Source organism: Antrostomus carolinensis, unplaced genomic scaffold (genome assembly GCF_000700745.2).
Source record: "Antrostomus carolinensis isolate BGI_N321 unplaced genomic scaffold, ASM70074v2 scaffold36881, whole genome shotgun sequence".
Lineage (NCBI taxonomy): Eukaryota > Metazoa > Chordata > Aves > Caprimulgiformes > Caprimulgidae > Antrostomus > Antrostomus carolinensis.
Window position 1 is genome coordinate 24,372 of NW_010295519.1, and position 53,854 is coordinate 78,225.

At 36.7% G+C, this 53,854-nt stretch overlaps 1 protein-coding gene across 4 annotated transcripts; it reads right to left on the reverse strand.

Annotated features, from left to right (window-relative positions):
* Nucleotides 1–1,699: 1,699 nt before the first annotated feature.
* On the reverse strand, nucleotides 1,700–30,239 carry PKN2 (protein kinase N2). Of its 4 annotated transcripts, none has more exons than XM_029087479.1 (21): nucleotides 29,945–30,239; nucleotides 24,127–24,278; nucleotides 19,424–19,541; nucleotides 17,655–17,800; nucleotides 17,344–17,557; nucleotides 14,386–14,523; nucleotides 13,944–14,053; nucleotides 11,990–12,133; nucleotides 11,780–11,855; nucleotides 11,277–11,451; nucleotides 10,895–11,024; nucleotides 10,304–10,440; nucleotides 10,116–10,191; nucleotides 9,937–10,028; nucleotides 8,708–8,884; nucleotides 8,072–8,134; nucleotides 7,893–7,969; nucleotides 6,346–6,488; nucleotides 4,903–5,010; nucleotides 3,181–3,261; nucleotides 1,700–3,100 (listed from the first exon to the last, which is right to left on the reverse strand). In XM_029087479.1, the coding sequence occupies exons 1-21, from the start codon at nucleotides 30,174–30,176 to the stop codon at nucleotides 2,897–2,899; spliced, it is 2,793 nt and encodes a 930-aa protein (XP_028943312.1). In that variant the 5' UTR covers nucleotides 30,177–30,239; the 3' UTR covers nucleotides 1,700–2,896. The 4 variants fall into 4 exon arrangements, with proteins under 4 accessions (XP_028943312.1, XP_010176312.1, XP_028943311.1 ...); XM_010178010.2 differs by having other exon boundaries at nucleotides 14,338–14,523; XM_029087478.1 differs by having other exon boundaries at nucleotides 10,304–10,458; nucleotides 14,338–14,523.
* Nucleotides 30,240–53,854: the final 23,615 nt, after the last annotated feature.

Below are 53,854 nucleotides of genomic sequence, written 5' to 3' on the forward strand. Positions count from 1 at the left end.
TTCCCCACACCCACCAAAGGCAAAGCCATAGCGTCTGCAGGCACTTCCCATGTTAATTCAACTGCAGCGTAGACTAGATACTGAAAACTGCCGGTCTCTTCGTTCGGAGCCAGCCCTTCCTGGAACGATGGCTGACTCAGGTACTGAAGTGTCTCTAGGCAATGGTCTCCTGAAATTTTAGTTTGTTCTTAAAAGATTTATAAATGCACTCAGAAAAGAAAGCTTCATTCTCTGCTTAAAGAACAAGCTCCTTGTGGGTTGGGTAGAGGTTTTTGTTTACAGAGCTCCCCCATATAATGGGGGGACTAGAAGGAAGACATGCACCGGAGAGGAGGGGGAGTTGTCTCCTCCTGCCCTCAGAGGAAGCCTGTGAAGGGAGAATGCTGACTCAATAGGCCTGGTCTGCTCCTGCTCCCTTCGCAAGGACGGACTGCTCACCCAAGCAAGAGGCGGCTACTTTCCTTCAGCTTGAAAGAAGGTATGCTCAGAGATAATTATTTATTTGGATTTTTAAAAATGAGTGGGAGTACACTGAGCTACTGCTCTGAGGTAGCTTTCTGTAAGTCCCTTCCTGATGGCAAGTTCTTTTCTGAAGTTACCTGTGGAAAAAACATGATAAATCACTTCAAGAAACAGCAAAATCATCTTTGGGACACAATTTACAAATTACTCTATTTAAAACTTTAATTTGTGATATTAATGACTGCAAAACACTTAGAATGACATTTTGTTAAAGGCACATTTCATTTTAATGCATAGTGTACCATTCTAAAATATCCTAATTTCCTTACAAAGTGCTTGAGCAGCCACATACAGATAAAGTATAGCAAAATATATTTACAATCTAGGGTTTAAAATCTTAATCTGCCTAAAAATATTTAAAAAACTACAGAGATAAAATTAGTGCTTTCTTTCAGCTTAACGGGGTGAACATACCCTGCCATCTAATTTTTTTATTTTTTTAATTATTTTTTTTTAGTGATTTACTTAGATTAAAAAAAGATTTCTGTACAAGATGTAGTTACAAAAAGGTATTTTTGAGGATACTTTCATAAGTGTTAAGCACCCTGTTAGATGCTCATACATATGTTTGGGAACCAAAAAGGGCGAGCTGACTGTACCTCAAAAGTATCGGTTTCAGCTAGAGACAGGAACGTAATTTGTTTCTTACGAACTAGAATCTGGAAACAAGTAATGCTGAAAAGTTGACTCACTCTGCCAAACATGATTTGTAGAGCCGGTGAAGACGCCTGCCTTGTTCCTGGGGGGTGCCCGATTTAGACCTAATAACCTCCCCCCCCTACCCCCATAGCCTCTCCCCTGCCTGACCCTGCAGGTCTGTCCAGCATCATGATTTTAAACAACCACCTTCAGTGTTGCACACAGAAATGGTTCACATTTCTTATTGGAATTAATAAAATTGCAAGTTTTTAATTCATTTGTCTTAGCCCACGAACAGCAAATGCCTGGCTAGGATGAACCTGGGAGATTCCGTATGCAACCAGCTCTCAGTGGTGCTAGAGCGAAGGACCGCGTGGGAAAACTTATCTTCCAAGAACTAATGTTTGCCCACAGAACATCAGATGCCAAAAAATAGGTCTTGGTTTACAAGTATGCACAGTGTCTGGTCTGAATTATTTTTCAGCTTTTGAGGTACAGCTTTTAGTGTTAAGGGGTTTATAAAATATACACTGTTTTTATCAAAAATATTTATACATTCTGTTACAACATATTGCTTTTTCTGTCAGTAACTGCCAATCTACGGTCTGAAGTTCAGTGGCCTGGATGTATACAAATATTTTTTTCGCTCCAAGTTCCATGTTGTTCACTTGGCCACTGTACACAATTAATGAAGTGGTATAATTAAATTACTTGTCTGGACATAAGAATACATTACAACTTCCAAATATACATGTTCACAGCATGTATACATTGAAAATCCTTATGTTTTCTAAAAGTGATATGATATTGTACAGCAGATACAGGAGGATCTAGGTGGTTAGATACAGACTGGTTAACTTCTCTGTCCACTCCATGAGTGGGAAAGGCATGAGTTGGTGTATGGAAGTGGATGGGCTTGGGAAATGCACATGCTTTGCTCTTTGGGGTGAGACTGAGCAACATAACATCCTTGTTACATTCTTCATATCAACCAGGGTTTTAAGCCATACTTAAAAAGCCTGAAGGCAAAACTGTTTGGCAAGTGGCTTTGGTAAACTTTCTGGATTATTCTGGATTTTTCTTTGTAATGGAAGCACTTATGCTGCTGTTATCTCAAAGGCAAGGTGTTCAACATTTTTCCTAATAAATACCATAGAAAATTTACAAAACAAGGCATATCTGTTCTCAATACCGTTATTTTAAGAACACAAGATGAAGGTGTACATAAAACTGTGTAGTTTTATAGACTGCACAAGATAATGTTTAAGTGAAATCATTTGCCTTCTCCAGCTAGAACCATGTTCTGTGTGAGTGTCACCAGTATCCCAAAGTTCTCTTTCAATGCAGCTGAGTAGAGGTAAGTGATTACCTAGCTCAAAGTCTGCTTTTCCCACTTAAGGCAGATAGATACTTGAAGAAGTGATGTTATCTGCAGTAGAAGAGTGAGAGAAACAGTACAGATCCACATGTGCCTGTGAGTGGGAAGCTTAATACAGCCCGGGTTCACCAACTCATCTTAAGAACTCCATAGCCCTGCTTTCCAGTGCTCAGATAAAAAACAATATACAAAGAGGCCACTCTTCACAAGAGTGTTAAAACAGTACTTAAAAGGATCTTCATGTGATTTAAAAAACCAGAAGCTACAGGTGGCACAGAGAGCAACTGAAGGGTTGATACTCTTCTGAGAGAGGCATTCGTGTGAGCCAGTCAGCTGGGGTTTCACAGTGTCTAGAAGTTAACACCAATCAGCAATATAATCAAAATCTCTGAACATTTCCTGCTCTTCTTCTGAAAGTATCCTTGGTTCCCGAGGTGGAGTGAGGATAGGTGCTTCAGAGGTAAATTCGTCATCAAAATTACTAACATCTTCTCGTCCTCTAATGGTGGGTACAAAAGGAGGCTTCACTTTCTTGGCCAGTAAAGCGTTCCAATCTATTAGCTGTAAGATAAACCGACAGATGTTTAGTTTCTTGTCTCTACTCCTTAGTGTCCTTAGAAATAATACTGGTTTGTACTCACCCTGAAGAAGTGATGTTTTTTCACGTCCTCAGCATCTTTCTCTCCAGCTCCAAGACGCCGCTCTGGATTTCTTCGTAGCAGCTGACAAAACATGGGTGATTTCAGTGCAAAAATTCAGGGGTAGGGGGAGGAACCAGGGAGGATGAGTGCTACTGTATAAAAGCCAACACCAAGATTGGATAGACAGTAAAATTCATACTGCCTGACCTATAGGAAATGCTTGGTCCTCGCAGAAAGGGAAAGACAAAACTGTAGATGCATGTAGCTAGAGATCGCAGTGCTCTTTTAGAGGTGCCTGAACCTGTCAGTGCAATTCCACCAGCAGCCTAGCTGTGAACATAGAGCAGACTAATCTGTGGTACCAAGTCTTGGTACCTGAGGTGATTTGTGGGGCTGGTGTTCAGCACAGAGGTACTGAGAAGTGTGCTTTTTGGTGGAGAGGAGACAGAATTTACATAAGCTAGTATTTCTTGCTTGGCTCAGAAGAAGGACTACTCTGCTGTCTCCTGTGCCCAGCTATTTCACAGCAGCTGATTTCCCAAGAGAAGGTTGAATGCTGCTTTATACACCCAGCCGAATAAAAGGGGTTTCTAGTTAACACCAGACTTGTGAATCATGCTGCTGCAAGCAGACCCCTGTTCCAGACAGAGTGCCCAATATCAGGGGGGGTTGATACATTAATGATGCAGCCATCAAAAAATAACATCTACTATATTATGTAAGCATTTCTCAGATGGGAACAGTTCACACAAAGCTACAACTAGTAAATTACAAACACAGAGTTGACAGTACATGTGTTCTGGGTGCAGGGTAGCAGTCCGGTCTCCTGTGGATATTGGTGTGATAATTTTCACATTAAAAATACCCTTCCCAGGTACTGCCTTAAAACTGTATTCTTGCTTCTTTGTCTAGACAAAGACTCCCTGGAGGAAGCAATCCTTTTAAGCTCCAGAATATTTATGCTTTTACTTAAATACTTATGTCACAGTGGTTACTATGCTTTAACTCGCACGCTGCCGCACGTTGCTGAATTGGGTGCTAGATTGATATTCTGTGTCAGACATTTAAGTGGAGAGGCTGCTTCCAAAGGCTTTGAATCACCTCCAGCAGATGCCTTTCTGTCAGCTGTGATGAGCTTCTAACTTACACAGGTTCAAGCATCTTTAGGTAAGTAGAGGCACCACACTTAGGGAACAGCACTACTAACCATCATAAACAAAATCAGCTGTTCTTTGCCAAGAATGGAACGGCAGGTGCCATGGGTACAGTGTTCCCTACCCCAGTTGGAATGAAACCAAAAAGATTTAGAAGTCTTTGAATTAAAATGTTCATGTGACAATGTTAATCTAGCAAATCGGTCAATGCAGCAGTGTTCTGCTACAAAATGAGAGCTGAACTTCTCTAGTTAGATATGACTAAGAAACTTAGTTCAGGGAGAAAATAGAGCCTCTAGTGTTTTACATTTTAAAAAGAAAACCTTGCTCCTGAATAAAATGGAATGGCACTGACAGTTTTGATTTAAGGTGATAAACAGCATGGCCCAGCGTAAATGAAGCAAGTCTGAAATTTAATTGTAAGAAAAACCCCAAAACAACAACAAAAAACCCCCCAACAAACCAAGTGTCTCAAAGTATTTTGTTCCTCACAAAAGTAATTGATTTCCTTAATGCTGGAGAGGAAACAGGATAAGAGGCGAATACTGTAATACTGTTATGTTCTTACCCGTCTCATTATAGAGATGGCTTCTGTAGACAGGAAGCGTGGATATCTTACTTCATCGTTTACAATACTGTCAAACACCTCTTCTTCATCATCTCCAGGAAAGGGAGACTATAATGAAAGTAACAAAAAACAGGCTTAAAAATCCCTTACAATGAAAAACAACATATATTCAGTTGACAGTTTGGAATTGGACACACTGAAATGAAGTCTTCCTTTTCCCAGAAACAGGTATGGTAGTTTTCCATAAGGAAGAGAGAAAATTAAGGTAAGTTGGTATTATCTCTTAAATTTTACTGAAGGACTATGTTTTAAAAATGTGCTTTTATAAGTAGAAACACCTAAAACTGGGATCTTCTTTCAACTCTGACAAAAGATATCCAGGGAGTGTGGAAAGTATGTATCGGCTCTTCTTTGGCACACCTGCCACTCACAAAGAACATGGCCAAGGCCAATTTGGTTTTGTATTATCTTTAGCATGTTACAGCTCAAGGGTTTCCAAACTGTTTTGAAACAGCCTGACAGATGTAGGTGACACCCCACAAGCTTTTTGTCCTTTTTTACATGAAAGGAAGTAAAAGGAAGTTGAATGATCATCCTTTTTTGAAAAAGAACAAAATGATGAGCAAGTTATCCTTTTTCCTCCAGCTTTTAGCATGTAAGCCATCAGTGTGCTGCCTGGGAGATACTATAACAAAATGGAGCAGAGGTAAAGCACTATACACAATGGTAAATAACTATTCAATAGTAATTTATTTATACCAGCTCATTGACATGGAACTGGGGCATTCTATTTTAGTGCATCTGTAATTCAAATGGTGAGCAGTATTGCGTTTGGCATAATCTGTCACTACTATGCAGTGTTAGGAATTAAAGTTCACTTCCATTCGAGCTGCAGGAGTTAAGGAGTTTATTTTTTCCCCAAAAGCACCTGAAAGCAGAAGGCTGCTATAGCTGTACGCATCACAATTTGATAATAACAGATGTGTGCTGGAAACTGAGCTCCCCCAAACCAGATGTGCTCTGCTCTTGCTTAGAGACACCGATATTAATGTGCTGTTACTGTGATTTGACCTAAGGCATAATGATGTAATTAAAAACAAAATAAAAAATCTAGAGGATAAGTCTTGGACCAGCTACCACTCATTCACTTCCATGATTGCTGATAATTCAAACTCATGACATGACTCGTCAACTTCTGTAGCATTACAGCAGCGAGCATCAGGTAAGTAGCTGCTCAGTATTTAATACTTCTTGTTCGTGATGAAACACGTTAGATGTTCACTGTAAAGCCAGGTATGGCCATACATACCGTGTATATACAGGTATTGATGCAACCGTGCCAGGTGAAGGCATATTAAATGTTGACAGGCTGGTATCTTAAGTTTCATAACCTTTTTAACATATATTAGTTTTATGACTCTGTTGTATCTTACTAGAACTTACCTCACCCACTAGCATCTCATAGATAAGTACACCAAGACCCCACCAGTCTACAGCTCTTGTGTAGGAAGTTTCTGTCAGCACCTCTGGAGCAAGAAATTCTGGTGTGCCACAGAATGTGCTTGTTCTGTCTCCAAATCCCATTCCTGAAAAGTCAGAGTTAATGAAAAGCAAGCAGTATTTTCTGCCATTCTACAACCTATTCCTCCAGCAAGTAAAACCTCTCTCTAGAGCAACTTCAGCCGATAATCTGGTTCCAGGGCCTGTCCTGAAGGCTCAGGCCGATGAGCTAAAACATTCCCCCATTCTTCCCTCCCATGCCCTTGTTCCACGTGCACTTCCATGTAAGTCTTTGTATCCCTAACGACATGCAATGAGCCAAATTAAGCTTCCAGTTACACCCTTGTCACCCAGTTCTTTCTCTGGAAAGATACAAACAATCTTATGCTATGTTTACACTCACTAGCAGAAGAAAATGTGTTATGCTGGTTCAGTCAAATGTGCCTACTGTGGTTGCTTCTGTAGTGGTAAAACTACATGTAGTAAAGTAAAACACGGAGTGTAGTGAAACAACTTGGAGCAAAATAAGCCCTGTGTATTTGCCAGAGGGGCCCAGTTTGGGACATCAGCACCACAAGGACTGCTGTGACACTCCAAGTGGAGGTGCTGCAGAAAGCTTAAGATAACTATTTATTGTAGTAGGCAGGAAACCAAAGAGCTTTCTTTGTCCTTGTTTCCTTTTGTCATTTATGGAACTTGTTTGTAGCTGAAGTCACAGGACTTGCCCACGGATATTAAAAGACAGTAGTAATGTTTGAACACCTACCAAACTTACTAAATTCCCTCTTAGGCTATGACAGAGGACAGGCTAAACAAACTGGAGAAGGAAATGGACCTTTCCAGATCTTCCCTCACAATGGGGTTTGAGAAAGACACTGCAATTTCAGTTGCTACCTCTATTTTATGTCTTATTTGAAAGGTAGTTACCAGTAGCAGGATGCTTGAAAGTAACTTTCTAGCATCTAGGCTTCCCTTTTGGGATAAATTTCTTTACTTTAGCTATATAGTATATGTTGCATGTCATTTCCACGTACCTAGGGTTGTGATGACTATTTCAAAGTTAAAAAAACCCAAATAGATAATGAATTTCAAAAAAAAAGTAAGAGTGAGGTATGGATTATAATGGTACTTGATTTCATTGTACAGTGTCAACACGATTCGAATGAGGAAAAATACCTAATGCTTTTTCTACTAGCTTGTAAAATGCATCAGTATGCCTTATTAATATGCAGAGATATGATGAAGGAAGAATCAGAACAGGTGATGCTCACAACTAAAGTTAAAAAACAGAGCTATGCTCAGATGCTCATGATATTTCCCTACTAAGAAACTTCCTCCTATCTCCACATTTGTACAGAGATGTACTTTTTCCTTCAAATGATGCAAGGTAAGTATACACTATACACATTTGGCAGTCCAAAAGTCTCAAGAAAGTCAAGAGTAAAACAGACTATGGAATTCCCCTAGAAAGAAAATTTAAGGCCCATTACCTTCTTTGCAAAGACCAAAGTCAGCAATTTTCACAAAGCCTTCTGTGTCCAGCAATAAGTTATCCAACTTCAAATCTCTAAATGAACATTCAAGAACAAAATAGCATCACTGATGTTTCTTCAGTGCTATTCAGAACAGCTGAAACTCATCTGTTGGAAATGGGTCAATGACTACTTACCTATATACTATTTTGTGTTCATGTAAATACTGAAGTCCAAGAACCACACATGCAGCATAGAATCTGTTGAAAAAGTTAAAATTTCAATGGATTTTAGTCTTGCTTTTCAGAATGTGAAGTCCATTATTATTGATCTGTTTTATTAACCATCCTCTGAAGATTATCAATTGTTTTTTCAGGTACAGATTAGTTTTATACAAGGTCAGATTTTTAAAGCCAGACAGCAAAAAAGCTTAAACTTGCAGCTTTCAAGCTGTAGTATGTTTCCTTGGCCTCGAGGATACATTTTCTGTAGTGTTCACTGCCATGGTATTGAAGGATTTTTAATTTGGCTTATTCTTTCCTTTTTTAGTCTTGTCTGCTATGTTAAGTTTTCATTTAGCTTTTTTATTTAATCTTTTTTTTTAAAAAAGCATTATAAGCATTAACTATTTGTATATAATTTTTGAGTTCAACGTGGATTCAGGCACATTAAACCTGAACGTGTCTTTTTAACAAAATCAGGTAGAATCTCTGATCCTTTTAAAAGCTTACTGAAATGACGTAACAGAGGCATGTGGTGAATAAAGATCTTTGTTCTTGCCCACTGAACAAAATGCCCTTCGCTTCATGCTACAAAAAGGGATGGATACTCACACTGCTCTTGGTTCAGAGAAGACATCAGTGTGAATGTGCATCATCAGATCCCCACCAGCAGCATATTCCATTACAAAGCAAACGTGATCTTTGGTTTGGAAACAAGCGAAGAGGTTGACCAAGAAGGGATGTCTTACGCTATTCACAGTTTCAAATATTCGCTTTTCACACATCAAGCTGCAAACAGAAAATCAGTAAAAATTTAAAGCTTAATCCTGAATCGCAATTTTTCAACTCTTGGAAACTACTGACATACCTTATGTTTTCTTCTTTTATTTCTCAGGATAAGATAATATTATTTGTTTCAAGAGAGAGCTTTTAATATTTGCACACACATTAAGTTGATGCCCAGATTTCAATGAAGTTCATTTCACAAATGAAAAAGGAAACCTAGCAGTCCATGAAAATTGTACCCTGCTAATTTTCCTTCCAAATACTCAGACTTGTTTTAAGTATGCATCGGTATCACATGACATTAGCTTCAAACCATTCTTATTTTAATTGTATACAATATATAAAGTGGAAAACCAGTAACAATATTATAGACATCTATCTGTAGTAATTACAGATTATTTTTCCTTAAGCCAATGGGTTAATTTGTAACTTATTCTTAATAGTTATCTTTCTTCCTGCAAGTCAAATGAATACAGTCAGTATTAAACAGTTATAAAAGCACCTCCTTGCACCAAAATTAGACCGTTTTGTAACTGCCACTTTACTTCCAAGCAAAGAAAAATATCTGATTTTGGGGGTAAAAAGATTAAAAAACCACAACACTGGAGCATACACAGGACTTAAGGGAAAATAGGATGGACGGAGTATGACAGTACATTACAGGTTGAGAAATACCATCATAGGTGTTTCTACCAGCAAAGAAAACATAGTCACTGCCCTCCTGAAATGTGACGGAAGTCTACAAACCAAGTAATTTTAATAAATAATTGCAAGAGAACCGAAACAAAAACCAAGATCAGCTTTAAGTCAGAGCTGTAGTACAGGCATGGTAAGGGGGGCACTGAAGGAACCAGTATTCCTGGGCTACACTGCTCCCTCCTTGCCCCGGAAGAAAGACTCCAGGTCTGCAGCAGCCAACTAAGCAGGGAGATGACAACTTGTTTTGCTCTTTCACTGAATTTAACTACTGTTTGCTAGAGCTTACAGTTGTGTTGCATGCAGAAAGAAAACACAATTAATTTATGGAATCAATGTATTGTATTTTACAAACTGACCTGTCTACTTCATCACGAGCGACAATATCTCCTTTCTTTAAGGCTTTAATAGCAAACATCTCGTTTGTGTTTTTGTACTCTGCCAACAGCACCTAAAACAGAAGATAAGTCATTCATTTAAGAGCTATATCTAGTTTTTGATATAGCCTTGACATTTGATGTAGCCTTTTGACATTTACCTTTCCAAAATGCCCTCTGCCCAGTACAGCACAACATCTGAAATCCTTCAGACTGAACTGAAATCTTTGTTGTGATCTAGGTAAACAAAAAAAAAACCAAAAAACAAACCAAACCAATCAAAAATCTTCTAGTTTATTAACTCTAAGACGTATTATTCAGATCAACAGCAAAACCACTGCACTTTTACCTTCTATCTTCAGGCTCTCGGGTGTTGGTGTATTTTATGTCTGAATGGGGAGCATCAGACTCGCAGATTATTTCAGGCTGGAGTTTTGGGACAATACTATTTCTGCCATTTTCAAAATCAAAATTTGTTACTTCATCCTGTGAAGAAAAAGAAGTCTGGAAATTTAAAACTGATTGCGAAGGTGAACTGATGCAGGAATTTTACTATAAGCATGTGAAATTCTTAACACAAGAATTATCTAAGCTAAAATAGTATACTTCAAGATGATACAGATAAGCAAGCTTTTAAGAGACTAATGAAACATTGTGCCAGACATTCTGCTCTTTGTTAGTAAACCCATTTTTTCCTGAATACTCTAATGATTTTGGACTTTTGTTTTTTATGTGTTGGAACCAGTGATATGGAGAGTCAAACATGCCAACCATGGAAACGGTTTGGCACCAAGAGTAATAGGAGCATTTTATTGAGACAGTTCTGTAAGTGTAAGTTAAGGGAGCGTATGCTCAATAATAAGGGAAGAAATCCATCATAAAGATGACAATATTACAACCTTGTTGAACTGTATAGCCTGAAACTCTTAAAGTTACTTACCTGAGACAGCACATCAGGAGCCTTTATCTCAGAGGAAGATTCACATATTTCCCCAAGGGAAGATGCACGGGGTGGAGCAGGTGGAGGCTCAGGCTCAAGTTCAAAGTCCAATTTGGCTACAGGAGAGTCACTGCCAAGAAAACAACTCCTCAGTGTATAGCAGAGACTGTTTTAATAGTTTGAAAAATCAACTTAAAACTATGTAGATTTCTCCTAAACCAAATCTTGTGTGTGTAGATCCATCTATAAAATGGACGTCCAAAACTGAAACACTGAAAGGTCTGTGGTCTTTGCAGAATAAACAGATTTGACATTAGGACAATAAGTATCTCACTGTTACTCTTGCTCTTAAAAGTACTTAAAAATTGCAGCTACCACCTACCTGGCTGGCAGTGTTAGTTCAGGAATGTGTGCATCAACCACTGGCCCAGAAGCAGGCACTGCTGCTTGAGGGCTGAAGGTGCCAGAGTGATTTACTGTAGGAATAGCTCTTCTTACCAGCCTTCCCCAAGTGGCAATATTAATATTCATTTGAGGAGCTCTGAGAAATGTTTTGCCTGTGGATATTGTGAAAAAAGAAAATAGAATGCAAGTAATTTCCTTATTTATTACCAAAAGGCATAATTAAAAAAAATTCATATTAATCAGTTTATAGTTTATGAAGAACAAACTGAATTTGTCATATTCCTTAGCAATTCTTAATTATTCACTGTTAAATGCTAATACATAATAAGAAATTATAAACCAAAACATTTCTAAGTGCTATGCCAAGTCCTTCATTATTAACAGCATTATTCACAGACAAATATTAAGACTCTGTATAAAAAAAAAAAATCACAGATCTTTACAACTTTTAAGTTTTGCAAGTTTATATTAAACAATCACCTTGCTGTTTCGAAAAAATTTTCTTCTGCCTCTGGAGTTTTGGTCTTCTTTCAATAACTGGATTAAAAAATGTAACCTGCAGTTCAAATAATGTGTGTTATAATTCAAGTTTCAGAACAGAATGCATTCTTTAAAGTTTAAGAAAAACTTCTTAAGCTATTCTGCAATATAATACTTGCAAGTATGCTCAAGTGTTTCAAACATTCTTACCTCTGCAAACAGGGTGCCCTGGGGTTCAAGATAGAGACACATGCCATGCCGTTGGTTATCCAGGAAATCTTCCAACCTCAGAAACTTTACTGCACACAGAGATCTCCAGTCACGCCAATAAACTGAGATTTCTAACTCACGTGACTACAACAGGAAACATATACACAGGAAACTACTCATTAGTAATTGTTCTGCAAGAGTTACCTCTGTACAATCATGGATCTAGCAACTCAAGGATCAAGCTGCAGAGCTGCTACTTTAAAAGAGAGTCAGGGCTAACTAGCCTTACTGAGCAAGCTCTCTCACTAGGATGGTTGTAGCATTTCACTTCAGTTCAAATGTGATCTCCAGTGTACAAATAAAAGCTCTCCCAAGAGTAGAAGGAAAGAGTCATAAACAGTCACTAGACTTTTTGAGTCAGTTTTAACAACACTGGTAGTTCAAGGTATTTTTGCTCATGCTCTGACAACAAACCTTTACCTGTGTTTAGAAACCTCAACTTTACTAGTTTTCCATGTTATTTAAAGTATCACTTGCATTTCATGGCTGCACAGTACCTGCATACACATCATGATGCAAGACTTCATACAGTATCTCTAGAAATACACAGGTTTTGTAACATGGTTTTGAGGGGGGGGGCAAAAAGCTTTAAACTAGCAAGAACTACTGTTATATCTTGCCAGTGGGATTTATATATTCTTAGGGTGTCTTATGTGCTTGTTATTACAAAAGCAAAGAAACCTGCAATAGAATATAAACAGCAGCATTGCATGCTGCTATGTTCAGTTAGCATAGTTTAATTCCATCATGATGCATCTATTTACTGTCTTTATATGATAGCTGTAGGTTTTAAAAGAAATGAAAGTTAAGAAGAAGCAGCAGATAAAAACATGATGGGGTTTGGAATGTGCATTTCAAATACAGAAGGATGCATGGCCATGCCCAGCAGAAGCAAGGTCCTTTTCTGGCACCAAAAAGTCATGAAATAGTTCTTAAATAGTGACCAGGACATATACTAGGGTGGTAAGAGCAGCTACTAAACTTTGACCAGTCCTAGTCTTAATCTGAGAATAATCAAAGTTTCAGGACTGCCCAGCTGCTAGTTTTGGTCTGAACTACTCCTAACCGGAACCTGAATTTCTCAACCGACAGGTCTAAAACTGCTTCCTCCCTAGACGGAAAGAATCTGGTCTGGGGCTCAGAGGGGTGGGGTAAGGTGAGGAGACAGCAAAAACAGGAAGGTGGCTTCACCTCCTGATCCCTTTGGTTTTAAATATATACTGGAGGTGACATTTAGGCTCCTAAAATACAGTTTAATTTTCAGTCTATTTTAAACACTGATGGAAAAAAAAATATCCTTATGCTAATATCCTTAAAATACTATGACTATCAGGTATCTAAAAATAAATGCTTTATTAAACCTATATAACAGAAATTCTCTCCAAAATGCGTGAGGAAAGAGACATCAGGTATACTTGTGTCCTCCAAGGAACATTTAAAGTTCTAAGAAAGAACTATTAGTGAATTCATTTATTATTCCTGAAGAATTGATCAACATCACATGAGAACACTTTAACAGAAGCACTGTAAAAATTCTGTGACATAGCTTTACCAAAATATACAAACTGTATCTAATATTAGAATTTACTGATAAATAATGAGAAGTTGATGATCCTAGTAAAAAATTAAACATCAATTATCACAGGCTAAATAGATGCTAAGTGTTAGATCTTGGATAAAAATATTATGTCAGTTTATAGGCCAGAAAAGGTAAAATTTCTAGAATGCCAGCCCAGCATAAAACCCCAGCGAGCTCTTTCTGTTAAGGATGGGAATACCTGCACTTATGAAATTTGAACATAAACACAATAGGAGAAAAAAACACAATAAAGCAACATGAAATTAGTCTAAAGAATCAACTATAGCTATCAATGAAGGAAGGCCACATTTTTACCCTGTCTAGTTCCAGTGTAAATTTCTGATCCCATGACTGATTGGAAATAGGTTTCCAGCTAGTTTGACCAACCACAGTGTTATCCAGCTTCAGCACAGCACAGACTTCATCTGTAAGTAAAGTACACAAACTCAGCTTAAATCTTTAAGAGGATTTTCCACAAACAAAATCTTTAGTAAGTTTCCCTTAAAATGTAATCTCATATTTAATTGGTTCTTATGGGGCATAATAGTGTGGTTGTGGGTTTTTTGAGTTTTTTAAAACAATTTGACAGATGAAGAAACAGATAAATTTACAGCTTAAAATCAATTCAGTATTTTAAATTACACAACATGGCATGCACGTTAAAATGTAAATAAGAGATATGCATAAAAATAAGAGAAGTATACTGAACTGGACAAGTCATCGGTTTTCAGAAGGTTTCTAGTACTCCCACTTTTACTTTTACTGGTTCTGCTCATGAAAGATGGTCTGGCTTCATTTGGACTCCAGCCAGGTAGCGTAATTGATGTGGCTTTTGATCGACCAGGGACATTTTCCAAAATATCTTGGCAGCCCATTAGCCTAACTTCCAGGGTACCTAGAACAAGACAGACAATGATTTATCAAAGATTTCTCTTCTTAAGTAAACAAAGTAAATAATGATTGATTTATGGCAATAGCTCACATTCTGACCACAGCAGGGTATAACAGAAATATCAGATGAAATCAAGAGACAGATCTAAGACAGACAAATATACTGAAAATAAGCATTAAAAGTCAAATATGTGGGACTCAACCTTCTAGAAGGAGCAACAGTTCACCAAAATAACACAAAATAAGTTTTTGCTCTGTGTCTCAGAAGTATCTTTGTTTTCTTAGCTAAGAACCTAACTGACTTGGGTTCAAGCTGTAAGCAAGATAACTTTTTAAGCCAGAAAAATCTTGAGTTACTTATTAAAATGATGGATCTTGCAGATGGGACAACAGCAATTTTTCATTAATTTTATATAACCAATTAATATTGGATAGATCACTTTGGTAATTAAAATGAACACACTGACTATTGAGACTACAAATTTGTTTAAGACACAATCAGAAATCACATTTGCCTGCTGCATGCTAAAGTCAGATTCGAGTTAGTACATAATTTAAAATGGAATTGTTCCAACTTGACTGAAGTTGGATTTATAAAAGCTGAGATAAGAAGCTACTCTTCAAAACCTTCTACATCTTTAACCAAATCATGTAGAGAGGCTGCTGTTCTAATTTAAGAGAGTTTCCTTCAGCAGCACAAAAACATCTGAATACCACAGATGGTTACAAGAACAGTAGGCTTACCTCATCCTGTACAAGATAGCATCTGTAAAACCGTGACACCACTGACACTAACAAAATTAACTATTAGAAGTGGTGAAATTACCCAGTTCATAATCATACTGTCAGCTAGAAATGCAGCTCTTAAATGCAATGTTCTTTTGACAGCAAATGTACTTAACTGTGAAACCTAAAAGTACTCTTTCATAACAGGAACTTAACTGACATTTGACCCAAAAATGGTCTGGCAACATTACAGCCCACAGAACAGACACTGAGAAACCAGTCTAAGAAGAAATCCCCTCCTCTAGGGAACTAACAGCTGTAAGTGACAGCTCAGCATTAGTCTATGAAGGCAAAGGATGCTATTTGCTCCCAAAACAGGTTAAAAGGTAAAAATACTTTATTCCCAAATTCTGTTTGGGGGGGGGAGGAATAATTAAGCAGAAAGGCTATAATGATGTATAAGGACTGGATGCATATCAGAAGCTCTGTTGATGCACTCTAAAAAGTGTGATAGTAGCACTGATCCATTTTTCACAAAGTGTTAGAGGCAAAACACAAAGACACCCTTCATTTAAAACCAGTTCAATACAAAAGCTCCTTGTGTAGCCAACATGAAAGTGAAACTATTAAAAAGTTCACAAGCAGGTAGCTCTGTTTTGATAATTCCTGTAAGTAACTGTTCATATGTTCAGTGAATCACATTTAAAGGTTAATTATTTGTCACTATAACGTATCTGACCCATGATTATGTGTTACAGGAATTTTTTTTTTTTTTTTTAAAAAAAGCTGTTTTAAAAGCAAGGTATGATACTTCCTGCCCATGGTCACTGATCATTTGAGGTTCTGTATGATGAAAAAAGTTCCCCTCACCATTCTGCAACTTCACAAGGGCTTTTTGGCTGAGATCCTGATGCTTTTTACCCTTTCCTACTTGTCTTACTGAACTAAAATGGAAGACAAGTAGACTCACTCCATTTTATGAATATTGCAGCTCAGCAGAAGAGTTCCTCTTTTTGTTTTAAAATAAAACCCCACAGTTCTTCAAAACTAAATTCCGTTTTCAGTTATACATGTATGACTAGAGTAACATTTAAATTACACATTGTTTTTGTAATGAACTTACTCTGTTAATAATTGGTTTAATAGTTAAATGTAAAATGTTTTAGGAAACAAACAAAACAAAAAACCAAAACTATCTGTACTAGTAATTCTTATACAACCATTTAGGAAATCAATTTAGTAAAGCAACATACCCCCTGAGTAGTCAAAAGTGTTTGCTTTTCTTTAAGAATGCTGGGAGGCAAATGTTTTAAGAGTTTTGTTAAAGTATGGCTCATCTCTTGAAACAGTTTGCTTCTGATGAAGGACAATTGCAGGTAAACCTAAACTACGAGAAGTTCCTATGTCTTAATATTTATATATAAAGGTACTGTTCCCTCACAATAGGCTAAGTCTCTAAAAAAACCCCCAAAACCAAAAAAAAACCCAACCCAACCCAAAATCTCCATGTTTCATTCCAAGGAAAACAATTCATACCAATAAATAAAGGCTTCAATAGTTCCATGCACGTTTGTTAGGCTCTCCCTCTTTGGTTTAGAAATACAACGCATGTTTTTGTAGCATAAATCTCACCTTCTAGGAAGCCAGTGTGGTCCAGTGGGTAAAATAGGGACTGGGAGAAAAGCTGGGTGCCTATCTCCAGCTCTGCCACTGAATTGTTGTATGACCAGGGCAAGTCACTTAACCCTTCTGCACCTCAGTTTCCCCATCTGTAAAATGGGGACAATGATACTTACCCACCTTTTAAAGTGCTTGATAATCTAAAGATGAAAGGCGTTAGGTAAACGCTAGTAATGTCATTCCATAGCGACCTAACTTAAGGCCAGAATATCACTTTTTCAACAGGATTACAAAAAGGTCAAACAAATCAAATAAACTTATCTGCAGTTTTTTGGTGCATGGACACTTGGAAATTCTAAATGCCTTTGTCTAGGAAAAGAACAACAATGAAATATGTCCAGAAAAAAAAAAGGTTGGCATTAAAGACTTGCTTTAAACCATTTAATAAAATAAAATAAAAAAGCTCCATAAATCATACCTGTTAAAGCTGCTGGTTTGGACAGCGTACTGTACTGGTTTTGAGTAGATATTACACTTTGACGAGGACTTAATGTGGGTGAAGACACCAACGAAAGCTCCTCTATAATAATACTGCTTTTGGGATGGTTTTTAGGAAGTTCGTTCAATCTCTGTTCCAGTGAATATTTCAAGAGGTCCAACTTCTGGCTTGATTCATTAAATCTTGCTTGTGCCTTTTCAAAATAATAATAAAAAAAGAAATATTTCAATTTTTTTTCCTTGAAAGAACATTTAAAATAAAGTATCTGAAACTGTAATGAGTTAAATTACTTCTGAAAGTGCCTTTCTGTCGGTAACCTTCCCAGATCCAAGTAATTTCATCACATTTTTTGCACCTTCTGCTACAGCATATTCTATCCTAAAATGATGCCGTAATTCTTCCATTCGGAGTTCGAGAGGGCTTATCACAGGTTTTGCTGCAAAGAGATAGAAACAGACAATCTTCATTGAAGACCATGCCCATGACTAATGTCTTTAATAGTGACCCCTCCCATATACAAACAGAGAGGAGGGGAGAAATAAAAAAAGAATAAAATAAAGTAAGTGTGAGAGATGCAGATTTGGGTAGTCCAAATAAAAGCTTGAAATATGTCATAAAAGCATCAGTGAAATTTTAAGCATCTGCATTTGAAAGAAGAAATAATTAATCAGGGCCTCAATCCAATAAACAGGTCCTACTCCTTGAAGAGCTATAATTGCTAAAGGATGTGAAAAAAAGAATATGTCTTCAGGGGAGTTAAGGGACAAAAGCCAAATCTCCCAAACATCATTCAGCTGGCAAGAAGGAGGTTTTGAGACTGCCACATTTCTGAACCACGCTCTGAGGATTTATCTTTCAAACTGCTCTGTGACTAAGTAGATCTGTGATTGGTTTCTGATAATCCTCCTGCTTTACATAATATCCCAGGGAATCTGGCTTCTGCCAGCCCAGAGAAGGTAAGAGGTCCCATACACTGCCCCCCAAATGGTTTGGTTTAACCATTCTAATACCCACTTCTTTCAGTATTTAGATTTCCTAAACAGAATTAGGAAGTTTCCTGGGTATATTAGTTTCTGTTTAAAGCTCTAAGAGTAGTAGAAACACAAAAAGGCATTTTAAAGTCCTTTCTAGCTTGAATACCTTTCTTTTTCTTTTGAACACTTGACATACATAATCCATGTGCTAATATGGGGTGTTAAAAAAAGACAGAAGTGTCATAAGTGTAAAAACAAATAAACAAAACCAACCCCCCCCCCAAAACAAAAGACACACACAAACATGTTTTACATTACCTAGGATACATCCAGGCCCTAACTGTCATACAACTTCAATACTCAGAAATGCGTATGAATAAAGTTCAAGACTTAGAGATGTACCGATATGCCCACAGTTTTATAGTAGGCTCATGCTATTATAGCTCAGGGGTATTTTTAAATCTCTTTTTTAAAAAAATTTAATGATTTCCAAAGAAATGCAAGTTTAGAACTACTTATGAAATGCAGCATGAGTGTTTCAAGTCAGGTAATTTTAAAAATACTGTGTTTTTTGTTGTTTTTAATATAGTTGTTTATGACTCAATCTAGCCTAAATAGCCATAAAGACATCAAAAATTCACCTCCATCTGTGCTCCCATTAATAATAATAAGGTCAATCTATTTAAGTATGACAAGCAGGCTTTGTACCTGCATCAGATTTTTTTTTTAGGATACTGAAAAGATTATATGCTTTAAAGAAAATTACTAGCTATTGTCAAGACAATAGAAAGTATGCATGAAGGGAGAACAAAGACCACAAAGCAAAAACGGACTGTATAAAGTATAAAGGATAATAAAGAGAGATTGTATTTCTCTTCATTGAGGGTAAGGTATTTTGCTTCAAGTCAGATGTATCCGGCATCCTAACACACACAACGGCATGCCTAGTCTCTGATTATTTCCAGTTCATGCAAGTTTTGTCTAACATTCCTACTAGAAATTTATGACAATTCTGTGTGCATATGGGTACATATCTACATGACATTCTGACATGACTGATTTGTATTTCCTTTCTACTCCATCACCATTATCAAAAGCCAATTCGTTGGTCTGGACTGCCTGGAGAATCTGCATCCTTATAACTTCTATTTTCGTCTTGCTGTCCTGGAGCATCTGCTGAGCCGTGGCAAGAAGTTTTCGATCCTATTAAAACAAATAAACAAGTTAAAATTGTAAATTCTTCATGGAACAAAACGCATTGAAAGCTTTAAAACCCACATGCTTAGGAACAAGAACTAATTTTTTTGTAGTTCATTTGGTACAGCAGACCAACTCAACTAACCATATTAGGATACCAATGGAAATTAAGTTAGGACAGAGGCATATTCTGGTTGACCAAAGACTACAAGCCACTCCCATGGAAACAGTATCTATTTAAAGCTGAATAAAGGAGGTGTGATCTAACAGCATTACATGTGTAGATTAATGTTTTGTAAACTGATAGTAAACAAAGGACAAGATATTAAGTGCAAAATCCCTCCACCCTATGTAGAATCGCTCAAAATTACTGTGAGTATGATAAGAAATAGACAAATTTGCTAGACTAAATCCATATAAAAATAATTGTACCAATTCACTTTAGCTGATACTAAGTCTTGAAATTAGAAAGAAGTTAGCTTACACAGCACGTTATAAATAAGTCTGCAGTATGTTTTTCTGAACAAATCAAAGCTGAAGTTTTTTGGCATTAATAAATACATAATATATGAGGTTTAATCTAAATAAACCAAGCTAACCAATTTTTGTTTTCAAAAGCAGTAATACAAGAAGCAGTTTAGAAGAGAACATTTCTGCAGATGGGCTTTCAAACTACCAGATAATACCATTTCATTGTCAGAAGTGCAGACAGCCACCCACACGTTTCTTAGGTGCACCATTTTTTTGTCCTCCAGCTACTGGGGATCTGACTTACAATGAATTAGCAAATGGTTCTTAGATGTGGACCTGTGCATCTGTTTCTATGGCTGCTGCACAGCTCTCTCTAAATGTTCTGTGAATTGCCAGATAACTTAAAGGTGATCTGACAAAAAGGGGGTAAGAACAAAAGAACCAAAAAAGGGTATGAGAAAATTTAAGGCAGTCTATTTGTCCTATCTATGCAGTGCCAATCAGTCACAGAATTCAATAGCAGTTAGCACAGACGAGTATCACACTTGTTATAGCCCAAAGGGTATTTTGGTTATCTCATTTTGTAGCCACTCTATAATGTCTTTAATAAGTTACTTTCCCATGGACAAAGTTTATTCTTATATTTTTAATTTTATAATGAAGTTATCAGCTATTTAAGAAGTCAAAGCAATTAAATTCTTCCCCTTAACACAACCAAGACAAAGAACTACAGTGTAGCACAGATACCCAGAGCTATAAATACTGGCACCCACCATGAAGCATACTGTGCGAAAAATCAGTATGCTGACAGAAATTTACCTTCATAGAGCTCCACTATGACCTTGCACCTAATGTATTACTCACTCAGATATTTTAATGCTACCCTATATTCTGCAGGTAGATACACCAAGATACACACATGAAAAGGCTTTGGTTACATGGGGAGAAATTGTGCTCACTCTGCATAACATTGTCTCAGAACTCTTGGTTTTAAGCTTTAGTATTAATTGACATTTCAGATATACCACTAGTTTTCATGTTTTAGGATTCCATGTTAGCTATCCAATTATCTAATAAGTACACTGAATTTCCTAAATGAATGGCTTCTCAAATACAAATGTCAGCTTTTGAAATAACCACTGTCTACAGCAGAGCATGTGATCTAAGTAACATATTGCAAGCAACTCTAGAACCCCGTATTAAACCTTAGCCATGCATCATTCTGATGTATAAATATGCTGCAAGTGTTTCTTTGTCTGTTTTCACTTTTATCTTATTTTTGATCTTGCTGCTTTTGATTGTCCCTCCCTCATATCCTCTTGCTGCGACAGATTTGCTTGCTCAGGGGCAATGTAACGTCAGCCCTTCAATGTGTAAAATAGTGGTAATTCAGGATTATAGAGATATCCTTATGTTTTCAAGAGACAGAAAATCCCATCTTCAGAATCAAAATGGATATGTTATAGTCAGCAGCTCTTTTAGTGTTGGAGACTGAATACAAAGTATTTCAATGCATCTCTTGAGTATAGAAGAACTGACAGTGCCTGTAAAACTGATCTGCAAAGCTGCTGTGGGATCTCAGACAATTCATACAAGTTCAAGGAAAGATGATCAATATCTCAGAAACACTGAAGTCCAAAAAGGTTGAGCTGAATGTCACTGAAGCAAGTACAATAAGTACAAAGGGAAAACCTCTCCATGAGATGATGGGTTTATTACTATTAACAGGCTGCTTTTTCATTTGTAAGAAACAAATGAGGACTTCCCTCCATTAAATTTAAGTCTGAAAATAATGCAACAAATTTGAAATTAGATCATATAGTACACTTGAATGAAGGTCACAAAAGAGTTTAATATGTTCTAAAGAGGGTTCTGCAACTACTTTCTAAAGAGCTACTGGATTACTGGGGTTGGATTTCAACTGAGAATTTTCTACCCCTTTTGCCCACCTCATCCAGACACTTGAGTTGTTTTAAGCTCTGCTTTTTAAAGTGTAATCACCATGCTCAAGCCTACAGTTTAAACCTGCCAAATTAACTCACTACTGAGTATTAAGAACACAAGAGAATGGATACACACCATTTCCATGCTGTTTGTTGAAGCAGCTGGCAATACTTTCGTGTTTTACAGCTTGGTCTCCCCAGCCCAGTTACTATATACACCCAATCTGGTAAGTTTATTTAAGCATTTACCAATTGCAAATACAAGATTCAATCATCACTTTTAATTACATGCCTCAATCATAAAGCAAGCCAGAATTTATCCTTTCTGCCTACTCTGATCAAAGCCTGCTAACAGTGTCTAATATTATAGCCTGAATGTTTAGTTAAGTTTTTTCAGGCTGTTATAAGATTACTTACTGAGAGTTTATGAGGAACATAATTCATGTATGTCTTTTGATCCATTTGGGTCAGCTGATTATTATTTTTAAGTGTACCTGATGTTAAGTACATGTCCCAGAGGATGTAGACTCCAGGGTTTCTAGGAGCTGAGGGACTGTGGTGCATGGACAGCATTCCCAGGCCCTTAGTCATAAGGTGAACTTCAGATATTTCTTTCATCTGCTCCAGGCTAGTAAGTCACAGATCACTTTCAGATAAGGCTGCCAAAGCACCAGCTGGTTCAACACAGGTACTGCTGGGACAGAATGAGCTTCATGGCAGCTACGGTCCATCCAGTCTAAACTCACTTTTCTGGGAGTGAGCAGCATTCACTGTAATTTTTGTAAGAAAGTCATACAGTAGGCAGATACAAAGTAATCTGCCTCTCCACCAGTCCCTAGCAGAAATCCACTCAGAAACATGAAGCTCTTTTCCAACACTTTTTGGTTACTATCAATTATAAGGGACAGCAACACAATTCACAGATGCCTACTCTTCAAGTCAAACACTTATTTTAAGTAAGTGTGCTCACCCAGCTTGGTGCTGGGTCAGTCAGTTAAGAACTTAAAACACTTACATTTTTTTCACTATTATCTGGACACAGAAACATCTAACCAAGCTCCTACATACTATTTGTTAGACCCATGCTTGTGTTTCTCCTTAGTTTGGAAATTAATCTCCTTAATGATTTAGTAAAAGTAAAATGGAAAGAACAGGTAATGAGTAACTAATGAAGGGTGAAGGGGCAGGTAAGTAGAGGACCCCCCCTCCCCTTTTTCTCGGTTGAGAACTATGACACCCTTATACTCATAAAATAAGTTTTTGCTTTTGTTGGGGTTTCTGGTGTTGGTGGTGGGTTTTGGGGGTTTTTTTGTTTGTTTGTTTGTTTGTTTGTTTTCATTCAAAAGGTTTGGCTTGTCTTTCAGTTGAGCTAAGGGATTCTTAGTGTATGATGAATTTTATTACATAGTTAGGACTGTATAATACGTCAAACCCACTTAGGGGTCAGCAGACACTCCTCACCCTACATCCTTGGAGAACTTCTGGTGCTATCAAGACAGTGAGTGTAAGTGAGCATGTATTTAAAATTCAGATCTAGAAGTATGTGTGGCTTTATTGTTAATTTCAGTTGGATGCTACCAAGATGCTACCTCTAGAATACCACACTTCTGTAAAAAAAAAAAAAAAAAGTATTCTGTGTGCAGGTGTACTAATGCAGATTATAACAACTCTATCAGAATGCTATACACATCTTATTAAAACAAATATTTGATACAAATCTCTTTACTGCCAACTAAAACTAGATGACCATTTCAGAAGCATACTTGGCAATGCTGCCTTTTGTGTAATCATCATGCACATTACAACATTGAACTAATAGATTTTTTTTTTTTAGCAGAGCTAGAAAAAGCATCAGACACCAGTCAGTGTCATACCAAGCTTTGCTGAATCACACATGATCAAAGATTACTAGATGTACTAAATGTAGTGAGACGGATTTGTTATTTAGGTTGAACTGCATGTGGACAAATTGATAAAAACCATCACTTGAGTGGGTACCAAATCACAACAAAAAATGGTATAGTAATTTGTAGCAGATTTGACATAACTACTTAACAAAAATATACCCCAAACTAAAACCACTGAAATTACATACTGTTTATATACTGCACATCCACACTACAGCAATATGAAAATCCACAATCATTTCATGTCCTTTAACCATCCCAAAGCCTTACCTTTGACGAGCCATTAGAGTACATCTGTATCATATTTTCTGCTCCCTGTTTTACCTTCAGTTCTATATCCAATTGTTTCTTTAAGGCCATCAATCTGTTATTAGTAGAATAACGAGGATCGCTATTTGGAGTATCAGGAGTCCTAGGACAATCTGTGAATTAAAGGTCAGATGTAATGTGTGCAGAAGAAAAAACAAATCAAACCAAAACCAGAAACCCACAAAAAACAAACTCCACAAAAACCCCAAACCTCTCCCCTCAAAAATATCGCAAACTTTTCTATTCTATTAAGTTCTAGGTTAAACAAAGCTGAAACACCATACTTAAGTATTAAGACTGACTTTCCTGTCCAGAGCTGCTTTGCAACAGCACTGCAAATGCGCCTTAACTTGAAAAGCCTCACGGAAGCCTAGTGACTCCTACACATGTCCTAATTCACATGAATCACTTTCTGGGAGTGGTAAAATAGGCAGGTTTGCAGCTAGGTCTATTTTATTTTCAAAGGAGACTTATTTCTTCTGGAATGTCTTGAGTCAATTAAAAATGCAGTTTTACATTAAGCTTTCTTACACACCTGATTTTAAATCTATTTTTTTTTTTAAATGAACTTGAACAATAATATGCAACACTAATGAGCATGGTCTAAATACAGATACTAAGCAGATCCTCTTCGATTCTGTTAGTGTTGGACACTGAATACAAAGTATTTCAGGTGAACACTGTACACATGGTTTACGTCAAAATTAAGAACAGATTAAATGAGCCTTTTCCTTAGTCATAAAGCTGAATGATTTTTGCTCTGGAATCATAACTGAATCCTGGGATAATCTGATATACAGGCAGATATACACTACAACAACTGTAATCTGTGAGAAGGATAAAGCTTTTTCATTTGACTATATTACTGTGTTTTGATCTCTATCTTGCTATATTAATTTAATAAAATGGAAGTTAGTTTTATCAATCAAATTATACAGTCAAATTCCTTAACTTTTCAATCCTCCTCCAGAAATGTCTATTAATCACTGGTTCATATTACAACTTCTGCAACATGAACTGTTAGCAAACTGAAAGTAAGTGGCCACACTGGACTATTTCCTAGTGCTTAACTACTTCCAACAGAACTGTCCTTTAAGCCAATTATCTTCCCTAACAGTGCCAATGGCATCTCTTTCAAACTTTTTGTAAGAGGATAAATTATGTCCACTGTAATAATGTTTTTTTATCATTGATTTATTTTACCCTAACAACTGAGAGAATACTTTCTCTATGGGCAAATGACATTAGTTGGTCTCCTGGAAGACAATATTTACCCGATACCAACACTACAGTCTTTTTTTTCCAATTTTAATTAATTTTCCTTGAATTAAAACTAGGATGATGCATCAAGTTCTTGAAATTCTCAGTTATTAGAAAACACAGGCATTGCACTAGTAACTTACAAATTATTAATTATGAGGCGTCATGGGGAGGTGTCTTATCTGCTATTTCATATTTCTTCCACAGAAGCTTCTGATAACTAGTTTTGGAGATTTAGTACATTTTACTTTCAAGTTTGCTGTCTAATTTTCTCCGAAATTGCAATATTTGCTGAGTCTACATATGGATTTGGAGTAACGAGACGTTTTAATTTCCTCTGCTGCTAACACACTTTCATTTCAAGCCACTTTACGACTCTTACTGCATCCTCACTACTTAAATGCAGTACAGAAAATTCCAATGTTTAAAAAAAAAATTAAAAAATCTGTGCTATTCCTCATCTGTTTTGTTGTTCATCCTCTCCTCAATGTTTTGGCTTGGTTTCTCTGTGAACAGCTTTACCTTAAATCTGTTATTAATAAAACAAAGATTAACAACATGCTTTCCTCTCAGTTATGTCTTTACATTTAACTAATCCTCACCTAATGATCTACTCAAAAGTAGAACAAACATGAAACTCGAAAGTCATAGTGTCAAGTCTCCTTGTAAAGTAGATTAATCACCTAAATGAATATTTACCAACTTTACATTTATGATGCAGGCCTTTACCACTTAAAGATCCCAGCTCTCTGATGATCCCTGGGAAGACTGTGGTGCTCCTGAAGTCTGTTTTCACAGCTTTTAAAGATGCACACAAGCAATCTTCCTTTGCACTAAAACAACCCTCAAGCTGCAAGTCAAGGACTAATTAGAGAGATCATCGTTCAGGTTGCCCAGGCAGCTGTTATTATCTCCCTCTGCCTGTCTGCACTGTGAAGGTGTAACTACATCACTTACATGGGTCACCTCAAGAGTTGGTCTGCACTTGTGGACCTAAACTCCCCTCTACCATTTAGTTTAAATGGTTCTACTACATGCTTTGTTAGCAACCAGCAGCAAAGGAAACTTTTCTGCAGTATGGACTAATCACTAGGAAGAAATAATTTTTTTGCTTTCAGGCATAATAGCTGTTCACTAAACTCCTAAATATGGAACAATATAGTTTCTTAACAAGGTTTTTTTTTTTTTTTTTTAAGGAAAAAAAATACTAACAGCTTTCCAGAAATGGCTTCCAAGTGACTCCTCCTCTCCTTCGACCCCATGACAATTCAGTAAGCAGCCTGAGGCAGCTTCTTATAGAAGAATTCAGATTAAAGTTTTAAGTCAGCCAGACAAACTGGTCCTCTTATGGAAAGCGTTGACAATCTCAGCAGCAGCGCTACAACCTACATCTGTATTAACTCCTTCCCTCTCTCTTTGTAACATCTACCGAGGTTGTAATCCCTTTGGAATGGCTAGTTATTTCTCATCTATTTGTGTAAAGCTCTATACAGAGGGGACCATGCAGCATCCTGCTAAACTACTCAATTAGCAGCAAGTGCCTTTTGGTAAATAGTTAATTTTAATCTTATTTGAAGATATTTAATTGTAGTTAGCCTCATCAGTGTCATACCCAACAGAAATACCTGTGACACATCTTTAGGCATTGCTGGAGTGGGAGAAGAAAGAGGCCTTTTCTCAGGGAGTCATATGGTGGCATTAGCACTGGAACCAAGCCATCAGTTTTCAAGATACAAAACTTCTCCATCTCTAAGACTGAAGTAATCATCCCCACATTACACATTAAAATAAATCTCTCAAATTTTCAGCAGCAATGGTCACCAGGCTTGTTCTGCTCATTTTGTATTGCTGCATTCTGCTTCACTTTTAAGTGCTGACCTATAAATTTTAAAACTCCATGTCCCAGTATGACTAATACACTGCACGATAAGGGCAGACCTGAGTACAAAGTCTCAATTCTAAAACAAATCCAGATTCACCAGTAACCCCATAATGTGAAGTTATGCTAAAAGTCATACATCTGCTGCCAAAACTAGCCTCACATTCAGTAACAGCTTTTTGCAAACTGCAGTCTTTGGTTAAGGTTTAATACCAATTCTTCAAACAGTTGTGAAAATAATTTCCTATGGCCTTAGGACATGGAAAGCTTTCAGCTCTAGGCAAACTACCATCAAAACATCTTCACTTGCTTGAAATTGAAGGTTATTAAAACATATTTTTCTACAGTAGATTCATTAACATTACATTTAATGGTTTTTAAGGTGTATTGATTACACTGTGCTGATTGCAAAAATGTTACACTACAAATTAGTGGTTCATTAAAAATAGTGCAAGTTACTGCTTGATACCACAAGCAACAGTAAGAGTCACAAGAGCTTGCATGGCACTTTTCAGCTCTAAATCTGGAGCACTTCACAAATACATGTTCACAGTCACTTTTCAGATACAGGAACAAGGAAAGATTAAATTACTTTTCCAAGTAACCACGATGATCTTTCAACCAATCAACAGAAACAGTCCAAAAATCTTCAGAGTTCAGGCCTGACAGGTCAAAGAAATTATCACCTTTTAGGCAATGATTCTCTCAAGTGTCGCTTCTCAATGGATCTCAAGTCCTGACCTTGCTACTTAGAACTTGCAAAAACCTACACAATATACTCTAGAAGACAGGGAAACGTAGAGCCATCCTCAAAAATATCAAAGTACATAAAGAGAACACAGACCTTGACCCTCACAGCTCTTCAACCCTCTTCACCTTATTTTCAGCATTCATACTCTGTACAGTTTAAAAATATTCCCATACATTTCCTTTTCTCTTTTAAATAATTTGTCACTGACTGACCAGGAAAAGGTAAAACACAAGCTAAAGTGAAAATCCATAATTTATAACAAAGCTAACCTTGGAAACAATGCACTTATTTGTGGAGCTCCCATATTCATCAGTAAGAGCTTATTAAATTTCACTATTAATCCCAAGCAAAAACAAGAACTTCCAAACTGAGATGCCTGTGACCTCTCCACAGAGGCATCCCCTGTCAGATGGCAGTGATCTTTAGGGCTATATGTCTATGTTTTGCTGAATATAACATGTGTGTATATATATAAACACACATACACACACAAACATCCACACAGTTGACATGTCATAAATTTTATATTACCAACCTTATTTTGCAAAGGCCAAGCTCACTAATACCTTAAGTCAAACCTTAGAGTTCAGTATTAAAAATCAGAATATCATCCAGATGACTTGCACCCCTTAGTCTCAAGACAGACAGAATGTTTACTGATAGTGCTCCCCCACTCATGAATTAGTGACCATGAATGAGGAAGCAGACAGGCAATTAAATTACAAGGCAAACAGTATAAAAAACTCAAGCATTTCAATTTTCGAGGGTGAGTACTTGTACATCTTTGATCTAAAATGAGATATCAAAAGAATTAAAGGCTATTTTTTTGTTTGCTTGTTTTTTAGAAGGTTATTAAAATGGGTCTTACATAGGAATACTTGATATGATACTGTACAGAGAATATAAAGATCTCAACAGAATTAGACAGTTTTTTCTTGCCTATTTCAATAATTAAGACTGTAAAACCTATCTACCAATAAGACTTTCAATGGAATTAAAGTTAAAAACATAGTACTAAGAAGTTTAGCATGCATCAAAAGCAGGTAGAAGCACATAAGCTTATCAGCCTTGAGCTTGGTATTCACTTCACAAACACCTTTGATGGCTTGCGCAAATTTATTAACTTTTTGCCAGGAAGAGTCTGTGCCATGTGAAATCACCAGGCTGGCATAGTCTCCAAGTCATTCCTCAAAGGTGAAAAAGGACTGTTTACTTTCACAACATTCCATTTTAAAATACCAAGACTGGTATTTTTAAAAAATACATTCAAAATTAGTATTGACTCACTGCCATGCCACAGAAAATACCAATTAAAACCATTAATTACAACCATTCAGTGATTCTATGAAAACAATTTCAAATTGTCTTTAAAATGACAGCTCCATTGTGGAAAAGCCTAAAGACTTCACAAATCATTGCCACAGTGAGAAATGTTTCTTAAGTTAGTTGGATAAATGGGATAACAGAATTTTTTTTCCCTCCATGGAATATAAAGGTGTATTAATGCTGTTGCCTACAGAATAACTCAGAGAAAATCACAGGAAAAGCCACTGAAATTTGCTTTTATACAGTGAAAAGCAATTGGGAAATATTACAGTGGTTGAGAAAGTATTTTAACATAGTAATAACTGAAAGTGAAGAACTGGTACATGTTAAGTTAGTCTTTAGAGCATTATCAAATAGTCCACAAAATACAGCGTTCCCCAGAAAACAATTTAAAACCCAAAAGGGCTGGACACTTAATTGTGCATCAAAGCAAATAAGCATAGGTAAGTAACAAACTCGCCAGCTACAGATTTGCTCATTGCCAGAGCAATTTTTTCAAGTGAAATGGGATAGAGCTTATATAAGCGAAATGTAAAAACTGATTTCACCATAACGTATGGTACCTGCAACATCTTCTGGATCCGTCACCACAATGTGTGCATTTAACTCCTGTAACTTATGATGCAAGTCTTCTAACTTCTTATTTGATTTTTTCAAAATGTTGTCCACATATGCCAAGTTCTTTTTATCCGTTGTGACCTTCCTAAGGTTCTCTGCTCCCTCCTTGATTTTAAGTTCCTTCCTTATTTCCCGCTTGATTTGGTCCTTTATTTCATCCAACTTCTGCTGTACCATTGTATCTGAAAAGTCCAACTTCTCGACAGTGCTTACGCTCTCAGAGGCTAGAAGAGTTTTGGCATCCCCCTAGAAAGAAAAACAGTAATATAACTACCAGGAAACACTGTCTCTTGACCATGCATGCTGCAAACTTAAAATGACTAGGCTTTTAGGCCTCTGTATATTAAGCACTCATTTTGTAAGACCACTTACTCACCATGAGTCTACGCTTCTGTTGCCCTAAAGCAAAAATCTCATAAGATATTACATGTTAACTGGAGTTACATTTTACAACAGATTTATTTTAAATTTAGTGACGTTTTTACTATGCCTATTTTTAACAGCAAGAGATTTAAATACTTCTGGATTTATCATGGCTGCTTGCCTGGCAGTTATATGCCTCAGAGCTAATGACTCACATTTGTAATTTTCTAGATTTAATTGTTTATTTTAATAGACCAAATGGATATAGGAAATAACACTAGTTTCTAACAGTTATTAACTATGAGAATTTTTATACATTCATTATAATATATTCCTTTTAAATATTGTAAAAAAAATTAAAAGTTAAAAAAACCTTAGTGATGTTTGCAAATGTTTAAAGAAATACTGTCATCTTTTATTAAGATCTGTCAAGATGCTACTGGAAAATAAATTTCCTAGATTTTTTTTAGAAAATCCCTCAGTAAAGCCTTTATCTTTAAATAACTAAAAAATAAAATAATGATAATAAGAATTTAAAAATCTTGCTTTCTTGTGCAAGGAAGCTAGGCTGAAATGAAAAAAAAAAAAATTAAAAAAAGAAAAAGTTGCAGTGATGAGAAGGACTTTTTGTAGAGTAAGGGAGCAGGGGATGAAAAGTCTTCAGACCACCAGTACAGATGAGGTCATGTTTGTACCTACTATATGTTTACATATCATTGAGAAGTTAAGAGTACAAAGGGTATGTTATAGAACCTACATCAATTAAGTACACAGACAATTAATTACATACATAATAACACTTCCTGTGTGCCTTATACATGGACCCTGTACAACTAGTAGACACCAGGTCCTACCCAAGAAGTCTTAGCTAGAGCTAAGTGAGTGAAGATCAAAGAAGGGCTCTCCTGAACTTGGAATCTGATACAGTTGTAATTCAGGATGTATTTTATAAATGCGTGGCCTGATCTGTATATAACTACCCCTAAGACCAAAATTCCACTAAATTTTCTTAAACACAAGGAAGAAGTTGCCTAGACTTCTGAAATAGTTGGGTGGACAATAATGTATTTGAAGGGATGATTAAAAATTCAAAACTTTTGGGTGTAAAATTAGTTGTCATCACTATTTGCTGTTGGAAACACTGACAATACAGCAGAGGAACCAGTGGAAGAAAACATTCAGGAAGGAGTCAAGCAGCACAGCACTGTGCCAGCAAACTGTAAGAACATCCCAGAATGCATGCTCTTTAAATATTGTCCACAGTGACTTGTTTTCAAAGGACTTTGGGGAAATGAAGATCATGAAGGTTGTGCCTGGGTCAGACAGCTAATGCCAGTCAAACTATTTCCATCTGTGCACATTCCAGTGATACTGTCTTCCATAAGCAAGATCCAATCTACAAATCCTCAACTATAATTTTACAAGTTATCCCTCTTATTAAAATATTTCCACCCACAGCTGCTACTTTCAGTACAAAAAGTTAGTAACTCAAAGATTCTTAATTATTAAAAGTAGTCTGAATCACTATCTTGCCACAGAATTTGTCTATCAGTGAAAAAGACAACAAAGAAGCAATTTAGAAAATACAAACTCCATAAGAAACTAAAGGGGAAAAAAATCATGCAAATTTATACTTCAAGTGCACTTATGATTCCTCTAAGTATATTTCTGTTAGTGCAGATTAAAATGAATAATTTATTATGCATATATAGAGAGGCTATTAATAGCTGTGAAATACATGACATTGTTTCCATATATAGGCATATAAAAGAATCTACTTTTTTTTAAAGAATCAATACCGATGAGCAAGTAGCACAAAGGTTTGTGTCCACAATGAAGGAAACAAACCACCACGTGCTGAGTGTTTTCTTTTGAAAAACAACTGAAACTGAAAATAAATCCATATAGCAATTGTATAGCAAACTATTTGTTTAAGTAATAAGCATATCCAGATTAGATTCAGATCTTTGACTTTCCTGTTTGTCTAACACATAAAAATTTAGGATGTAAAACAGACCTTCAAGATTAGTATACTACTATTTAGCATTTAAAAACAGAGATCAAAACAGTGGTTTTTAAAATAAATTTTTTAAAAAGTGTGTATTTTTAAACCATAATCCTTTGTACTTGTTCTGCAAACTTTTTAGAAATAAACTCATCACCTACCTCCTTCAAAGCATGATATTACACTTTTCAAAGTTCACAGGAAAAAGACAGGTGGTAAATGTAAAAAACCAAAACAAAACTAATAAAACAACCCCCAAATCAAAAGAAAACCTTTATTCCATATTCCAAAAGCACCTGAAGTATGCTAAAATTATGCCAAGAATGTACACTTCCCAAACAGAACAATGTAATTAAAACATAAATAATTCAGAAATATTCTTGACTAGGGTTTCCCAAAGCGACTTCAGTTAATTGTTTATCCATTGAACAATAACATATTTTGTTACAGGGGAGATTTTTATCCCCTCAAAAGCACCTACATTGCACCTGTTAAAGGGATGTTATGTTCTTCCAATAAGTAGGTTTTTGGAGCCCTTGTTACAGACATACAGTCTCTAACTAAAGTCTTCAATTAAATTAAACCTCCATGATCATTAGTAATTTGCATTCCAAAATTCCAGTAGTTAAGTCAAAAGTTCTCCTCAGCTTGAGCAGTCTCAGCAGCATCTTTGACCCTGGAATTAAGATTTTCAGGATACAGAGTATTCTTCAATTTGCTTCTGAGAGAGCTAAGCATTCACTAGTGTGGATACTAACAGTGGAAGCTGGTCACATTGCCTGTGCATTTAAGCATTCATCTTTAAATCCCTCCAAAGGCCACAGAGGATACTCCTCCTGCCTCTCTTGTCATCCAGAGTTAATTATACTTCTGAACTAAAGTATCCTGTCACCTAGTTACCTAGACACGTCACCTGGCACAAAGGTCACTGTGAAACAAGCAGTCCTCCAAGGAGGCAACCGTGAACTCAGTGACCCTGATGGTCACTGTGAATGCAGAGCAAGCGACATTGCTCTGCTCCTGCACTGACACATTTTGCTGCTGGGATGCAGTGAAGGTTTGAGACAGACCCTCAAGCCAGAGAGACGAGCAGCTTCAGCAATGTTCCATTTTAAAATGCAGATAATGCTAAGATGGAGACAACTGGACAGAATGTCTAATAGTTAAGTAAGAGATGAGAGGCAGGATTTTTTCTTTAAGAAAAGGATCTCTCAAAATGGCAAACTCAAACTCTTACTTTTAAACTGACAGTGACTTAAACCACAGGATATTCCAGCTTTATTTGATGCCACCTATTACAAGTCTCTTGTTAGAGCATTCTTTCAAAAAATTATTTTTCCTATTTGGATAAACTCCATCCTAGGTTGAGCCTCACATCCAGTAGACTGTAGGTGTTCTGTCCCCTCCACCTGAAAATTAAGTATGTCAAAAGAAACAATGTTTGGAGGAGGGGGCCAGGTCCTTTCCTTTGCATTGTTCGAGCAGGCAGGGTACAAAGACAGAAGAAATGGTTCACTTTATGCCAAGAAACCACCGATGGATTTTGCACAGCCACTTCCTTTACTCTCTGTCCCAGAAGCATTTAACATAAAATATCTTAAGAGTGGAAATGCTCTGAAGCAGACAATGACTAAACCACTCCTGCTGGCAAAACAGAGAACTGGCCTTCAAAAGCGAAGACAAAAGAATGGGCAGCCAGTTATTGATTCTCAGTTTCTTTTTTTAATTCTGGTAGTTTTGACTGCAGGTTAAAAGAGAGGAACCCATCTTTGTTGGGTGGTCCCAGGACTGGACCACTCGGCACAACACCTTCTCTCCTTTGCGCTACAGCAGATTGCTGGTGACCTCGTTCTTTGCCCCAGCAGCAGCAAAGGGCAGCAGGCACCAGTGCTGCTCCTAACAACCTGCTTCTGGGCTGCGTGGAAAGCAATTAGAGGCAGTGTGCATACCTCTTTGCAATGGGAAAATACATGTTTATGAGCCAGAGTGGAGATTTCTGAAACATTTTAGCATGTAATGAAACTGAAGCTATGTTTACTACAATAAACTATCAAGGACCACAAATTAGATGCTACTGTTTAAAAAAAACAAAACAAAAAAACCCCAACCAAACACAAACCCCACATATACAGTTTTCCTACTGTAATGTCCCAATGACTCAACCTCACTGATTGCTGGCTCAAAGACCATCTATTTACACAGACGAATTCAATTTCTGTACTCCTGGGAAATGTTAAGTATAGTTGCTGCAAATAATGGGTAGTGGTCTGAGCATGTCTTTTAATAATACACAAGTCTATTCTGGCTCACATAGTAAGAGTTGGCAGTAATGTTGTTTATGAAAACCTATAGGGGACCCTGTACTTTTTCCTCAGGTCAATTATAAACCAAATAATCAGTGAAGCAGGTGCCTTGTCAAACTGCATTTACCACCCAAACTCCCATTTAACAATAAAACATCTAAATTACTGAATGATGGAAATGACACTACCATGTAGCTGAACATATCAGAGTATCTGTTTAAGTTGTGTAAACTGAATGACTTCCAATTCAAAATGAGACTCTCAAATTGCCACCTCTTAAAGGAAAAAGATAATGCTAAAATCCTGGGCATTAATAACTTCCAAAGACTTACTCCTGAGAGCACAGTACACCTGCACTGCATTACACCATGTATTCACCATAGAGAATACTGAATAGGGTGAGAATTCAGATTGCTGACTTCTGGTGGGAATTGTTATAGAAAGGTAAGTGGAGCCTTAAACTACAGCGTGCTTAACAGCTGATGAGTACTCACGCACAATATTAGTTACACTTCACGCTGTCTTGCTACTAGCACACGCTCAACCTGCCTTCAGCCAGATCAAAATTCACAGTAAAACCATGTACATTTTTTCCTAAAACTATTAGTATTAATTTTTATATGCTCTTGAATTTTAATAACCATTTCAATAAATGCTAATAGACAATTAAACAATAAGAAAACCTGTTTGATAAGCATAGTAAAAAACGCTTGGATATTTAATGTAAGCATACTAATTTAAAATACCAAAATAGGGTTTTCGTCTTATGTATGATTTAAAAAATTACCATAATCCAGAAAGACTAAATGTTTATTAATTTTTCACTTCATTTTGAAGAGCTGGAAATACAGGTTTGGAATTATTAGGTCTCTTAGTATAATTTTCTGAATAATTTTTTAGGAAAAAAAAAAAAGAAAAAAAAAAGTTGTTTTTCTGAGTTTACCCTGAGTTGCCAAGGTCCCTGAAGCTTTCTATAGTAATTCCTGAAACTACAGTAGTCTTTGATTTTAAGAACAATGTTAATCAATTGCAAACTTCCCTTCCCCCCTGAAGTCATTCATAAAACCAGATGTGATGGCTTGTCTGGATTACTGGAACTACATGGACTATTTCCTCCTGCCCAGAAGCAAATGTGATTGTGGTCAAGATCCCAGCACTCACCCAACGTCAAGAACAAAAAAAAACCTTGGAGGCTTAATAGATTTTGGCATTAGATTGCTGTGCTAACATGTCGCAAATCAGGATTTAAATTTAATCTAAGTCACAGCTCTCTGCTTTGTAACAAGAGGCTGTTTAAGGCACAGATATCCATAGTGCATTGCACTATACGTGGATGAATTCAAGTAGGACACTGATTAGATGAGGTTGGGTTCCTGTGTGCAAACAGTGAACACCTGGCCGCATCTGTAAGAGATGAAATAGATTAAAAATAAAGTGTTATTTAAAATAGGGATATCCAACCACAGTCCTCAATCAGCTGGTCACCTCTGCCCCTCTCTCCCAGTTTGAGCTGTTGCCGCCATGAACACTTCAGGAGGAATCTTTGCTTTTAATCACCCAATAGCTGCTGGGCTGCAGCACGCAGTCCTACAGCACCTGTATGAAAAGCTGTGTGGCCTGCCTCAGCCAGAACATCACACCTCAGCAGGTATTAAAATGCCCTGGGGATTCCTTGCTAACATCTATCCAGGCTTCCAGCCCGGATTAGGCCAGCATTTACCAACGCAAAGAGCACGCTCCCCAGAAGGCGCTCCAACAGCGGCGCGGGCTGCTGGCTCTGTGCAGCGCTGTGCCAACATCAGCTATAGAAAGGGGCGTAAGAGACATTTCCTCATCGTGGAAAGGAAGGAAAACATTTTAAGAAATGCTGCCTTCAGCTGCTTCTTTTTGTAGCAGATCCTGATGGTTTTATACTAGGAGAAGGACCCATAAGGCAGCTTGCAAAGAAATAGGAAATTAAAAGAAAATCCCCACAATCACCTTTCTTGTGATTGAGAGAACTCAATGATGGCTCTGGCACAGCGCAAGCAACGAGTACCTGAATCCGAGGTCAGCAGATGGCTACAGCATCCAAGAAGTGTGCCTACATATTCTGGTGACAGGCAAGGTACAGTAACTTCCGCAGTTTCCAAACATCCATCTATAAATTCAAGTTCCTACTCTCAGCCAAAAAATTCCAATGGAGCCCAGCACAGTGGGAACAAACCTTATCCTCTCTGGTTTCAGGTGTGGAGAAGAAACAGCACAAATCCCTGTTATGATGAATGGGGCCTGTAATGCTGTAACAAATTTTATTACATGTGTACAGGAACAAGATCAGTATATGAAACTATGCCTGTAATAATGCCTCTCCTCCATTCGCTGTGAGACCTTGCTGTCTTAGTTTTAATTTGGCTTCTCATTTTTAACTGCATGTTAAGTGCCAACGATTATCAGTTGTGCTACAGTAACTGAGTTGGTACAACAAGATAAAGAAGTAGAATATATACTCAGAACTAAACTGCATTTTACATAATTAATATGGTTTCAAGGAGTCCACACACAGTAGTAGAAGCATTATTAAATGCCAAAATATAAATGAGTTCTGTCAAGATACAGGGGAAAAGATTTTATGAACTGTTAATACCATACTGTATGCCAGAAGTTTCTTCAGTAATGATATATCACAGAACTGCGCCCAGACCGAAGTAATGTCCCCTGAAATGCAGCCTCACCTAGATGCATGCAGTACAACCACTGAAATTATAATTTCTCATCTAATCCCTGTAACATTATCACAGCACATATTCGTAACTTAATAAATACACGCACTCCTGTTTAAAAGATGAGGAAGACCAGGTGGATTAAATGACAGTTCAATACATGAAAGAGAAGCACGTTCAAAAAAGCACAATATATTTTAAGAAAAGAAGTCCCTTAGTCACAGATTCTGAACTGGAGCTGTACATTTAATGTACTGGACTGGGCAGCAAAAACGGACATGCATGTGTGACATATCTGCCAACACAGGAATTCCAGGCAGAAACTTGTTTTACATTTTCTAAATTTAATCTGGAAAATTTAGTCTTCTTTTGAGACTAAACTTCTTCTGGGAAAAAATTCTTAAGATCCCATTACACAAACAAGAATGTGAAGACTGGTAAATAGCAGAGAAATTACTATTTTTGTGTATTTGACAGTTTTAGGCTGCTTTGGAAAAAAAACCCCAACAAACCCCACACCCTTAAATTTCAAAATTGATAGCAAAAGTAAGCTTGTAAAGGGATTTAGGTTTTGGTGGGGTTTGGAGTTGTTTTGTTTGTCTTTTTAAACACTTTCAAATAAAAATTGAGCTTTTTTTTTTTTTTCATGGGAACATCTATAATGTCCTGTAGCATGTAAATATACAAACAACTTCATCCTAACAGCCTAGAATTATTTATTGAATATATGCAGCATGTACTTTTAAAATTACGTGTATATTTCAATATTCTTGCCAAATACTACACATGGGTATGCATGGTATCAATTTCTTTTTAGAAATTAATACACTCATTTTTAATTACTGCTAGAGACTAAAATAGGGGTTTTTTGAGAGGAATTCTTACCACTAGACTTGTGTCAGTTTGACTTGATTTATTTCTCTGTAGTTACATTAAGCTCAAGTTTGGTGCAAGCAGTTGTTTTACTGCTCTGAAATGCTTCATGTCCAACATAACCTACTGAAGAAACAGAACTAGTTAAGATAAAGCTAAGGTAATGCAAATACTGTGTGGAGAATTTGCTTTAAGAACTGGTAATACAGAAACGAGTAGTATGTCCACAAGAGATAAAGACTCTCCTCCTTCCCCAAATAAAACATAACCAGTAAGGTATCTACTGAAGTGTGTGCTAAAGCAAACATCTAAAATAAAGTATTTCTGCTGCTACAGAAAGTTAGTATCGTTTTTTTGTCACCCCAATGTAAATACAGTTGATTTTTTTTTCATAAAAAATATTTATCTAATTTTGTCTAACATTCAGAGCAGAATAATATTACACATATAGCTCAAGATGTTGGAAAAAATACTACTACTATATTATCCAAGCTACAGGATATGGCATTTAATTTGACAGAAGAGATTTTCAAAGGTAAAAAGGTCAGTCAACAGACATGAGTCACCATCATGCTTTATGACTTTGAGAACTCCTCCCGAAACATAATGCACAAAGGTGATAATTTGTTGGGCATGTATCCAAAAAATACACTTACTTCAATGTAAAGTTAACATTGCAACTATACATTTTCAATGGCTGTAATGTTAACATTAAGATACACATGTATGGCTAAATTTCAGCTTTTGAAGTTTTAATCACTATGCAGAAATACCAAAATAAAACCCCAAGGAACCCAAACCCCAGTTATTAAAACTTAATGATAATCACGTCCACTCCCACTTGTAAGGTGGTTTTCTTCTATTATGATAAAAATTAATTAGATGATAATAACTTTTAATTAATAGGTAATAGTAGCTATTATCTGTAGCTATCAATCAACAGATTGATCATTCTGCTCACCCACAAATTACAGTATCAGCCACTGTCACATCTGTAAGCGCTAGTACTTAGAAGTGTTACCCATTTTAACTAAATGACAGGAGAAGATTGCTAAAACACCTTACCACAAAACCAAGTCAGTATAATCTGTGACTTCTCTGTTCTATCAGTGCAAGTCAAAAATCTTAAATCATTGAAATGACGTAAAAAAAATCCTCAGCTAGTAAAACAGGAATTTCTCAATAACACATACAGAGAATCTCGATTTCTGGGATGGATAATTATGATTTGGAAAAAAATATCTCTTTCTTTCTGGCAATTCCAGCTTTCAGCACAGACAACTAATATGTTAGCCCATTTAACTTTACTATATTTTAGAGGAGCTATTTTTAGCCATTGCAAAACTAATGGAAGAGCTGAGAGTCTACATTCCACTCTAATTAAGCCATCATCTTTAGCAGCCAACTGTTTTGTACATTATAAATGCAGCAATGCATATCAGAGATAATACTAACATCTGTTTTATAAGGCAACAGGCCAAGTGGCTAAATACTAGATCTTGGTGAAGGAACCAGATTTTTTTTTGCTTTCTAGGACTGTTTAACAGTGCCTTCACCACAGCCTGTGGGTTCCCCAGCTTGGTAGCTGAATCCCATTATTACAGGAAAGGGATGTATGTTTGTATTTATACCAAGGAACTGTATCTTTATACTCTAGGATTGAGAACTCTTTCACAGTAGTTTTGGCTATTATATCTGAAATTACTTAAGTTCATACCCTTCACTCCAACTAGCTGGAAATGCTGCTCCTGTTTTCATCTCCAGCAGTAAAAGAAGGATGGAAAAGCCTCCTTAAATCCTTTCCTCATCTTTGCAGGTGGTCAGCAGAAGAGATCACTTTTCACTATTGGGGATAAGTATTGCCACACCCACAATTCCGCTTGCAGAGATGCAGGCATCTCATTCCATGCCTTTCCAGTAAAAGTTTATGGATGAACACAGAGTTATTTATAGAAGCATTACTTCACATCCCCATTTGTCTGAGACTTTTACAGAGCATCACTGATGTACGCGGTGATACATTTGATAGTGTTTTTGCAACCCTTCTTTTTCTGACCCTTAAAATACAGTAGGAGATTTCTCACTGGCTTGTAATGTCCATTTTCTATTTAAGAATTCCCCAGGTATTAGAGAAATCATGAAGAAACAGAAGCCTGTCTTAACCTACAACACAAGCAAAAAGAAAGTTTCCTGACTTCACTGTTTTATATGCAATAGCCATGAAAAAGAGGCAGATGATTTCACTTACTGATTATGTGGACTGCAAAAATTTCTTAATACTTTACATTTCAAAATACAAATCTGCTTAAAGTTTTGGTTTTAAAAACTTTTTAGGTTTTCTTAGTTTATAGGAGCCCTGATCCCCCATTGACCTGCAGTACAGTAATCCAAATCTACCTTCTTATGACCCAAAATGAACCTCTGACATTTATGTAGACAGTGAGAAGTGTTGAATAAAAGCCTAGGATTTCAGCTGAAGGATTTTTTAATGCTTATTTAACAAGTTTTACTCTTTATGTTCAATTTTGGTACCATCTCCCAAGTAAGCTGTTTTCCGTTTTGCATATATACTTGTGTAGGACTCTTCTGTCTTGTTACCAGCAGTCTCAGTATCAGCTAAATTGAAAATGGGAAGCCTCAGTTTCTAAATAACCAATGCACCAATGAGACTTGTAACTTAACAGAAATGAAGCAGCATAAAACAACTGCTTTTCATGTGCCTATAAAAGTAAATCTATAAAACCAAGTTTACATAATAATGGCAAAGAGTTCTCACCTTATAACTGCATTAAACTAGGGGAATGATATGTTGCTTTTTATACTGCTGAGTACTCAGAAAGCCCACAATGAGGCATACTTGGTAGTGATTTCAATGACCTTCCTTTTTCAGAGTGGGTAAGATTACACATGCATTCTATGTGTTTTCCAGCACCAATCATGTGAGTGGAATCTTAAACAAGGTATTTAACCTCTGTTTATCCTAAATGGATCTTTTTTAATATTAAAAGCCTCATCCTATTTTACAGGGCATAGATGTACTGTAGTTTTCACACACACTTAAAATTTTAAAAAACATTCTAGGAATATTTGTTGCCAATATTCCAGTGTAAGTGATTTTGTTATGCTCATGACTTCCAAGACACTATTCTTCAAGGCTAAAATTTTTCCACTTCATTCTAGTTCAGAAGCATTTCAGTTAGCAGTCTGAGAAAACCTTTAGTTAGTAATCAAAACTGTAGCACAAAAAACCTGTTAAACAGAAGTAGAATATTCTGCTTCATTAATAACCAAGAGCTACAAAAAAAACCCACCTCAAACCTCTTTATATGACATTCAGCAAAACCTTCATGAGGAAGTCCTTTAAGCTAAAGAAAGAAACTACTAGAGTCAGAAGCTATTTATGGTTGAAGTTTAACCTGTTGCATTCCCAAGAGTATCTACTGTGTATTCCTCTATAATGAGATATCTAATCTAAAGCATGTCATCTTCAGGAGACAAAAATATACAAACTAACTTTTGTCTGAAAAATACCAGCAGGCAGACTTCTTCTACTCAAAGCAACCAGCATATTCTGATAGAAACTTAAATTTCAGGAGGTTGTGGCTATTTCCTAGCTGTATTTGAATTGTGTGTGTGTGTGTGTGTGTGTGTGTATGTTCTGAGGCTCTCACAAGCACTCTATTAAAGATGTCAAGAGTCAGAGGAGAAAAATAAAAAGGAGTCTCCATAATAATAAAAAATATATTAACCTACAGAAAAATAAAGTACAGTCTCAATCTGTCTACACCATCTTCCAAAACATGACACTCTATTTAGCTTAGGCTAGCATCCTCTCAACTGTACACTTTACTGACCTCTCTGAGCATTACTGGTTTCTTTTTCACACCCTTCCCACTGTTTTACCTAGCCAGGACACAATGAACTGGCATCAGTATAAACATTCTGGGGTACAGCCAATGCTTCTGCCTCGAAACAGGTTCTCCCCATTTTCTGAAGATGCCAGAACCACAGCCAGTCCTTCCCTTCTTTTGCTAACCCTGAGGGTAGAAGCAGCATCTCTGATCATTCGCAATATACGCCACCAAAATGCTCACTGCCGCTGCAACTCAGATTTGCAGGAAATCCCAGTAGATGTACTTGACTATGTACTAAGCTTCAAGTATATTATTCATTGTGATGAAGAAACACTTCAGTACTTCAGGACAGCAGACAGCTTATTTTATAACAGTGGAAAAATTTACAAAAGTAATTAGAAACATCTGACATCTTCAACATATATGGTCAGCAAAGTGCAAGACAAAAATTAGTGAAGGAAATCTGCAGAAAATATTACACGCTAGATGGAAATTAAGACGAAAATAATTTAACTGCAAAGTTTAGAAAATGTATGTGAATAAATTCAGAATATAGATGCCTGTAGTTAAGTTTAAAAAAATCTGTTTACTTGAAGTACTGTATAAAGCTTAAATGGCCAGTAAATTAATTCACATAAATGCAACAGATGGGAAAGCAGACAAATGTTAAAGAAAAGAAATGTTACTTTCAAGTCCATAAAACATTATTCCTATTACAGAAAGGAAAGAGTTACAAAAATGGGAGACCACTTGCAGAATTTGCATCTCTCCTGCCTTTCTTTCATACCCAAGGTCATCTGATTCAAGAACCAAATTAGAGTTAAGGAAACCAATTCCCATGTGCATGACAGCTGCTGTCCCAACTGTGTCACGGAGTTACTCCCATCAAAAATCCCCAGTTAAAAAAAACAAACTTTAATATTAGTGCTGGATGCTAACCTGAAAAATAGAAGATGATACTGAATACTACTTTATGTTCTTTTTCTTCCTACACTTAAGAAAATTCTAAGGATTTTAAAATAAAAATCTTTTAGAATTAGTTAGTTAAAGCTTGAGAATACGTTCACTCACTCTCTTATACAGAGTCCTAATACAGGTGAACACCAATTTATAAAGCATTTAAACTAACAATCATTCATTTTTTCTGGATTTTGCAGTATGTTACAACAAAAGGCAGAATTCAAGAAAGGAGCTTGCACCCGAAAACAAAAATTAGTTGCTTATGAATGGCAAGTACTTTGCCATAGATACTAATTTGAAAAGTGGACATATAAAATAAAAGGGAAGTAAGTCAGATTTAGATACTACTTTGTGAAGTGGCTTACATGGTGAGGAATCATATTTGAAACAACTTGATGAAGATGAATAGCTAAAACTGATTAAATTTTTCTCCCAACTGACGAATACTTAGTTTGACTCAGACTAACTGGTATGAATAAAGAAGTAGAGAACAACAATTTAAAAACTGCTTGAAATAAGTTAGTTTGTTCTAACATTAAAGTACTATCTGTTTTAAATTTCAAAATGTCATGTTTCCAACTCTTCAGGAGAGGAGAGACTGAAGAACAAATCCTAGCAACTTGAATAAAAATCATTAAATAATGGGTTAAGTTTCAAGAAGAAAATTTAAATAATCTTCCTGAAGATCTCTAATTATACAGATATTACAGTTTGCAAATGATAATTTTTAACATCCAGTCATTCTCAGCCTAAAACACTAGCTTCATAAGAGCTTATAAATAAGCAATAAACAAACTCATATATTGAGGAAAACACGCTTCCATTAAAGGAGATTGCAGAGTCCTAAATGGGCAGCAGTTCAAGAATGCTACACTAGTAGTCAGGCATGTACGATTTACAGAACTTTTACTTTTCTACTGCTGCCACTAAGTTTAGAATATGTCCTACAAAAAGGCCTTGCTGATTTTAAAATGTTCTGTAGATCTGTAGTATGCTTATTTTGATACTTTTCAATACAAGCCTTTGAAGCTTTGCCTTCAGTCTGACTCTGTCTTCTGTAACCTTTTGCTCGAATGTGATTTACTGTAAGCTGTCTCCCCCCACCCTGTTACGCCCACAAGGTTCCTCTTGTGCTAGGGACAGGCTGTCAGCAGCACACATCCTTACAGCTTCAGAGGAAAACAATGCACTTTTATCTTTTATTTTTAAGAAAAGCTGACACTTCTTTGTCATCATTTGTCTGACAATTTTAGTTTACATGATTTGAGAATTAGGGAAGAAATACTCTTTTCATGTCATATACAGATCTGTCTATAAAGGGAACATCCCTTAAAACACATGCCACTTACTTGTTTTGCAAAGTCTTCTCGTATAAATGAACACATGAAGTAAAAAAGCAGTGTCTGGTTTTATATATTATACTTGTAAAAAGCAACAGGCCACACAGTCCATTTTAATTCCTCCTAAATTCTCCACAAGAGTTTTGTGCATCACAATGATGAAAGAAACTTCAATCTCTAATAACCTAACCGAAGTAAACACTGTAAATCCTAAAATCTATCATAAATGGGGTTATGTTCCTCTTACTGTGGAAGAGGAATACGAAAGGAAGGCAGAAGAATAGAACTAAGCAAGTTTTTTCCATTTATTTAAGGACTGGCATAAAGCTGCTTGCCCACATTACACAAATAAGTCAGTCAGGAAAGCTCTGGAACATCTAGAATCACCAAAACCACTCTCCTTGTTTATTCTAAAGATAATCCTTCATCCCAACAGCATGGATTAAAAAAAAAAAGTCCTAGATTCTAATGGCATAGCTGAGTTATGAAGAAAACACATCCAGAGTTTGTCGATGTGTACAAGGAGAAGGAGAAAGAATTGATATTTTTGAAAATGAATTCAACACCATGAGAACTTTGAAAACATTAAATCACTTTGTTACCTCAAATTTGTTATTTCTGTGCCATATTTTCAGGCTTTTTTTCCCCCCCGAAATTTGGCAAGACCCCTGAAGCACAGCATCAGATATTCAAAATCCTCTAAGTGATGCTTTAATTAATGCTCATGTGATCATTAATATGTATTCTATTATTGCAAAGGTTCAACTCATCATTGTTTGGGTTTTTTCCTACTAAATATCCAAAAGGCTCACAGTTATTGAACTATCCAGTAACTGACAGTTGTATTAATACCAAACAATGTAATACCTCATACTCTTGGTTATCTTTATGGACAATAATTTTGCATTATTATTTGCACAGTAAGTTGTCTTTCACTCCAAAATGATCCCATCTGTTTCAATTGTATACTTATTTTTTATTTCACTTGAGTTGGAGAAATAGCAAAAAGATGTAAGATTTTTCAAAACTACTCCCTGCCTCAAGTGTGTAAAAGTTTTAACAGCAACTTCTGAAAGCTAATAAATAAAGTTGTGGTCATAGCCCCATGTTCACCTAGCATACTGCTACAAAACCTTAACACTGTTCTCAACTTTTGACACCAAACTAAATGAAACTACATCTTCCATCCACATGTGACTTCCAAACCAATGCAATTTTCGATGCTTTTCCAGACAAACAGGTTTTTACCGTCACGTGTAGTGTATTGTGGGACCTCTTGCTTGCAGAGCACGAAGCCAGAAAAGAACTGCCATGGACAGTGCATGGACTGTTCGTTACCTGTATATCCATACACAGCAGAATTGGACTCTTTTCACAGTCCCTAGCTCGAAGTCACATACATGAAGGTAAATCTCAGCCTGTCATCTGATAAACATTTTACTGCATAAACCAGCATTGCAGGCAAAAAAAAGCACCCTGAAGAACCAGCAGTCCTAATCTCCCCTAACAGTTTGTTCCTGCCTGAGACCATTTGCTGATATACGCCAGTAGAAACCTTTACATGGCCACACAGTGAACTGGATTGTGAACGTGATGTGGCTGAAAACTAACTTAGGGGGGAAAAAAACCCCACCAAAACAAAACTAATAACAAAAGCTGTTCACCATATAGCTTTCTGTGCAAACGTAAAGCGACACAGCACATAGTCGTTTTCAGCAGCAGTACCAGCCTTCTTTGAACAACAGCCTCAAGTCTGTACAGACAAAGCTTCCAGTTCCAGCACAGTGTGGCCAATGGACCAACTAGAACTTTTCCATTCTAAATTTACATCTCAAACCTGCCTTGTGGTTTACTGATCTGCAATAAAAAACCAAACTGAATATGTCTTTTGGCAGCTCTAAAAAATACATACGCTAAAGCTCCTAAGTTCATAAGCCAACTACAGCACCAGTGATATACTAAACCATATAATGAATATTATTTCCTGTTTAATTAGGCCTTTTCTTTTTGGGAACTTAAAAAAAAAAAAAAGACTTTTTTTGTTTCTTTTAATCACCAACTTTGTATCAAAAGTTACATGAGTTTATAAGTTTGAAAAATGTATATAGATACATAGAAATAGATAGAAAAAATTTAGAAAAGCTATGCACCACAATTATTTGCAAGCTCTATTTCCAAATTAGGTAAATAGCAGCTACACTTACTGTTAGCTCTTAATCCTTTTAATAACCTATTTATTTTGATAGTCTAACAAATGTGAATACACAGAAGGATGTTACATATGCACTTATGAAGTTCCTGAATAGGTATTTTATTTTTAATATAAAGAAATTGTATATGATGGAGAGCTTCAAGTGCTTCAAGTATTAACTTCTATGAGATAACAAAAAAGGTGTATTAGCCCTTACATGCCAAGAGTTGAGCAATATCCTCTGGGTTTAAGGTCCAGCACTAATTTAGAGAACTACTACTGTTGTAGTAATCCCCATGAGAAGTTCTTTCTGACCTGATCTGCTTGCAAGTGTTTCTGTCACACTAACAGACAGAGCCCCATATTAGCCCTATGATTTACTGCAGAACTTTGATATCATCTATTAGCACCTTGGTATTGCAGACCTAATTACGCCTTCTCCTGGCTATAGATCTGCCACCTATTATATTTTGTGGCAGTCTAATAACAATTGCAGAAAGTTAGTGGACAGCAGTCTCCTGGTTCTTCTCAACAGAAATAGCACTGGTTCTGCTACTTTCATTTTCAAGTTAAGGTGTTCTTGTGTTTAACGGAAACTTAAGGTCTATGAGCCCTGCTACCATGTTGCAGGATAGCAAACGTCTGAAAACCTTCAACAGAAAAAACAGTTTGCTTCAGCATTGGATTACCGTACATAAAACTACAGACCTGAAACAGATATAATAAGCTTCTGATTTAAGCTCTCTGATCTGTGGTCATTTAGAGAGAAAAAGTCAGAAATTCCCTATCATTTAAAAACCAACACATTTCCAGTGAAGAAAATAAGGCTTGAAGAAATCCACAGGAATTGGAGACAGAAAAAGCTAACTAATTTAGTCATGTCCACATTAAGGTTTTTACCAACATAGCCCATTCCTGATTTGCTTAATGTATCAGAGCAAACCTTCCGTGGGTCCTGCCATATATCAACCTTTCTTTATGGTACAAAAAACCCAAACCAAAACCAACAACAACAAAAAACCCAACAGGAAAAATCTGCACCTATTAACCTTTGATAGCCCAGCCCTTCCCAGTCAATCATTTCTTATTTGGTACCTGGTAGCTACCTATATATATATAATAAAAATAACAAAGACCTTAAATACAGATGCACTTATCCTGTCAAAACTACACTTATGCTAACATTTCTGTTTTTTTTCCCTGGTTGCCCAGCAAAATCAATAAACTCCACTGATGAGAGCACAGTTTTGCCATCACGATGCATCCACTCCAGAAGTGCTCTGTACACCACTGCAGCAGCAAACATGAACTACAGCCAAAGTGGGCATAAAGCTGATACACAGCACAGGAACTGCACCTATATCTAATATAAAGAAAAATAGAAGTTATGGCCTACTCTTAAAAACCAATTAGATCACCACTACCCACAGCTAGTGGTACAACTGAGCCATAGTAAGAGAGCATGTGAACCTTCTCAACACCTTATTTGTGAAGCCAAATGCATTAGCCTGAATAGTGTGATTTCAGCCTTTTCTCGTACCCACAGTACAACAGCAATAGAATTCCCAGCAGAGCTGGTCCATTTAGCTGAACATAAGCCTGCAACTGCACACTACTATCCTGTTCATCTTGTGTCTGCCCACCACAGAACTCAGCCATACCCTCCTCACCAGATGACAGACGTTGCACTGGCAAAGTTGATGAATGCCAAAAAACTACATTAGTTTGACATACAGTCACAGAATTCCTGAAGGTTTGTGGAAGCACCCCACAAAGCACCACTAAAACACCCACAGAGCAGAACTTTGGTCCACAGGATGCATGCCCAGACTGCCATGCAAGTAGTTCAATACCCTAGTGAGCTGTCAAACATAGAAAGCAATCAGTAACTGTAAAATATAAGTAACAAAAAGTGGTGTGGACTTGTGTCAGTGTGACATAATTACATTGCTGCAGCTCAAATAAACAAACTGATTAGATACAAAGTTGCCATAAGGACAGGCTCAAAGCGTTTTGGTAACCAATGGCATTACTAGTTTCTGGTTCAACGTAGTACTTTTGAATTATCTCTCAAAGTAACAAGAGTAATGGATCAGATCCTACAACATAAATCTAATTTCTTTTAAAAAACAAAACATGCCCTTCCTGCCCCCAACAGCAGCAAGGATGGTATTTTTGGACTTACAGACCAAGCATTAATAATTAAAGCTTCAAAGTACCATACAAATGCCTTCCCTATGCTACAGAGCAATATCTCATGAGAGATGCTTCAGCTCAGTCTGTTCCTGAATCCATTCACTTACTGGATCCAGGTAGAGAAAAGAAAACAAATAAACAAAAAGCCCACCATCAACCAATCTGTACCAGTTGTGCAAGTGATTTCTAGAGAAAGCAAAAACAAAAAGCAGACTGAGACCCTTGGGCTGCATATAGCACACCATAAGGCTCTGTTACTCTGACTCTAAGTAGGGACCATGTAATGCCTCAGTCTCTAATTCAGCAAAGCACTGAGACATTGATGAAGAGATTCTTAATCCCATCATTAAGCCCTTAAACCACCATTTCCCAATGTAAAGGACATGTTTATCTGGTTATTCTACTACAGATTTTAGGTTAACATAAAGCAAATGACCATTCATAACCTATAGAGCTGTTCCAGTAGAGCTATTACACACACTATAACTAAATATACTTTTCTACTAGCCATCACTAATAACTTATCTTGAGTCAAAATCACAGATCTTGGTCTTAGAGAGACATCTGCTCTGATAAAGGAAATTCAGTCAAATGTACACAAGTCTACATCATATACAAGTTCCTGTGGCAGACTGACAGAATTCCAAAGATGGAAAAAACCCAAACCAAAACAAAACCAAAACCCCCACCCATGCACCTACCTAAAGGTATTTTAAGGACTGTTTATGTTCCACTGAGAACAGGATGTATATTTTACTAACACAAGTTTTGAACAGAGTACTGTTTAAAGAGTAATATATATCCACAAATGGAAAAAAACTGAAGTGCTTCCCTAAATCCACCAATTCTAGAAGCTTTTGTAGGGACCCAAGAAGTCTGCACAGACATTTTCATGTCTAAACTGCAGTAGACTAGTTCAGGATACTTTCACTTGAATGTGACATTTTTCTTGTTCTTAAGAAACAAGAGTAATTCAAAATTATTTGAGGGTAATCTGTCCTAGATGAACAGTATTTGAAGGCAGTCTTACTGCTGAGTGTTCAGCCTAATTACAATGCCTGCTCAAAACAGATTAATTAGGTTACTTGTACTTTTTTAAGATGTCCTTAGGCACTTGACCACAGCTAATAATAAACACCCAGTGCTTTTTATCTCTAAAAAGCAAGCATCATTACCTCTATTCTAAAGATGGGGAAACTGAGACAAGAGAATGCAAAGTCATCTGCCTAATGTCACCTAGCTGAGAGCAGAACAGCCAGGAATGAAACACAGGTCTTCAGAGTCTCATCTAGTAGTTTAACTCAACACAGTGAGGTGCAAGTGCCTAACTTTATGTACATTTATACACAAAACATAGTTGTGTAATTTATACACAAAACATAATAAGACTCTACTATCCAATTTATATCATGCAGATTAACAAAATATTCAGCATTTTTCAATCATATTCATTTCATGAATATTCTTGTCCCAGATATGAAATGGAAAAATAAGACAAATTAAAAACTACACCGGATGTGCCATCATGTAAGCATAATTTACATACATTTCAGTTGTGGTACTGTTCATCACTACTGAAAGAAAAGTTACTAATGGCCTTTAAACACAATTCCATCATGGAATTTAGCCTTCAAGATCCACAAGTACAGCATCTTAGGAAATTAGATGACTAGGGCTTCCATTAAAACAAAATGTCCTTTAAAAATCACTTTATGCTGACCAGTACAGAAACAAAAACATTTTTGCCAATGTTTTGTAATTCTACAACTATGTATTATGTCTGAGTTTGAAAAATTAATTCCAAGTAGAGGCTTTAACACTTCCATTTGAAACAAAAGAGGATCTGCCACATGCTTATTTTCTTTAGAGCACAGCTCAAGTTCTCCATCTTGACCAAACAATTTCATTTAAGCAAATAAAACCAAGTAATATACTTTTTTTCCTGGTATTGCTTTGGAAGCAGAATTTTGAGTGAACCAAAAGTTTTCTTAAAATAAATCTTGTAACATTAATGAGAAAAGTCTAGAGTTTAAAACATTTACATTACTGTCTAGAAAAAAAAGACTGAAAACACCTAGAAGTACAAAAGTGCAACCACTTTGCATACACAATAACTTCACTTAAATACTCCAAGTAATAATTTTTATTACACCAGCCATATCAACTTACTATGCTGACATCTATCATCACTGCCAAGAAAGCACACCTCTTTAGAAATATACACTACCTCACAAAAACTTTTTTTTTTAAATAATTATTTAAAAAAAAGACCTTATTTTCATATAAAACTTAAAAGGATTTTGTTTCATGAATGCCTTATTTAACAGCCTACAGCATCATAAGTTAAAGTTTAATTTCATGAAGAAACACAGTTGTCACTTCCATCAGGAAGCAAAGAGTTAAAGGCTGTGCAATTAACGTGAGAGCTAGTTTACCTGCTGGACAAAGTTCTAAAAGGATGCAAGCCCAGAGAAGGACAACAGAATTTTGGAAGGGAAGACAACATCAGCAGTACTGGTTCTTACACAAGCTCCTTCCCCCTCCTACAAAAGAACCTGTACTGGAGATAAAAGGAGGTAAAAAGGTAAGCTAGCTTTATGTAATCCTTCAGTCTTTGGTAATCAAGTAATTTTGCTGGTGACTAAACAGAACAAACTAAAAAGAATATTTGTTTACTGACAAGTTTATTTTGTACTATGCACTTGTTAACTACTGAGCCATAAGTGTTGCATTTTTCACCCTGAGCAAACTTGCTTAGAAGCAAGAAATACTTTCCATAGTTTATTAACGTCTGAATGGTTTCAAGTGAGATATAGGAGAATGGAGAAAATATTTTGTAGAAAAAGTGGGACAGAAATGTCTAGTGGAGGTTTTTAAGCAACTGCTCTATCAGCTATGGAGTCACTTTTTTAAAGTATAAAACTGTCACTGTGAGAGGTGTGATCTAAGGCCTGTTTAATTAAACCCAGTACGCTTTGAGTCAAGTACATAGACCACATCTATGTTTTACCACTTTCTTCTTAGCAGTTAGTTATTTTGCCCTTTTGTTTTTCTTATTTTCTCAGAACCCAATTCACATCCTGTTGGGCAGTAGCTGTGAAAGTTTGCCAATCTTTTTATCAGGAGTGTTCAATTGATTCATGCCTACTGGTCCACTTTCATTAACTTCATCCAAACCGAACAGGTAACTACGTACAGCACGCTGGAGTACGCAGGGCTATCACAACCAAGTACATGCAGAACAGACACTATCAATAAGCAACGTGTTATATTGATCACTGACTGACACTCACTTTAGATTCCATGTTAGGTTCAAATTTGGGATTAACACTGGCTTTAGCTTGTTTTCAGTAAGTTTTCATGAGTATTAGCAAAACATCTCAACCACACATCGTTCATGATCTAGATCAACCCAACTACGTGACACTTTCAACCTTTACTGTCGCCACACGTTCTACAACTTCCTCATCTTTCTGCGGAAGACTGCAATATACAAGTAAAAGCCCATTTTACAGTTAAGCACTTTTTAAGTTAAGAGTGCTTTAGATTGAGGAAGTTTCCTCCTGAAGAAACATGAGTGAAATGGTGTATCTCGCACTTCACTGTGGTTCCCTTTACTTTGGGAACATGCCACCAAACTCACTTTTACACACAGGTATATGAAGAGTAATTTGTCTTGAAGAATTCCCAAGAAAAATGATACTGATACCTTTGCATTCCACTGCTAATACATGTCACTGCAAACTAAACACCACCTTTGAAATGGTTCTTCCTGATATGGAAGTTCCTTTCAAAAATACCTAAAAATTATCAGTTTACAAAGCTTAAACGCTACTGTGATTTCCATGTTAACTTTGTAATCTTTCTGTCTTGCCCAAAAGAACTCTTTATTGATATGGAAGGTATCGCATATAATGGAAGAGACATTTCAACTAAGGGATCTAATCCATCTTGGTTTTTTATTGTTGTGACGTTTTGGGTATTTTTTTTATTTAGTATCACCGTGAGTCTCATTAAAAAAAAAAAAACAAAACACAAAAAACCCAAAAAACAAAAACCACGCCAAAAAACCTCCACAACAAACCAACCTCCACACCCCAGCAAAAAACGCTCACTCATTTCTGTTTAAATTAATCCAATCTTCACGCTCGGTACTTCTACAGAAATTCTGTTTCCATCTAGCTTACCTGTAACACCACCACAGTTACTTATTCACACAGCTCGCCACTTCAAACAGGTTTACCAGCTTCTATATCATTGTATCAAGTCTGTATTAACATAGTGATTCTTCCTCGACACTTATGAGACACTGATTAAAGTTCAGCATTTTAGAGGGATTCTTAGCCCTCAGCCATCGCATGTGCTACAATATTAAGTAGACTGCTACATCTCTGCTGTGCCTTCTTTTACTTTGTTACTCAAGCGAGCACATTGCTAACACTTAAAATTACAGGAGAATTTGACAGCGTTAAGGAAATAAAATGTCTCCTTGTTAAAGCATACCTTTCTAATTTGTCTTCGAACATTAAATACAATGCTTTCCATTTATGGACTTCTTACTTTGTCTAACTGTCCAACTAATAAATTCAGAGGCAATTCTTTGCCTGGTTAACCACAACAACTTGCATAAGTATATTTAATAAAAAGAAAAGAAAAAAAAAAAAGAAGTAAGCTTTCTTTTGGAGAAGGAAGCGGAAGAGCTAGCAGGTTGAGCTGACAGTTAAAGATAAGAGAACAAAAGTGAAGCTCCCAAATTGCATCCAACCCTGCGGCTGACAAGCAGAAAAACTAACAGTTGCAGAGGCAACCGAAATTGGTCAAACTGCAGAGATGGAAACAACCTTGAGTTTTCAGGACCTTTTACAGTGTCGGGGGGTTGTCTGGGGCTTTTATTTGGCAGTGACAAGGACGCTGGCCGTGTGGCAAATAACGTCAGTCGGAGCATTTTCTGCTCCTCACGGTTCCCGAGTTCAAGGCCTACTTAAAGGAAGCTGCTCCGGCTCCCGCGCGGTGCACAGGACGGGAAAAGCTCTTCGCTTGACCCTGACGCAGGCGGTGGGGTGGGGTG

Coding starts and splice junctions, on each gene's coding strand:
- PKN2 (XM_029087478.1), bottom strand. CDS start 30,176: ATGGTACAGCAGAAGTTGGATGAAATAAAGGACCAAATCAAGCGGGAA. Junction 17,801..19,423: donor CGAATTGGCTTTTGATAATG/GTGATGGAGTAG, acceptor ATCTCTTTGCAG/CAAAACCTGTGATAAGCCCT. Junction 11,452..11,779: donor AATTTTTTCGAAACAGCAAG/GTGATTGTTTAA, acceptor CAATATCCACAG/GCAAAACATTTCTCAGAGCT.